Here is a 72,089-nt window from a genome sequence, read left to right on the forward strand (position 1 = left end):
AGAAAAACATTCCTCACTATATTATATGGAGAATAAGATCACTGATTGTGATATAAATACAGTGAATGATGAAAAGAGTGTTAGAGTTTTGGCATAAAAGACTTAGCCATATGAGTGATAAAGGTTTGAAGATTTTAGCTAAGAAAACATCATCTTCATGACATAAAGAGTGCACCCCTAAAAAGGTGCCCTCATTGTTTGGCAGGAAAGCGGACAAGAGTTACTTTTAAGTCATCTCAACATTCAAGGAAACTAAATATACTAGACTTGTTATATTCTAATGTATGTGGTCCTATGAAAATAAAAACATTTGGAGGTGGATCATAGTTTGTGACGTTTATTGATGATCATTCAAGGAAAACGTGGGTCTATACCTTGAAAACTAAAGATCAGGTGTTACAAATGTTTAAAAAGTTCCATGCCTTTGTTGAGAGAGAAACGGGTAAAAAGTTGATGTGTATTAGGATTGACAATGAAGGTGAGTATTATGGACTTTTTGAGGAGTACTTCAGAAATTATGGTATTCGACATCAAAAGACACCTCCTAAGACTTATTAGTTAGATGGGATAGCTGAGAGAATGAACAGAACACTAGTTAAGAGAATGAGATGCTTACTTTCAGAGCCATAGTTATCGCAATTGTTTTGGGGTGAAACATTGAATACATGTACATTTTTGAATCTCACACCATGTGTTCCTTTAGGATCAGAAGTTCCAAATAGAATATGGTCAAATAAGGATATATCTTATGATCACCTACGTATCTTTGGTTGTAAAGATTTTGTTCATGTTCCTAAAGATAAGATATCGAAACAAGATGCAAAGATTAGACCATGTATGTTTCTTGGCTATGGCCAAGATGTGTTTGGTTATAGGCTGTATGATCAAGTACAGAAGAAGCTCATAAGAAGTCGAGATGTTGTGTTTGTAGATGACCAAACAATACGAGACATTGAGAAGACAGATAAAACAACATCTGAGCATAGTGATGATCTAATTGATTTGAGTTCAGTTTCATTGACACAACCTTCTAAACAAATAGAAAATGGGATTCAGGATGATCAATTTGTTGATATAGATGAGGGTTCTGAATAGGTTGAGGCAGATGATAGCGTTCAAGAATAGTTGCCAGAAACAAAAATTCCTACAGATGTTTCACATAGAAGATCTGTCAGAGATCGACGTCTGTCAATAGGATATTCAACTAATGAATATTTCTTATTGGCTGATAGGGGAAGGCCTGAGAGTCATGAAGAGGTCATAGAAGATGAGCACAAAAGAGAGTGGATTGATGCCATGAAAGATGATGTGAAATATTTACATGAAAACCACCCTTTTGAGCTTGTGAAATTGCCTAAAGGGAAAAACCGCATTGAAAAATAAGTGAATTTATATAATGAAACACGAAGAAGATACCTCAAATTTGCATTACAAAGTGAGATTGGTTGTCGAAGGGTCCAGTCAGAAGAAAGGTGTCAAGTTTGATGAAATTTTTGCTTTATTTGTCAAGATGTCTTCTATACATGTAGTTTTGGGTTTGGTAGCTAGTCTTGACTTAGAGGTTGAGCAAATGGATGCTATGACTGCACTTCTTCATGGGGATTTAGATAAAGAAGTCTACATGGAACAACCAGAGGATTTTAAGTAGAAAGAAAAAGAGTATATGGTGTGTAATGTGAAGAAAAGTCTTTATGGGTTGAATTAGGTATCAAGGCAGTGGTATAAGAAGTTTGAGTCAGTTATAGAGAAGCAAGGCTACAAAAAGACTACTTCTGATCATGGTCTTTTTATTAAAAAAATTTCTGATGATGATTTTACTGTATTATTGCTTTATGTGTATGACATTTTGATAGTTGGTAGGAATGTCCCAAGAATTGACAAGATGAAGAAACAGTTGAACTAATCCTTTCGCCATGAAGGATTTGAGGCCAACAAAAAAAATTCTTGAAATTCGAATAGTTCGAGACAGAGCATCCAATAAGTTGTATATGTCATAAGAGCAATCTTAAAGAAGGTGCTTGAGCGTTTCAATATAAGTAAAGCAAAACTGGTAAGTTCTTCTTTATCTAGTCACTTCAAACTGAGTAACAAACAGAGTTCTATAGATAAAGAGAAGGAAGATATGAGCAAGGTCCCTTATACTGTAGATGGAGCTTGATGTATGTCGTGGTATGTACTAGACCTGATATTGCTCACGTTGTTGGTGTTATTAGCCATTTTATGTCCAATCCAGGGAAACGACATTAGGAGACAGACAAGTGCATCATGTAATATTTGAGAGGCACTTCCAGTTTGAAGCTCACATTTGGAGGTGGAAAGCCAGTACTTGCTGGGTACACTGATTCAAATATGGCAAGAAATCTAGACAACAAAAAGTCTACTTTTGGTTACTTGATGACATCTGCAGGTGGTGTACAATGTCTTGGCAGTCAATGTTGTAAAAGTATGTTACACTTTCTACAACTGAAGCAAAGTACATTGCAAAAAATAAGGCTTTCAAAGAGATGTTGTGGATGAAGCACTTTATATAGGAGTTTGCTTTCAAGAAACAAAGATATGTGATATACTGTGACAATCAGAGTGTTATTCATCTTGGTAACATTGCTACATTTCATTCCAGAACAAAACATATAGATATGAGGTATCATTGGATGAGAGATGTTGAGCTAGAGAAGATACATACTAGACATAATGGATCTAATATGTTAACGAAGAATCTACTAAGAGAGAAGCTTGAGTTTTGTCATTCCACCGTGGGAATGACAAGTTCCTCTAGAAACTGAAATAGGGGGAGATTTGTTGGGTTTATTTGACTTTTTAGTGAAAGCCTAGTTAAAGCCCATTACTTGGGTTTATTAGGTTTTGTTTATTAAACGAAAAGAAAAAAAAATAGCATCTGCTAGTGATAATGCAACACGTAGACCGAGAGACTAAAAAGGTAGAGAAGATAAATTGGAGAAAATCGTTATTCCATACCACAACAATTTTCAACCATTTGGAGATCAATTCTTGGTCCAGTCGAGTTGAATTTTTCATAGCGTGTTCTTGACACGAGGATCAATCTAGAAGGTGGAGATTTCGTTTGGGGCTACCTATAATTAGATACCGAAGGTAATTGATTGCTACCTCAAGTTGCTGAGATTGGAGCTACCTACAGTTAGATATCGACATTTGTAATTGTATTCTTAATTATAGTTGTCGAGATTGTTAATCTTCAGTTATTTACTGTGTATGCCTCTAGTTGTGTAAGACCCTAACACTAAATCTAAAGTGGGAGGTTAAATAGAAAAATCCTAAGTAAGGATAGTGGGGCAAAGGGAGAAAAACATAAAAAATTATCCAAAAAGGTGACTAAAAATCTAAATGCCTATGAAGGGCTTAAAACATATTGGACGCAAGAAAGCATGGAGGATGGAAGCAAGAAAACTTGAAAAATGGCTAAGGGTTGCATACAACCAACGCAAAGGCATACATGAGCCATGCGGACACGGGTAGGAAGCATGCGTCGAGTGAGCATGCTAGCGCGCAGGCCATGCGTTGAAGCCAAGCGCACAGGCCATGCGCCAAGCATGCAGCCATGCGTCGAGGACAAGCGCACAGGTCCTGCATCAAGTGCGCAGCCCATGCGTCGATGGTGTATGTCAAGCACGCAGCCCATGCGTCGATGGTGTATGCCAAGCGCACAGCCCATGCTTCGATGGTGTATGTCGAGCGCCCTGCCTATGTGTCAAATGGGCAAGCGGGTAAGCCATCCTATGCATCGAATCGCTGTTGAGTCTGTCGAGTAGCCATGTATCGATGAGCTATGCCAAGCGCACGCCCATGCAGCGAGGAATGCCTATGCGGCGAGGCATGCCCATGCGAAGAGAAAGGCCCACGTGGCTGAAAGTGCCTATGCGGCCAAGCGCGCAAGCGCCTAGGCAGCACACCATGTGTCGATGTTCAGCATCATGCGTCCATGCTTAGTAGGCCGAGCAAGCACACCTAGCAAGCCATACATCAAAAGTGAGTGGCCACCCTATGCATTGGTGATGGCCAACTCATGCGTTGGCTAAGTGGGACTTTGATGAAAGAAAGGTGAATTGTTATGCGTTAAGGATAAAGGGTAAGGCTAATTGATGGAAAAATTCAAGAGAGGATGCCAATGGTATACGAGCATAAGTCTTGAACAATTTAAGTAGAGAAATATGTGAAGTATCTAAGTGATTTAGGTGGCAAAAGAAGGATCACACAAAATTCTAGTAGGAGGTGGACAAAGGAGATTTCATGCAGTTGAAGTCTTATCAACTCAAGCAGGAGGTGGGTGAAGGAGATTTCATGCAAAAAAGGAGATTTTGGCTAGCAAGCTGAAATAAGAACAACTCAAGGCTAGGCTAGGTAGGCTGAGTGTTGGCAGCTCCAAAATGAGACAAATGGGAGTTGAGTTGTCACCATGGGGTGAGTTTGAAATGGCTATAAATAGAGGGGTTGGGCAGGAGGAATTTATTCATACCATCACTTAAATTGTGTGTTGAGAGCATATTTAGAGAGTGACGTTTGAGTTATTAGGCTGCCAAGTTGATTGGAGATCAAAAGAAACAAGGTTGCATTGGTGAGGCATTAAGTCAGCCAGCCCACACTCTGCGCGCACGCAGCTCTACGTTCGTCTGTCCACGCACGCCTCGCTCGACGCATCCCACGCGCCAGCCAAGGGTAGCTGCCTCCCCCATACGACGAATCACGCCCAGCGCATGCCCAACGCAATGCATGCCCAAACGCGCCAGTCCCCTATGCGGCACAGCCCGCCCACACTGCCTACTGCCCAATGCCCAGCTGCCCACCATGATCCAAATAACCTCTAAAGAGGCTAATTTTGGTATTTTGGCTAAATTGGATTAGGGTAAGTAGGTGTTTTCATTATATAATATATTTTGGCTAGTTTGACATTATTTATTGATATAACAAATATTAATTGAAGAATTTCCATTGATATTGAGGAATTCTCAGGAAGGTATTCTCAAGGTGATTTTAGTGGAAAAACTTGCTAACGGTGAGTGTTTACTTAGTTTTATGTGTTGATATGTGGATAAATGCATATGTAAGTGCCAAATGCATGCTTATGATGTTGTTGTTGCCATGATATTGTTTGTGAAATTTCTATGGAAACTGAGATTATACCCAGATTACATAAGTTAGCATGCTTAATAAAAGGTGCTTGGCGAGAAAATATAGTCGGCCTCGGTAATCGGAAAATAATAGTCGGTGACGACCGACGGGAAATATAGTCCAGTTACCTAAGCATGACTAGCGGGAAAAGAATTGTCGATGTGCACATTGGCGGGAAAAGTGGATTATAGGAAAGTTTCCATAAAAAGTTATTGTGATTGATAATGTGTCCATGATATGAGCATGCCACGTATAGCATGGAACTGGAGGTTGATAATTGAATGAATGTACACATGATCATGCATAAATTATACTGGAATTGTGATTATGAGATTGATTTCCCAAAAATATATTTTGCAAAGTGATTATTATTCTAAAAGAACCACTCATTGGGCTTAGTAGCTCACACTCTTCCAAATTTTTTCTTATATCTCTCCCCAGGTAGCAAAGCGGAGCATTCAGGAAGGAGTCTACTAACCACCAACACACCAGGACTTGGTAAATTCTCAGGACACGGCTCGAATCATGTAATAAAGAATATAGGAAATTGAACTATGTGTATGAAAGTTAGATAGAGTATTGTAAACATGTTGAAATCTTTAATAGAGGGGGGAAACATTAAATTGAAATATTGTCTTGGAATACTGATGGTGTATCCTCACGTTCCCTTCCAGATCTTGGGAGGCTAAGGCTAGGGAGGGGGTGTGACAACTTGGTATCAGAGCAAAGGTTTACGTAAAACCTGGGAAACAGTTGAGTCTAGCATAAGTATAAATAGAATCTAGGAAAAATAAAGGAAAAAGGGATAGGTTAAAGCCAAAATGGCATCAGGAAAAGGCTTACCTAAGGTAGGAAAGCCAGATAATATTAGAAACTAGGCCAGGTCAAAACATAAAAAGGAATAAATATAATGAAATATATTAGGAAAAACCTAAAGTAGAATCAGGAAAGGTTAGGAGAAAGAAATGAGGAATAATAAGTGGACATAGGAAAACATGAGAAAAGGAAAGTGAAAATAAAGAAATTAGTAAGTAATAACCTGAATAATGTCCACTGTAGGAAATGAATCCGAGCAGACAAGACTGGTGGTGGAATGACTCCGGAACGCAAACTGGGGACCGCGGTGCTAACCCAGGGGAAAACCCTGAAAGATCTGAGAATAGTGTGAATAATACTGAATATCCTATTACCTTGAAAATGTAAACTTGGTGGAATCCCGAACTAACATGGGATGTCCACAGTGTGGTAAAAATCATAGCGGTCTGTGTCTGAAAGGGACCGGAATTGCTATGGGTGTGGCAAGGTTGGCCATATCTGCAAAAAATGTTATACCTTTCAGAGAAAAACAAGAGAGATTCAGGAAAAATATCAACGAGAACTGGCTGGAGGTTCAAGTTCAGGAAGTAACAACATACTGCCTAAACTGACGGTGGACCAAGAATGGACGCGTGTAGGATAGAAGGATATTCCTCAACGTATCATGATCGAATTCTAGGAACAGCCCACCTATGACTCTAACAACACAGAATCCTATAATTTTTTTATTTTCTATAAGGAAATAGGACATGTGCAGGAAAGGTGTGTATAGAGAAACAAGAGGATGCGTCTTAACTTTGAAAACTTACAACTATTGGTGAACGAGTAAACAAATAACTATGTAGATTGGAAGAAACTACTAATGTAAATAGCAACAATGTTCACAGATAAAAATAGTATGTTTATAACATATGTCTAATTTATATGTGAATGATTGTAGACAAAATGCTGAGAAGTGGAAAATGTAGAATAGGGAAACCCTTTGGAAACGAAAGTGAAAGTGCCTCAAGCCATCCAAGAGAAAAATCCAGGGAGGAAGAACAAATAGATAAATTCACCCAAACACTCCAAGCAAGCTTAAAAAATATACAACCTGATCCCGAGAAGAAATATGGGATCGAACAATTAAAGGCATTGGGAGCCACAAAATTTGAAGGAACAAAGGATCCTGCAGATGCAGAAGCATGGATGAATCAAATAGAAAAATGTTTCGAAGTGATGAGATGTCCTGAAAACCGTAAGGTAAGTCTTGCCACATTCTTACTGCAAAAAGAAGCAGAAGATTGGTGGAAGCTACTAAAGAATAGGAGGGGCGATCAAGAAGAAATATGTTGGGAGGAATTTCGAAAAGCATTTTTCGAAAGATTCTATCCCCGATCGTTCATGGATATGAAAGAAGATGAGTTCCTACAGATCATGCAAGGAAACATGACTGTAGCAGAATATGAATTAAAGTATACGGAATTATCCAAGTATGCTTTAAACATAGTGGTGGATGAAAAGGAACGTTGTCGGAGGTTTGAAATAGGATTAAAACAAGAGATTCGAACTCCTGTTATAGCAACCGCGGAATGGGGAGAATTTACAAAGCTAATAGAAGTCGTAATGAAAGTAGAAAGAAGTTTAACGACGGAAGAAGTAAGACCAGAAAGAGACTCATCAATGAGTCGGTGGCGGAGGGAAGAACCAAGAAATTTTACCCCCAGGGTAGAAAGCAGAAGTGGATGGAAAAGAAGAGGAGTTACCAACACTAAAGCAGACCCTGAACAGGAGAGTCAAATAAAGGAGTCAATGATGAGCGTGAACCAAAGACCAAGATGCCCGATCTGTAATAAATATCACTGGGGAAGATGTTGGAAACAAACCCAAGAACGGTCGCACACGTGTTTTAAGTGTGGCAGACCAGGACACTTTAAACGAGAATGTCCTCAGTTGATGGATACTGGAAATGTACAACCACCAAACAACCCAGGAGGAAGATCAACGACAGTTGAAGAAGGACGAACTATAGGAGGGAGAAAAGAGGAAATAGGAAAAATGACGTTGGGAAAACTATATGGACTAACTCAGGATAGGGAAGACAATATGTCGGTGGTGGGAAAAGGGAAAGAGAAAGTTTTAGAAGACTAGAATAGAAAGTTGTGGTGTAATAAAACTGTATGAGGCAAATTATTAAATAAAAGTTCTGTTGTAAATTAAGTTTCGTTTAATTTCAAGGACGAAATTATTTTAAGGGGGTGGTAAATGTAAGACCCTAACACTAAATCTAAAGTGGGAGGTTAAATAGAAAAATCCTAACTAAGGATAGTGGGGCAAAGGGAGAAAAACATAAAAAATTATCCAAAAAGGTGACTAAAAATCTAAACGCCTATGAAGGGCTTAAAACATGTTGGACGCAAGAAGGCATGGAGGATGGAAGCAAGAAAACTTGAAAAATGGCTAAGGGTTGCATACAACCAACGCAAAGGCATACATAAGCCATGCGAACACAGGCAGGAAGCATACGTCGAGTGAGCATGCTAGGTGCGCAGGCCATGCGTTGAAGCCAAGTGCACAGGCCATGCGCCAAGCACGAAGCCATGCATCGAGGACAAGCGCACAGGTCGTGCGTCAAGCACGCAGCCCATGCGTCGATGGTGTATGTCAAGCGCGCAGCCCATGCATCGATGGTGTATGCCGAGCGTGCAGCCCATGCATCGATGGTGTATGTCGAGCGCCCTGCCTATGCGTCAAACGGGCAAGCGGGCAAGCCATCCTATTCGTCGAAGTGCTGCCGAGTCTATCGAGTAGCCATGTGTCGATGCGCTATGCCAAGCGCACGCCCATGCGACGAGGCACGCCCATGCGGCGAGACACGCCCACGCGGCCGAGGGTGCCTATGTGGCCAAGCGTGCAAGTGCCTAGGCAGCACACCAAGCGTCGATGTTCAGCACCATACGTCCATGCTTATTAGGCCGAGCAAGCACACCTAGCAAGCCATGCGTCGAGGGTGAGTGGCCGCCCTATGCATTGGTGATGGCCAACTCATGCGTTGGCTAAATGGGACTTTGATGAAGGAAAAATGAGTTGCTATGCGTTAAGGATAAAGGGTAAGGCTAATTGATGGAAAACTTCAAGGGAGGATGCCAATGGTATACGAGCATAAGTCTTGAACAATTTAAGTAGAGAAATATGTGAAGTATTTAAGTGATTTAGGTGGCAAAAGGAGAATCACACAAAATTCTAGTAGGAGGTGGACAAAGGAGATTTCATGCAATTGAAGTCTTATCACCTCAAACAGGAGATGGGTGATGGAGATTTCATGCAAAAAAGGAGATTTTGGCTGGCAAGCTAAAATGAGAACAACTCAAGGCTAGGCTGGGTAGGCTGAGTGTTGATAGCTCCAAAGTGAGACAAATGGGAATTGAGTTGTCACCATGGGGTGAGTTTAAAATGACTATAAATATAGGGGTTGGGCAGGAGGAATTTATTCATACCATCACTTAAATTGTGTGTTGAGAGCATATTTAGAGAGTGACGTTTGAGTTATTAGGCTGCAAAGTTGATTGGAGATCAAAAGAAACAAGGTTGCATTGATGAGGCATTAAGTTAGCCGGACGCACAACGAACCCACACTCTGTGCGCACGCAGCGCTGCGTCCATCCATTCGCACGCGCCTCGCTTGACGAATCCAACGCACCAGCCCAGCGCAGCTGTCTCCCCCGTACGACGCATCATGCCTAGCGCAACGCACGCCCAGCGCACGCCAAACACCATGCACATCAAGACTTGGTAAATTCTCAGGGCACGACTCGAATCATGTAATAAAGAATATAGGAAATTGAACTATGTGTATGAAAGTTAGATAGATTATTGTAAACATGTTGAAATCTTTAATACATAAGGGGGGAAACATTAAATTGGAATATTGTCTTGGAATACTACTGGTGTACCCTCACGCTCCCTTCCAGGTCTTAGGGGGCTAAGGCTAGGGAGGGAGTGTGACAAGTTATGACTAGGGAGAACTTGTTTGTACCCATTATTTAATTATAGTGCCGATTTTGACTTCAGTCCGTGGTTTTTGACTCCTCACATTGAGGAGGTTTTTCCACGTTAAAATTTCTTGTTTCCTTACTTGATTATTATTGTTATTTCTCGTTGATTAGTATTCTATTAGATTCACACAAGAGTGGGATAATTGATCTGAAAGATATATTATTTATCTCAACACATGCTTAGGTTACTTGGAACATAAGGATGTGTTTATATCTAAACACATCACTTACTAGGTCTAATTGTTGGGTTTTATGCCCTATAACTCGAAGATAGTAAATGTAAATAATTGATTGTCATCAATAAAGAGTTGTCAATGTTATTTCAATAAGTGTTATTGATTGTATTGTATTCATTTTATCTTAATAACCCTTAATCTAATAAACTAACATCCTAGGTTGTCTTATGAGTCTTGAACTATATATAGAGATATATAAAGATGAATGTTCAAGATGCAGCCTAAAGGGTCTATAGTATAGGGATAAGGTTTGATACCTTATCCTAGTGACACTATGGATACAACCCACTTTATATTTGATATAAATGCAATGATCCAACATGTTCATGTAGGTAACATACAAGTAGGGGTATCCTACATACTGAGTTTTCATAAGACCAGACTATGAAATAGTAACCACTAGATGTAATATCGTTGACTAGATAAGTTTTTGTTTCTATAGGAAGACCTAGGAAACTTAGTCTTAATCCTGAGTGTATTATGAACCCCTATTCCAGAGGAATTGTCTTTTGATTTATATGGGTGAAGTGGCCAATCCGTCGACTCAATAAGCCTACCATTTGAGGACAAGACCCAGTGGGGAGTTGGAAACATAATAATACAAGATGGATTTCACTCCTTCCTAACTTTAAAGAAAGTAGATGAGTGTTCTCTTGAGTGGTGTCGCCGAGACTTGAACAAAGAGCCCTACCCTCTCTCGAGAAGGTTTCTGTTTATTGGTTGGACAATAAATGGGTTGTTCATTAGAGGAGCATTCGTACTTAAGGATATAGGGGTAACCCAGGGGTAAAATGATAATTTGACCCAGTTGATATTATGAACACTCGTCAAGGATTAACTTGCTATTATTAGTCTATATCTATGTGTTGAGTTTTATGTCCTAAAACTCGTGGTTTTGTAAACATTAGAACTTATTCTGAGAATTCGATAAAGTTGTTATTGAAAATATTGTTTTTTAGAAATCCAATAAACTTAAGTCTCTTGACTATTATATGTGTACATGAACTTTATGTGGAGACATACAAGTGGATCAGGTCCGAGTAAATAGTCAAAATGATCTATAGTATATGAATAAGGTTAGGTACCTTATTCTGGCAATACTATTGGATGCGGCATACTCTGTAGTTGTTACAAAGAGTTGTAAAGTGCTACATACGAAGTGATCCTAATTCGTGCATGTTGAGACATGAGGAGTGGGGGTCTCTTGTGAAAATGAGTTTTGTGCAAGATCGGACCACGAAACCTGTCACTCTTACTCTACAATGTTGTTTACTATTTAAGACTGACTATTTCAAAGCGATGACCTAGGTAAATTAACCTTAATACTGAGCTAACTATGAACTTATATTTGTTCGGGATTATCCTTTGATATGCAAACGGTGAGAGTAGACCAATTGTCTCTACTCAATAAGCTTACCATTTTGGGGATAAGACCGGATGAATAGCTGGGAACGTAGGGTGCAAGAGGGAATTCACTCCTACCCTGGGTCTTGAACAAGAGGCCTTACCCTCTCATTGGCCTGAGAGGGATTCGATTTGTTGATTGGATCATAAATCAATTATTCATTAGGGGATAAGTGGAACTTAAAGAAGAAGAGATAATTTCAGGGGTAAAATAGTGATTCGACCCAACCGTTATTACAAGCAATCTGTGAAGGGTTAACTTATTAATCATGGTTATATCGAGTGGACATAATATATCTACAGTAAAGGGAGTTCAGCTATGGGCTTTAGTGGAATCATCCATTAGTTAACGAATAAGGGTTATATTGGTCTAATGAGTTTAGTTTATTAATCTCGAATCATTGGAGCCCTGATCTGTAGGTCCCCGAGGTTCACCTACTAGCTCGTAAATGGATAAGATTTAGGGTAGCTTGAGAAATTAATTTGAAATGTTCAAATTAAACGGAATAAGAGAATAAATATTTAAATATGATTTAAATATATGAAGATGATAATTGTGCAAAAATTAATTTAATATTTGATATTAAATTAATTATTTTCTAAAATTAATATATGAAATTAATTTAAGAAATCAAGTTTTGAATTAAAATGGTTTAAAATCACTTTTTGTCTTAAAAGAAAATGGAAAAACATTTTGCATGGTTGCACAAAATGGAAAATAAATTTTCTCCATTACCATCATCGTTATGCTCACACAAAAGCCATTATCCTATCTATTTTGATTCTCCAAGCATGAGCTACAAGCCATGCACTCCATCTCTTTGCATGTTCATCTAATATATATAAAAAAGATTGGAGTTGTTGGAGAAGGATGAATGCAGAATTTTGAGAGAAAAATTTATGTGAAGAAGAAACTGCCTTTTTCAATCGACTACTGTGATCTTCTCTTACTTCTTCATATCTTCAAGATGTTCTTGAGTCCTGAAACTCTGCCTAAAGCTACAAGAACATAGTAGGGAAGGCTTTTGAGGTGGTTCACGGTGATATCAAGCGAAGATAGCAGCTGTACAAACGTTTTCTTGGAGAATTCATCAAAGGTATGTTCTGAAAACCCACTTTTTAAGAAGAGCATGCTTTAGTTTTTTCCAAATTAGTGACTTAGAATGCTTATGGATCCTTGATACTTCCGTTGCATGTTGTTTAACTCTTTCAATTGGTATCAAATCTTCTTTTAAGCTTTCAATTCGGTCTAATTTTGGCAAGGTGGGTGTTTTTTCATGAGATATATGAAACCGTTGCACTGTTATAGTTCTCTCTATTTTGGCATGTTAATTCTCTTTAATTTCTCAATTAAATTTGTAATTGGCTCTTGTTTGATGAGCATTTATGTGTTAGCAAGAGTCTATAATTTATTCGGAGTCATTAAAATTGAAATTAAGATGTAATTGAAGAAACAAGCGAAGGAGGTCGAGCTGTTGTTCTAGATTTTTCAGCTTCTGCTTAAATTTGTTGCTGAGGTCTAGTTGATAAATGATCATTTAGCTCCAGATGTTACACGATGAGATGAAAAGCTAGACGATCGTTTAGTAATATGTGTTGGTCGTTGTGATGTTGAACGCTAAACGATCGTGTACCTGCAGGATCTAAGCGATGCGTTCATTTGTTATACGATAGCATTACGCGATCGTTTAGTTTTATCGTGGGAGCTAGACGATACATTGATTTTGCTAAATGATGGCGCTATACGATCATTTAGAAACGATGCGCGCTAAGCGATGCGATGAAATGCTACGTGATAGCACTGAGTGATCATTTGGTCGCGGAGCTAAGTGATCGTGTAAATAAATGTTATGCGACGAGATGATGTTCTATGCAATCGTTTAGCTACAACGAATACTAAACGATGACTTGAATGCGCTGGGTGATGGTGTTATACGATCACTTAGTACTATGCGATGGAGCTAAGTGATTGCACTGCGATGGAACTAAGTGATCGTCTAGTCCTATGCGATAGAGCTAAACGATCGTCTAGCTTTGAGCAAACAGTATGCTATTGTGTACTTCCTATCAACCCAAGGTAACAACAGTAGAGGATTACCTCTAAGCGTTACACGATCGACTTAGCAACATATTGAGGTTGGACTGAGGGCAACCGGTTCGACCGTTTTACTCAAGGTTCAATCCGGTTCAGCCTCAAATGGTTGTGGCTGGTCCGATTCAGGCTTTGTTGGTCTGGTTCAGACTCGTCCAGCCCGGTTCAAGTTGTTTTGGGTTCGGCTTGGAGCGGTTCGAGCGGTTCAAAGATGATTATGAAGCTGTTTGTAATAGTTAGCTATCTGTTTGTTTGTTTATGCCAAAACGAAAACCATAACAGTTAGTATTTAATTGTTTATGCATGAGAGGTATGTGATAATTAATTAAATTCATGTATATGCATACAGTATGCCATGTAGATTTAAAACCTCACCGTAGGAAGCATGTTACATGCATTGACAGTATGTTATAATTGTTATAATATATAGTATGCATGTTAGGGTTATGTTTAATATAATAGTTATATTAGATACCTTTGTTGAATGTTGTGGATGTTAAGGATATCTAAATTTTGTAAGTTGTTATAAAATTGGTTAGCCGTTTAAAATCCATAACAAAGAACAGTTGCATGCTCACTTAGGTTAACAACTTGTTTTATTAGTTAAAATAGGTCGTTAAACATGTAAAACTAGGGTTACAAACTCAACGGGTATATAATCCTATCGAAGGCTGAGGGTATTTAAGTTGACGGTCTACGGAATACCTCCTACTTTGGGATTATAGGTGAATAATTGAGCATTGGTAACCGGTTTTATGAGCATTTGTGAACAGTGTGAGGCAATAAAAACAGTTTATCACCTAGACATCGTAGGTTTAAAATCCATTTATAAGTGTTATGCTTGGATAAACTACCTAGACAAAGGGTTATTTTTATTAACCGAAAAGAACCTAAGTATAAATATACCCAAACATTTATAACACTTCAGTGGAAGAATAAAAGTTATTAGTTCTCACGTCCTCAAGAGTTCACACCATGAGATCCATGCTTGGCTCCTTGTCGATTTTACCTCGACCGAAAAGTGTTTGCATGGGTCAATAACAAGGTGAATAGGGGAAGTCGTTCATAGTAAATGGGTGAAGGAAATGTAAACATTGTCCTATGGTCTCCTCAATTAGTTTGAATCGTGAGATTCTTATGTTACGCTTGCTGTCGTTTTTCATGCGGCACTAGCTAATCGTTAACCACGACGATCCCTATAGACGGTTGTAACATAGGATTCAGAACAACCTAGGCTTCAGTAAAATGAATAGGGTCTTATAGTTCTGTCTTGGGTAATGTCTTCTATTTCGGAGGCATACTCATATCGTTCTGTAAGATTTGAAAAATGGCGGTCTACACTTACAAGACTTACTAAATGTTAGTAATGATCTTAACCGAAAACGATAACTAAATGACTATCGAAATATGAGTTATTCTGGAGATAGTATTTGGTCAAGAACTGTCTTGCTTTTGTGAAGGAATTCTTGGCTGCCCCACGGTAGTATTTATTCTAAATCACTTAAGTACCATTGCAAAAATAATTATTATGGGTACATTATCACTTTGCTAAAACTTGATTGGATCCAAAAGAAATTCACTTATAAAATTTATTTATAATTTCATAATGACGTGTTCTACTATACAATTGTTGGCTTCAGACAAACTGATTGGGGAAAATTATGTTAACTGGAAATCAAATTTGAATACAATACTCACGATAGAAGATTTGAAATTTGTCATAGTAAAGGAATATTCTCCCATTCCTAGCTCAAATACCAACCGGACTGTTCGGGAAGCCTTTGATAGATGGATCAGGGCTAATGATAAAGCCGGTACTTATATTCTCGCCAGCTTGTCTGACGTTTTGGCAAAAAAAACATGAGGATATGAACACTACCAAAGAGATTATGGAATCTCTAAGAGGGATGTTTGGACAGGCGTACTTCACCCTGATGCATGATGCTATCAAATATGTTTACAATAGTTTCATGAAAGAGGGGACCAATGTTCGTGAACATGTTCTGGACATGATGGTCCACTTTAATGTGGCTGAAGTGAATGGTACTATGATGGATGAGAAAAGTCAAGTTGACTTTATTCTAGAATCTATTCCGAAGAGTTTTCTACAATTTTGTACCAATGCCTTAATGAATAAAATCGAATACAACTTGACAACTCTGCTTAATGAGCTGCAGGCTTTTCAGACCATGTTAAGAACTAAGGGTCTGGAACCAGTACAAGAAGTAAATTTTGCTTCTACTAAGAAGAGAGGAATGTCCTCCAAGCCAGAAGTTGCCTCGTCTTCGCAGACTATGTCACACCCCGCCCTAGACCACCCTCTTAGCCTAGGAAAGGGCGTGATTGCCGCAGTTATCAACCCTTTGGCTGACACTTACTGCCTAATAATTCTTGTGGAATAACTCTGATACCAAAATATAAATCATATACAGCGGAATATCTTTAAGCCAAAAATTTATTAATTCAGAAACATAACATGTTTAGAGTCATTACAACACTAGATTCATAAGTTCCAAACCCAAAAACCCTAGTCCCTATATGAACAACAGTAACATGTGTACAATATTAACAATAACCACCTAAACCGACGGGTTACAATCTCTTTATCCTTTAGTGGCAGAGCAGATGCAGAGCTACCTTCAGAGGATTTGACCGCTACCTGTGGGGGGAAAAGAAAATATTTGAAAATGGGGTGAGCTTGCACCTAGTGAGTGACTTAAGAAAGATAATTGATTCTCATGCAAAATCTCAATAAAGAGTTTAACTGAAATATAAGCTTCTACAGTACTTGTACTGCAGTATAAACATTTTCCAAGCATAAAACATATAAAATTGTTTAAATCATAAAACAGTAAAACTGTTTCTCAGTTGAGTATAACCCTACTGTGGGTAAAAACAATCCCAACACCAACTACTAGTCAAGAGAGAACCCTTTTGCTCAATCTCTGACTCTACCTACGTGCACGTGGTCATACTAAGTACCGTCATATCTTAGGTACTTCTGCTCAGATACCTTCTCAAACATCGTTTAGTATCTGGTTGGTTTGGTACCTTCTCAAATGTCCTTCATTACCAATAGATACCTTCTTAAATGTCCTTCGATATCTAGTTGGGCGGATACCTTCTCAAATGTCATTCGGTATCACGTTTTAAGTAAAACTAGTCATAAATGACTTTCTCTTTAAAGCATGTAAAGTATTACACATAAAAACATGGCTTTAAAGATACAAACGCATGTTGGGTAGATTTCATACATATAGATAGCTTTTCAACAAACTTCACACACATGCATGCAATTAAAAACATAACTCATGGTTTGCTTGGAAATCACTTGGTAAAACTAGCTGGCATGAGAATAATCTTCTTTAAAACATGATTTCTATAAAACATTGTAATTCAAACATTTTAGTCAAAATGTTTTAGTCACTCACCTTGATCACTTAGGAGCTTTTCACTCTAGTAGCTCCCTTTTCACCCCTAGAATCCATATTCAACTTACAGCTTAGATTAATCATAGTTCTAGACCTTATTTTGAGATACTTCCTTTTACAAACATATTCTAAAATATCTCAGAAAGCTTACCCTAAAATATGAGCTTAGAAATCCTTGTGGTTTGGCCGGAATCTCAAAATCTTCAAGACTGGCTCAAGCTTATCTGACAACCTGACCCTTCTGTCTTCTTCTCAGTTTCCAGCTCGATCCCTTCGAGCTTTTCCTCCAGCAGCCCTACCTTGAAAACTATACTTTTAGAGCTTTCAGGTGGCTTTAGAATCACTCTAAACTTACGAGTAAATTGGGAGAACTTCTCATCCCAAGTTGATGTTGCTTTCTAGACTTCACTGTCCAATGCATCCTCTTTGAAATTCTATGACCAACGCATGGATTTTGGCCCCAACACAAGGTTTGCTCAACTCTACCACTCTTTTTACTGTATTTTTGAATTTTAATCTAAAAATGAAGTCTTTTGTCCCTATTTATAGGCGTCCAAACCTTCTCCAAAGTTGACACCAGCTACTTGGCTGCATGTTCAAGTGTTTCTCCCTCATACTACCAACACATCTTTTTTATCAGCGCAATCTAAGTGTCTTCCTCCTATGTAGCCAATGCATGAGCTTCCAATCTGATGCAACCACCTCAAATTCTTAAGGCTTAAGGCTTCCTCCCAAGAAGACATATGGTTTGATGACGTTTTCTAGGTGATCTCATCCTTTATATGCGTCCAACTCTTGGATGTTCAACGCATAATCCATACTCAATGCATAGCTTATAATCACCGCATAGCAAGCCAATTCACGACCATCACAATCCAACTTAGCCATCGCAAAGAGCTAGCCATCACCAACGCATAGGGTGACTGTCCATCCTTGACGCATGGTTCACTAGGTAGTATTACACGGCTTGCTTGGCATGGGCGCATGGTGCTGGCCATCGACGCATGGGCGTGCTGTATAGGCTGGCCACTTGACGTATGGGCGTGCTGCATAGGCTGGCCGCTCGATGCATGGGCGTGCTTGGCCGCATGGGCTGCCCGCGACACTTTGATGCTTAGCAGGGCGCTTCGACGCATGGGCGTGGCTGCTCGGCAGGGCACTCAATACATGGGTGTGCCCGAGGCTGCTCGATGCATGGAAAGGGTGCTGGCCGAGGCTGCTCGACGCATGGCAAGGGCGCTGGCTGAGGCTGCTCGACGCATGGCCTGCCTTTCAACACATGCCTCGCATACCTGTGTGCCTTCCAACGCGTCACCTCCATCTTTCTTCCTTCAGCCGCATGCCATCATCAACACACCCTTCCAACGCATTGGTCCCCACACAAAATTCTATACTTACCCAAATTTCTAATCCTCAAAAGTCAAACTTCCAAATTTCCTCTTTTCTTCTAATTTTCCACTCTTTTCTCTACTATTCCACACTAGTTTCCACATCAACCTACTCATCACACTGATCTCAATAGGGAATATACTCAAGTAAAGAAATTAGGATTCGGGGTTCACATTTACCTCCCCCTTATAAAAATTTCGTCCTCAAAATTTCGCTACAAGTCTATCAATTAAACAACTACAGATACTTGTTTCTGATTTGCTCTTCGGCTTCCCACGTTGCTTCTTCCGTGCTATGGTTTTGCCATAGTACCTTTACCAATGGGATTGTCTTATTCCTTAAAACTTGTTCTTTTCTGTCAAGAATCTCCACTGGTTCCTCTTCATAAGACAAATTTCTTTCAACTGTACCGGTTTCTCAGGAAACATATGAGTAGGATCTGGCACATACTTTCTAAGCATTGCCACATGAAACACATCATGAATACGAGATAATTCTGGAGGTAAATCCAATCGATATGCCATCGAGCCAACTCTTTCTATTATCTTGTAGGGTCCAATACATCTGGGGCTTAATTTTCCTTTCCTACCGAACTTGAGTATTCCTTTCCACGGAGATAACTTAAGAAATACCTTATCACAACTTCAAACTCAAATTCTCTTCTCCGCTTATCGATGTAACTCTTTTCCTATCTCGAGCCGTCTTAAGATTATCTCTTATAATCTTAACCTGTCTAATGTCTGTTGCACAAGTTCTGGACCTAGTAATTTCCTCTCACCGACTTCATCCCAACATATCGGAGTTCTACATGGTCTTCCGTATAGTGCCTTATACGGTGCCATCCCGATACTCGAATGGTAACTGTTGTTATACGCAAATTCGATCAACAACAGATGCGTATCCCAACTACCCTTAAATTGTAATATACATGCTCTCAGCATGTCTTCTAATGTCTGGATTGTCCGCTCAGACTGACCATCCGTCTGTGGATGAAAAGCGATACTAAAATATAACTTGGTTCCCATAGCTTTCTACAAACTAGGCCAAAACTTTTATGTAAATCTGGAGTCTCGATCTAATACAATTGAAACCAGAGCTCCAAACTGACTCATGACTCGATCAACATACAACTTGCCTAATTGGTCTAGGGTATAAGTAACGCTAATAGGTAAAAACTTAGCTGTTTTTGTCAATCTATCCACAATTACCCATATACCATCATAGCTCGTTGGTGTCTTAGGTAATCAAAACAGGAAATCCATCATGATATGTTCGCACTTCCACTCTGGTACTGGGAGTGGATTAAGTAGTCCTGCTGGCCTTGTCTGTCCAGTTTAACGTGTTGACATATTAGACACCTGTTAACATACTCCGCTATTTCTCTTTTCATACGAGGCCACCAGTACGATCTCTTTAATGTTCTGTACATCTTTGTACTGCCCGGATGCATATCATAGGCCGAACTATGTGCCTCCTCTAAAATAGCTTGTTTAAGTGCTAAGTCCTCAGGTACGTATATCCTACCTTCTTTTAATAGCACCTTGTCAGCTCTTAATTGGTAGTCTGTCCTCAATCCTTTATCTACTTCTTCAGCTAACTTCTGATGATCAGAATCCTTTAATTGCTCACGTAGAATATCTTATACGAGTGTAGGAAACACTTGAAATGAAGCTAGTAACCCTCCTTTTTGACTGATTGATAATGCTGCCCTAGCATCATACAACTCATGAATCAGTGTACCCTTCACTGAATTGATACTAGTTCTAGCTGATCTAGTTTTTCGACTTAGAGCATTAGCTACCACATTTGCTTTACATGGGTGATAGTCAATGGTATAGTCATAATCCTCGATCAACTCTAGCCATCTTCTTTGTCTCAAGTTAAGCTCCTTCTGATCAAAGATAGGTTTTAGACTTTTATGATCCGTGAATATATGACACCGCTCACCAAATAGGTAATGTCTCCACAACTTTAGAGCTAACACAACTGCCTCTAACTCAAAATCATGTGTAGGGTAGTTACATTCATGCTTCTTAACTGTCGAGAAGCGTAAGCTACTACCTTTCCCTTCTGCATCAACACACATCTTAACCCTTGTCGGGATGCATCACAATAAACCTCAAACTCTTTACCTGGTGTAGGTAGAGTTAATACTGGTGCTGACACTAACCTTTGTTTCAGTACCTGAAAACTACGCTCGCATTCTAGAGACCACTCAAACTTCGCATCTTTTCTGGTCAGGTTTGTTAATGGTAGAGCTATTTTAGAAAAGCCCTCCACGAATCTCCTATAATAACCTGCTAAGCCAGAAAATTGTGTACTTCGGTTACATTCAAGGGTCGTTCCCAGTTAATTATCGCTTCTATCTTTTGGGAATCAATGTTAACTCCATCAGCTGAAACTATGTGCCCAAGGAATACGAATTGATTTAACCAAAAATCACACTTACTAAATTTGGCATATAACTCCTTTTCCCTTAGAATTTGTAACACCATCCTCAAGATGTTCTTTGTGTTTTTCTGCACTACTAGAATACACTAGTATATCGTCTATGAACACTATCACAAACTAATCTAGATAAGGATGAAATATCCTATTCATCAAGTCCATAAATACCACAGGAGCGTTTGTTAATTCAAACGGCATTACTAGGAACTCATAATGTCCATACCTAGTTCTGAATGTAGTCTTTGGAACATCTGTGTCTTTCACTTTCAACTGGTGATAACTTGATCTCAAATCTATGTTAGAGAAGACTGTGGCTCCCTTTAACTGATTGAAGATATTAACTATGAGAGGCAATGGGTACTTATTCTTAATAGTCACCTTATTCAACTGTCTATAGTCTATGCATAATCTAAGAGTACTGTCTTTCTTTTTAACAAACAAGACTGGCGCTCCCCAAGGTGACATACTGGGTCTAATGTACCCTTTATCTACAAGTTCCTGTAACTGAACTTTTAACTCCTTCAGTTCCGTTGGTGCCATCCTATATGGTGCCTGGGATATAGGTGTTGTACTCGGAACCAACTCAATAGTAAACTTTATTTCCCTGTCAGGTGGTAAACCTGGTAACTCTTTAGGGAACACATTTAAGAATTCTTGTACCACAGGTACATCTTCAAGTCTTAGTTTCTTATCCTGTGAAACTGCTACATAGGCTAAATAGGCTTCGCATCCCTTACTCAGCAACTTCCTAGCCTTTACTGCTGATATTAAACTTCCTGGAAGTATTCTTTTACTTCCTACCAGGGTTATCTCTTTTTCACCTGGTTTTCTAAACACTATTTCTCTTCTAAAGCAATCCATAGTGGCATAGTGTTTACTTAGGAAATCCATACCTAAAATAATATCAAACTCTAGTAATTCTAATGGAATCAAGTCTACCCAAAAACTCTGATTTCCAAGAATTACTTCACAATTCTTGTAATACTCATGTACAACTAGAGTATCTCCTACAGGCATAGAGATAAACAAATCCTCATTCATATGCTCAGGCACTCTATCTATATGTAATGCACATATACTAGATATGAATGAGTGCGTAGCACCAGGATCAAATAATGCATAAGCGCATTGATTACATAAAGTTATCGTACCAGTTACAACATATGGAGCCTCTTCCGCTTCCTTGTGTGTCATAGCGTATACTCTACCCTGTTGTTGTTGTTGTTGTTGTTGCTGTTGGGGTCGTCCAGCTACCCCTTTCCGCTTAGCTACACTGGATCCCTCACCTTTAGTTCCGATCGCTCTAGGTTGGTTTACAGTCTGGGTAACTCCTCTTTGCTCACTCTGTGCTCCATGACCTAGTTGAGGACAATCTCTCTTGAAATGCCCTGCTTGTCTGCATTGGAAGCACACATTTCTATTGCCATAACATACTCCTGTATGAGGCCTACCACAGTTTTCACAAAGTGGTTTCCTCCCTGTACTACCTACTGACTCGCAGCACGACCCGATACTGATCTACCATTCGGTCCAGCTGTAGGTCTTGACCTCTTTCGACCTGAAATTTGTTGGCTCGTGCCTCCAAAACTCTTTATACCTGACTGTCCAGAGAACGGGGGTCTAAATCTCTTATTTCTTGTTTCTCCAAGCATTCTAAACTATCCTTCACCTGGCTAGAGTACATCTTCCCTCCCTACACTCTGCTCTACTCGGATAGCGGCCTCAACTAACTGAGTGAAATTCATCCAATTGGATGTAGAGGTAACGGGTGTACGTATCTTTCTTCTTAGGCCATTCTCAAATCTCCTACACCTCTCTTTCTCTTCTGCGATGATCAGAAGGGCATACTGAGATAACTCAGTAAATCTTTGTTCATACTCAACAACCATCATCACTCCCTGAGTTAGCCCAAGGAATTCCTCCCTCTTCGCTTCTTTAACAGCACTAGGGTAGTATTTATCCTCAAATACTTGTCTGAACTCAGACCAAGTCATAGTTTCGAACTACTTCTTCTAGCCTCTATCACTTTTCACCACTTTTCAGCCCCTTTCTGTAGCAAGAATGCTGCTAACTCGACCTTACGGTCCTCAGGGCACCTCATGATCTTAAAACATTCCTCAATCAAATCCAACCAGACCTCAGCATCTACTGGATCTGTGGCTCCACCGAACTTCGTGGCTCCTAAAGCTTTCAGCCTTTCGACGCCGAATTTCTTTTCTAGATCATTCTGAATCGATCCTACACTCGTCGCCAATCTTTGAGTGATTCTATTGAATACTCGATCCTCCATTTGGGGCTCTACATCTACCCTTGGTGTACTCGACTTGTTTGCAGAAGTTGCTTCCTGCTCTACTGAGTCTCTAACTCTTTTCCCCTTCGGATCTAGGTCCCATCTAACTTCAGGACCTCCGCTGGTAGGGTCAACATTCCTCTTCTCAGTCTGCTTGCTCCACATGCCACTTCTCCTCAACATCTTTGCCTAATTATTAGGTACACATGTTAGGGACTTATCTATGGAACTTAATCTAATGCATGAACTCTCTCTTTCACCTAAAACCTTATGCTTTAATACTAAGCTATCTCAAACCTTTCCACAATTTACGTATACCTTTGCTTTGATACCAAGCTATCACACCCCACCCAGACCACCCTCTTAGCCTAGGAAAGGGCGTGACTGCAGCAGTTATCAACCCTTTGGCTGACATTTACTGCCTAATAACTCTTGCGGAATAACTCTGATACCAAAATATAACTCATATACAGCGGAATATCTTTAGGCCAAAAATTTATTAATTCAGAAACATAACATGTTTAGAGTCATAACAACACTAGATTCATAAGTCCCAAACCCAAAAACCCTAGTTCCTATATGAACAACAGTAACATGTGTACAATGTTAACAATAACCACCTAAACCGACGGGTTACAATCTCTTTATCCTTTAGTGGCAGAGCAGATGCAGAGCTATCTTCAGAGGATTTGACTGCTACCTGAGGGGCGGGGGGGGGGGGGTAGGAAAAAATTTGAAAATGGGGTGAGCTTGCGCCTAGTGAGTGACTTAAGAAAGATAATTGATTCTCATGAAAAATATCAATCAAGAGTTTAACTGAAATATAAGCTTCTACAGTACTTGTACTGCAGTATAAATATTTTCAAGCATAAAACATATAAAACTGTTTTAATCATAAAATAGTAAAACTATTTCTCAGTTGAGAATAACCCTACTGTCGGTAAAAACGATCCCAACACCAACTACTAGTCAAGAGAGAACCATTTTGCTCAATCTCTGACTCTACCTACGTGCACGTGGCCATACTAAGTACCGTCATACCTAGGTACTTCTGCTCAGACACCTTCTCAAACGTCCTTCAGTATCTGGTTGGTTTGGTACCTTCTCAAACATCCTTCAGTACCAATAGATACCTTCTCAAATGTTTTTCGGTATCTAGTTGGGCAGATACTTTCTCAAATGGCCTTCAGTATCGCGTTTTAAGTAAAACTAGCCATAAATGACTTTCTCTTTAAAGCATGTAAAGTATTACACATAAAAACATGGCTGTAAAGATACTAACGCATGCTGAGTAGATTTCATACATATAAATAGCTTTTCAACAAACTTCCAACACATGCATGCGTTTAAAAACATAACTCATGGTTTCCTTGGAAATCACTTGGTAAAACTAGCTGGCATGAGAATAATCTTCTTTAAACCATGCTTTCTATAAAACATTGTAATTCAAACATTTTAGTCAAAATGTTTTAGTCACTCACCTTGATCGCTTAGACCGCTTGACTGCGATCAAGAACATCCGCAAGAACAGAAGGCTAGCACTATCTCAAGCATCTAATATGTAACACCACGAATTTTGTTCTTAATGTAATTTCAATATTTTCTAGTATTAGAGGGCATTTTTGGAATTTTGGAAATTCAAAATGTAATATTGTGATTTAATTTCTAATAAAGGGGTGTTTCAATTTAATGGTTTAATCAGAGGGAAGTTATGGAAATTGGACTTTTAATGTCACACAAATTAAATTTGAAATTAATGTCAAGAATTAGTTTCATTTTGGAAGGAAGAGGTGTTTCAATTTAATGGTTTAATCAGAGGTAAATTATGGAAATTAGACTTTTAATGTCACACAAATTTAATTTGAAATTAATGTCGAGAATTAATATCATTTTGGAAGGGGGTTATGTCACATAAATTTAATTTGAAATTAATGTCGAGAATTAATTTCATTTTTGAAGGGGGTTATGTCACACAAGTTTAATTTGAAATTAATATCAAGAATTAATTTCATTTTGGAAGAGGTTATGTCACACAAATTTAATTTGAAATTAATGTCAAGAATTAATTTCATTGTTGAAGGGGGTTAGTTAAATTATTTTTGAATTTAAAATTTTAAGGAAAAAATTGATTAAAAGTTGGAAGCAGGGTCTGATTGAAGGAAGATTTTGGAGATTGGAATCTTGAGGGTGGTTATTTCTTAGGCTTCGTTGGGGAATTGAATTCAAAGATTGATTATTGAAGACTGCCACTTGGATCGATATCTGAATCTTGTATCGAGATAAGTAATCTAACTACTAGAACTGCCCACGGGCCAGACATTAGATATATGCTAGCATGATAAATGAATATTATGACAGAATGATAGCATGATAGACGGATAGTATAGTATAACCAATGTATGTTCTTGTATGAGGATCTGAAAGATTTATTTGTGCATGTAGAAACTTGCATGCTAGAAAGAGATGATACTTGATTCCATGAGGTTGTATTTGATATAAGGATATTGAGGCATATATGTATGTTTTAGAGCCATGATGTTGAGGTGTATATGTATGCTATATAGAACCATGTTGTGTTAATTGTGATGTTGAGACTATGATAGTGTCCTTACTGATTAGTTAGATGTCCACTAGATGTTGTGTTTCCCTCAGGATTCACCAGAGGTTGTGTTTCCTTGAGATTCACCAGAGGTTGTGTTTCCTTCGGGATTCACCAGAGGTTCTGGATCCTACGAGACTTACTAGAGGTAGTGGGCATACTTAACTACAGTAGGATAGAAATTAGTTTTTCATGTATGTTTGTGTCCCATAAAGACTAGAGAAGTTTATATGTTCCACCAGAGGTAGGCATCTAGAGGACATAGATGCCTAGCCTGACATCAGTAGTGGGGTTATTTACTGAGTATTTTATACTCATTCTTTCTCATGTTGTTGTTTCAGGTAAAGGTAGAGATGCACCGGCAATTGACAAGCGGAATTCGTGATCGAGCCACTGGGACCAATTTTATGCTTTCGCTCATGAGATTTAGATTTTTTTTTCATGTTTTGCTTAACTTTTAGTTTTGATGTTTGAAATTTACTATTAAGAATTGTTTTCAGACATATTTATTAAAATTTATGATTTATGGGTACCCTGTTATTGTTTTCAATATTTGAATTTAATGAAGGACTTTTGAACTTACCTTATTTATTTAGCATTTATTTCACCATAAAAGGGTGTCATTTTAAGTTCCATGCATGCATCTATTTAGTAATGGCCTAACTTAAGTCCTAGGGGGTAGAGTCGTTACGGTTGGTATCCGAGCCCATGTTTTGGGTTCTGTAGACTGACTTACTATGTAAGTCCAGATTGTCCCTATGGGCCATAAACAGATTCCTCGTGATCGCTAGGTATGTCTTATCAATTAAAAGTTTTATGGTAGTTGTGCATGAAAATATTTGTTTAGCTTAAATGCAGTAGTTATATTCTAATTTTTTGTTAGTGACTCGTTAGAATTTATTATAAGCAGATTATTCAGGTACGACGCTACAAAAGGAGAAAAAAAGAAAATTATGAGGTCATTTGGCACTAGTTTATCTCATGAAAATTCTGTTAGAAACAAACAAATATATACCTCAGTTCAGAGATCTTAAAGGTTGATGAAACTATATAGAGTTATGAAAATTTAGGAATAAAGGTATTTAAATGTTTAAGCCAAGGAATAAAATTGTCTAGATAAGATTTCATTAAGGATTAGTGTTATGTTTTTTTTTTTTCGTTGAGTAGTGCAATTGGTGTTAGTATAAGTAAATTCCTACGCAGGCCACATACTCAAGTATAAGGTTAAAAGTATTTTTATGTATAGGAAGGAGGAAAAAAAAAGACTATGGATTTATTAAAGGTTCTAAGATATTAAAACCAAACATTTTGAGAGGAATTTTGGAAAAGATTAATAAATCATAATCACTTTGGTAATACTACGACTTGATGGACTAGGTAAAGTATTGTAACCGTCTTTGGATGTATGATATAAAGTGCTCACAATAATGCGATACTACTTCTAGTTATGCGTTAATCATGGATGTTCATATAGTATGCCGTGCTCCCACATGTCTGTGGTGAAACAGAGACTAACATAATGAACGCAAGGTTGCTTCCATGTCTGGAAGTACTACTCGCTTTAGTTAACGCATTCTTCTGACCTTTTCTCGATAGATCAGAATGACATCTTAACTTCTGCTCTCACAGGTGAAGATGCCATCTAGCATACTTTAGCTAAACGTATTTTATATCTTTAATACAGATTAAGTTCTTAGTGAATCATATTGCTCATCAGGGGATTAAGAAGACATCATGAAGAAAGTGATTGATGGGTGAATGAAAATAGACAGAAAATGGTAAATGGAATCTATCGAAACATTTAATATTTCTATTAAGTGTTTGATATATGGTGTGTGAATGAAGAGATAGAGAAAACATGAAATACACAATGAAAGAGAGATAGAACAGATACAAACAAGTGCCAATGTCTTGGTACAGATTTGATGGAGATCTGCTTGCCGGATAGGATGGATTTGATGGTAGGAAGAGCTTCCCTCTCAGGCTTGCTCCACCGGTAACAGGGATCTTTGCACAGAGCTTCGATCGGGTGAATGGCAGGTTGGATCTGAGATTCACCTCTCGACCGTATCTCGTCTTCTTCCCGAATTTCTTCTCTTAAGCACTCAGCTCAACCTTTTCTCTCTACAATCTTGCAGCACTTAGCCCCGTATCAAGTAGCATGAGATTTCTCTGAAATCAATGGGGTATTTATAGGTGCAGCTCTTTGACTCCGGCATTGTGGTCCCCACTAATTGTTATAGTAATTCCGAAGATGGAGGGATGTTATTCCTTCTGTAATACAATCAAACTGTCAATTCTGCACAACCATTAGGTGTACAAGTGTCTCAATCCTCTGCTTTTGCGTTGCTCCGCTGCATCTTTCGATCATGGGTTCGCATGCAGTGCTGTTTTTATTGCCGCATGCGGTTGAAACACAGCTCTTGATCGACTGTCGCATTGCGCCATCAATGCTATAATCGTCTCTTCATTGTTGATTGACGGGCGCAATGTGACAGGGATGCATTGTTCAGTCTCTCATGAGCCTTGAGCGCAAGCGGTGACTTGGTCTCCTGCAAAACAGAGTAAATTTCGGCTTGTCTTCCATCTTTTTGGTGTTAATGGGTGTAATCGCAAACATTTATAATTATTGTAATACTAGGCTAATTTTCATACAATTGGTGCATAATTACTAACTTTTGGCCGCATTATCTAGATAAGGTGGCATAAATAACTTGTATTTCTACAAGTTATCACACCCCCAAATATAGATTTATGCTTGTCCTCAAGCATATCTTCTACCAAGGCAATCATGCTCCATTCCTATCCTATATTTCTGCGATGATTGGTTGCACCGAATGTTACACTTAGGTACATTACCTGACATCGCACTTTCCTTCTATCCTTGCTAATTCTTAGCAAGCCCTACTTTATTCTTCTACTTAACAAAATTCTGCTCAAAGACACTTTTCTAGTTTTCAAAATAGAATGTTTATCTCTTTTTTATCAAAACAACTTGATGTATCTATATGCGGTAAGCAAAACTTTGCGTCATTTATTCACTTAAAGACAATTGGTCATGGTTAAACTCTTCGTTTTGGCTTGTCCCCACGGGTGTCATGCGAACATCCAACTATGGTTGTGTGCCAATTTCAACTTTAACTCATGATAATCAGAGGAGTTGTCCCTTGCATTCCTTCATTTTTTTTCTTTTTGTTTATACTACGTTGTTCTTGGAAACCCACCTTCGTTTTGACTTGCTCCTACGGGTGTCATACGAACATCCAACTATGAACAGGCTCCTTTCACAACTCTTATCAGGTTGGGAACAGCTTTGAAATTTTCCCTTGTGCTGACATTGGAGTTTTGCATAACTTATTTTATTTTTTTAGTATTATTTTTTTAAATTGAATCTGAACGCATTTTCTTAAATACTGCATATTTCTGATCTCATCTGCTCAAACCTTCCCCACCCCCAAATTTAAAGATGAGCAAGGTCCTCATTGCGTTGTTTGGATAGATTAGACAAATACTTAGAAGAAAATTTCAAAAAGAAGGTTTGAGCAGAACTTTGAACGATAAAAGGTAAAGTACTACTAAACTAAGAGTTAACTAAGTGTTAGTCAGAATTTACTAAGTATGGGAAATGTTTCTAAGTGTAAACATACAATACATCATAGCAACGCAATGAAGATCGTAAAAATAAAAGATTAAGAATGTCACAAAAATTATTAAAGGAAGATAAAGAAAGAGGCACACGCAAAGATTAGAGTGAATTATGTACTCTGATTGTATTGACTATTAACAAAGTATACAAATATATTACAAATGAACACATTGCAAAAATTTTCTATTGCCTGTGCAAGAGTCAAAGAAATTGATTATCTTACAAATTTGATTCAGAAGGGTGCATGATTTAAAATTCATACCATGCTTCCAATAAACACAGATACATTTTTGCCGAGGATGGGAAACATGTATATATCCCCGCAGCACGCCCCTTAACTAAACACATTTCTGGAGGATACCACAACATAGTGTATTTGGCTAAGGACGGGCAAAAGACATATACTTGCGCAACACATCCCTCACCGCAATTGCATTTGGGTGTACTAGACGCATAGCTTCTCTTGGTTCCACTTACTACACCCCTTCACTCATTACATACCATCATATTTTCCTCTCTTCATAATTCATCAAAAACGCAAGTCGCGAAGACCTTATGGTGATTCGTCCCAACATTCACAAAATCATGCGACCAGCACTACTATATTTAAAGTATGGAAACATTTGCAACATGAAATTTTCAAAATATTACAGACTAATCCTACTAAAAAATAATTACGAAATTAAGAGAACAGTAAAAGAAAGCTGGAAAGAAAGCAAGTAAACATAGATAGGAAGTCCGATTGAAAGAAGTTCTTAAGATTACCGTGATCGCTTTCCCTGCCGTGTACCGGGCATTTTCTTCTTTAATTCCCTCGTAAGCTGATCTATCTGGTCTTCTAATTCTTTGAGAGAGTCAGCTTGTGATTGTCTCATCGCCTCGCACTTTTCAATATAATGCTTTAATGACGTCTCTGAGACGACGTACTACAAGAGGTATCATATGCAAACAGTTGGTCACATGGTTGCGTAACTTGAGAATTACTTGGGCTGCAGTCTGGGGTAGTGAAGACAGGAGGATTTCCTCGATCCTCTTGATAACTAAATTGATAGAAACTATGGCCCTCATGATTGAGATTCTCATCCAAACCGAAAATTGTGTGATCCCCCCAACAATGTTTGTGGTTATTGGCCCATGATTCATCATAAATAGCATATACGGATTGTTGAGTCCATGGGCAGATGTCTATCGAATGTACTTCTCCCCATTGCAGTCATGTGACTCACCGTATTAACTTGCGCCGTTCCCTAGGAGAGAGTTCTCTATTGATTAGCTACCATCTAGAGGAGCGAGGTCATCATGTTCATTTGTTCGACCAATGCACTCATTGTGTCTGTTGGCACATCGGCTCTTTTTACTCTTTCTGGCTGCAGACTTCTTACCTCAAGCCCAGTATCAACCCATTCGTCAGAATGTCATGATATGCGATCCAATATTTTCTTTTCTTCCATATGTGAATTATTCATTAATCCTCCTTCTGTGGAGGAGTCGGCAACTGCTTGCGTTGACTGGTCCAGGCCATTGTAAAAGGTTTCCATCAAAATACTATCAGGAATCCCTATATGCGAACAGTTCTTTACTAACTGTCGGAATCGCACCCAGGCGGTGCTCAAGGTTTCATAACTTCTTTATTTGAAATTCAAAATCTCCCTCCGCCTCTTTGCGTTGAAGGACGGAGGGAAAAATCTGTTCATGAACCTATCAACCAACTGCTCACATCCATTAATTTCGCCTGGCTCTAATGCTGGAGCCCACCTCTTTGCTTCTTCCCACATTGTATATAGGAATTGGTATAGTTTAAGACTTTCTTGAGTTACACCAGACATGGAGAATGCGCTACATATGTCTACAAAATTTGTTAAATATACATGTAGGTCTTCTCCTTGTAATCCTCCGAATTGTCCCACAGTCTGAATCATTTGAAGCATGATAGGTTTTATTTCAAAGCTTGCATTCCCCTCAACTACTGGTCTTGAAATTCTTGGTGAGAAATTATAGAAATCTGGCATCGCATATCCCCTCATAGGGATGTTCTTGTCAGCAGCAAGAAAAACAGGATCTTGCACTGGCAGATCTCCCCTCTAGTTTACAGCAGGTGCCACATTCTCTTCAGCCATACTTTCTCACCAATAAATTTAACCCTGATGAACTCTGCACGAAGAATACACTTGATCTCTGGGTCCACTTAGAATTACCAGATTATTCCAGACTCGTAAGTCGTCAGATTGCTCTCCGCTTTGAATAGTCAGTACAAAGAGATTTGTCCTGTACATAACATGAAAGTATTCAACATTAATCGTTAACCATTCCCCGACAACGGTGCCATAAACTTGTGATCGACTTTGGATGTATGACATAAATTGCTCATAATGATGCGATACTACTTCTACTTATGCGTGAATTATGGATGTTCATGTAGTATGTCATGCGTTGTCACAAGTTTCCTTACGATGGAACCAAGTGTAATTCCACTACAAGTTTCTCGGTGTGATCCAAGGTCGAACACGAGGAAATATTCTAGGTTATTGTGGTACGTCCATGGTATATGCGACCAGGTTTTCAATCTTTAAACATGAGTTTATACAAGTATATAAATTGCAATAAAATAAAGGAAAGCAGTAAAGATGCGATAAAATGTAAAAATACTGTAAACCTAAGCTAGATGTTACAAGATACAAACTTCATGTACAAGACGCTGGGATCAAGGCTGGCTGTGAAAGTTGTGTAAAGACGTGGGATGTAGCGACAAGTCTTATGAACAGAATAGAAAGAGAAAGACAAATAATAAGAATAACGCAAGTTCTTAATCGGATTAAAGATACAAATACTGTTCCGCTCTTCTCTTGGCATACATCTCCCAGTGATCGGTCATGCTCCCACATGTCTGTGGTGAATTAGAGACTAATGTAATGAATGCAAGGTTGCTTCCATGTCTGGAAGTACTACTCGCTTTAGTTAACGCATTCTTCTGATCTTCTCTCGATAGATCAGAATGACATCTTAATTTCTGCTCTCACAGGTGAAGATGCCATCTAGCATGCTTTAGCTAAACGTATTTTATATATTTAATACAAATTAAGTTCTTAGTGATTGATATGGCTCATCAGGGGATTAAGAAGACGTCATGAAGAAAGTGATTAATGGGTGAACGAAAATAGACAGAAAATCATAAATGGAATCTATCGAAACATTTAATATTTCTACTAAGCTTTTGATACATGGTGTGTGAATGAAGAGATAAAGAAAACATGAAATACACAATGAAAGAGAGATAGAACAGATACAAACAAGTGCCAATGTCTTGGCACAGATTTGATGAAGATCTACTTACCGGATAGAATGGATTTGATGGTAGGAAGAGCTTCCCTCTCAAGCTTGCTCCACTGGTAGCAGGGATCTTTGCACAGAGCTTCGATCGGGTGTATGGCAGGTTGGATCTGAGATTCAACTCTCGGCCTTATCTCATCTTCTTCCCAAATTTCTTCTCTTAAGCACTCAACTCAACCTTTTCTCTCTACAATCTTGCAGCACTTAGCCCCGTATCAAGTAGCATGAGATTTCTCTGAAATTAATAGGGTATTTATAGGTGCAGCTCTTTGACTCCAGCATTGTGGTCCCTCTTAATTGTTATAGTTATTCCGAAGACGGAGGGATGTTATTCCTTCTGTAATACAATCAAACTGTCAATTCTGCACAACCATTAGGTGTACAAGTGTCTCAATCCTCCGCTTTTGCATTGCTCCGCTGCATCTTTCGATCATGGGTTCGCATGCGGTGCTATTTTTATTGCCGCATGCGGTTGAAACACAGCTCTTGATCGACTGTCGCATTGCGCCATCATTGCTATAATCGTCTCTTCATTGTTGATTGACAGGCGCAATGTGACAGGGATGCATTGTTCAGTCTCTCATGAGCCTTGAGCACAAGCGGTGACTCGGTCTCCTACAAAACAGAGTAAATTTCGGCTTGTCTTCCATCTTTTTGGTGTTAGTGGGTGTAATCGCAAACATTTATAATTATTGTAATACTAGGCTAATTTTCATACAATTGGTGCATAATTACTAACTTTTGGCCGCATTATCTAGATAAGGTGGCATAAATAACTTGTATTTCTACAAGTTATCAAGTATATGTAGTGGTATGAATGATTCTTTTGGAATATCTAGCTAAGTTGATGTCATTAAAGGAAGCCAAAATAGTTGGACATGAGTTTAGACTTAAAGGGGATAAAGCAAAGTGTTATTTGTTTGGGTTGAAGGATTATTTAAGAGTACCTAGATTAATTAAATCCATAGCCTTATTGTGATGATAAGATCAAAGTTGGACAAATTTGAACAAACGAAAGTCTTTTGGAGTTTAAAAGTATGAAAATCGGCAAAGGAGAATTCTACAAGATGAAAATTATTCGTGAAAGACATAAGACTTACGGAGGAGTTAAGTAAAATATACTTTAGTAAAGAGATTATGTTCCACTTGGAAGGTGGGAAAAAAAGTATCTAAGAAAGTTTACTCTTTAAGAAAGAGAAAGGAATTTAATGTGTTCAAAACTCCTAGTTAAGTATGGTTTGAAGGTATGATATGAGGGATTACAAGGAATTTGTTTTGGTGTAAAAGAAAAACATCTCATTATCATGTGGAACTTTAGGAGGATATGAGTTGGATGGAAAGATAGCTTACATAAGTGATTGGTATGGAACTTTGTTTTAACACAAGAATCTGTTACCTAAATAAAAGGTTGAGAAGAGATAAGCTAAAATGGAGTTACTAGTAACAATAGATGTTCAAGAACTATTGACATGGTATGTTGAGGCTTCATTAGTTAAGGCATTAGTAAGATTTAAGGGATTTTGATGTAGTGTGCAAGTTCAAAACATGAACTAGCAAGACCATCAATCTTATGGAAAAAGGAAGTTAATCCAGCTCGAGGTAGACAAAAGTGGTATACACAAAAGTAAGTAAGTTGGATCTTCCAATATCACCATTGGCATAAGGGATAGACTGGCAATAAAGTTGAGTCGATAACAAGAAGTTGCTATAGGTGGGTTTGGAGAAGTATAGGATAGTATGTTTTCCCTTGCATAGGGAATGAGTTAACTAGCTCTAGGGAGTACGAGTAATTCAAGCTATGACTTATGAATCAAGAAGGTTTTATCGTAAAAACTAACTTTAGGGATCAATTAAGATTATTACAAGGTTATGGAAATGAATTATCAATTGACTGATGCTTTAGCATCCAGAAACTTCAAAACCTCATTTGCAAATGGAATTTTAGACTCATCTGCAACAAGGTCTAAGTAATGATATGTGATTGTTTTAAGGCTAAAGGATAATATGATGGTTGGCTCAAGCAAGTTTTATAGTTCATGATAATATAGAGCCTCATGATGAGTTTCTCATGAATGTGAGATTTAATTAGATAGAGTTATTCTTAGACATGTAGACCCTAAGAAAGACATCACAGTCGTTTTCAGTTGACCAGATTTGTTCTGGTACGTATCTTCATATGACGCATTATATAGCATGACCGGTTTCTCCACTACACATATGAAATTTTCCCTATGACAATTTTCATAGTTCTCAGCTTGAACGTGTTCAAGTATTGTTGGTTTTCAGCATCTTAAGTTTCATAGTTATATATGGAAGGGGTTGTCACACCTCTTTTGATACTAGTTTCAACTATGTCAAATAGCGACCCTCGTTTTACATCTAGTTTTTGGAAGAGTCTCCAGTTAGCATTGGGTACTCGATTGGATTTTAGTACAACTTTTCACCCACAGACTGATGGTCAGAAAGAACATTTGAACCAGACATTGGAGGATATGTTATGCACTTGTGCGTTAGAGTTTTCAACTCATGCATTTGATGACATTCACATAATAACAGTTATCTGGCTACCATTGGCATGTCGCCATTTGAATCCCTCTATGGGAAGAGCTGCAGGTCTCCAGTGTGTTGGGATGAGGTAGAAGAGAGGAAATAGCTAGGACCTGAGCTAGCGCAAGCCACGAATGAGGCAATACAGAAGATCAGGGTTCGTATGCAAACAGCTCAAAGCAAACAGAAAAGCTACACCGATGTGAGATGTAAGGACCTAGAATTTGAGACTTGTGATAAAGTGTTCTTAAAGGTGCCACATATGAAGGGTGTTCTAAGGTTTGGAAGGAAAGGGAAGCTGAGCCCGAGGTTCATTGGACCTTTCGAGGTCTTGGAGAGCATTAGTCCTATAGCTTACCGATTGGCATTGCCTCAATCACTTTCTTCAGTTCATAATATCTTCCATGTTTTGATGCTGAGAAAGTATGTGACAAAACCGTCCCATGTAGTTAACTTTGAGCCATTGTGGTCGAATGGTAACTTGAGTTATGAAGAGAGGCCTATGCAGATTCTCGCCAAAGAGGTGAAGATGTTACATAATAGGAAAATAGCACTTGTAAAGATTTTATGGCAGAATCACCAGTTCGAGGAGGCCACTTGGGAACAAGAGGATGAGATGAGCACCCAATACCCAGAGCCTTTTCAGGAATGAACTTTCAAGGACGAAAGTTCTTTATGGAGGGAAGAATGTAACACACCGAATTTTGTTCTTAATATAATTTAAATATTTTCTTGGTATTAAAGGATATTTTTGGAATTTTTAAAATTCAAAATGTAATTATTGTGATTTAATTGCTAAGAAAGGGATGTTTCAATTTAATGGTTTAATCGGAGGAAAGTTATGGAAATTGGACTTTTAATGTCACACAAATTAAATTTGAAATTAATGCCAAGAATTAATTTCATTTGGGAAGGAAGGGGTGTTTCAATTTAATGGTTTAATCGAAGGGAAATTATGGAAATTGGACTTTTAATGTCACACAAATTTAATTTGAAATTAATGTCAAGAATTAATTTCATTTTGGAGGGGGGTTATGTCACACAAATTTAATTTGAAATTAATGTCAATAATTAATTTCATTTTTGAAGGGGGTTATGCCACACAAGTTTAATTTGAAATTAATATCAAGAATTAATTTCATTTTGGAAGGGGGTTATGTCACACAAATTTAATTTGAATATAACATCAAGAATTAATTTCATTGTTGAAGAGGGTTAGTTAAATTCTTTGTGAATTGAAAATTTTAAGGAAAAAATGGATTAAAAGTTGGAAGCAGAGTCTGATTTAAAGAATATTTTGGAGATTGGAATCTTGAGGGTGGTTATTGCTCAGGCATCGTTGGGGAATTGAATTAAAAGATTGATTATTGAAGATTTCCACTTGGATCGATATCTGAATCTAGTATCGAGGTAAATAATCTTACTATTGGAACTGCCCACGAGCCAGGCACTAGATATATGCTAGTAGGATAAATGAATATTATGACAGAATGATAGCATGATAGACGAATAGTATAGTATAACCGATGTATGTTCTTGTATGAGGATCTGAAAGATTTATTTATGCACGTACATACTTACATGCTAGCATGAGATGATACTTGATTCCATCAGGTTGTATTTGATATGAGGATATTGAGGCATATATGCATGTTTTAGAGCCATGATGTTGAGGTTTATATGTATGTTATAGAACCATGTTGTGATACTTGTGATGTTAAGACTGTGATAGTGTCCTTACTGATTAGTTAGATGCCCACTAGATGTTTTGTTTCCTTCAGGATTCACTAGAGGTTGTGTTTCCTTTGGGATTCACCAGGGGTTGTGTTTCCTTCGGGATCTACCAAGGATTGTGTTTCCTTCGAGATTCACCAAAGGTTGTATTTCCTTCGGGATTCACCAAAGGTTGTGTTTCCTTCGGGATTCAATAGAGGTTGTGTTTCCTTCGAGATTCAACAGAGGTTGTGTTTCCTTCGGGATTCACCAGAGGTTATGTTTCCTTTAGGATTCACCAAAGGTTATGGGTCCTGCAGGACTTACTAGTGGGCATACTTAACTACAGTAGGATAGAAATCAGTTTTTTATATATGTTTATGTCCCATGAGGACTAGAGCAGTTTATATGTGCCACCAGTGGTAGGAATCTAGAGGACATAGATGTCTCACCTGACCGCAGTAGTGGGGTTACTTACTGAGTATTTTATACTCATTCTTTCTCATGTTTTTGTTTCAAGTAAAGGTAAAGATGCACTGACGATTGACAAGCGGAATTCGTGATCGAGCCACTGGGACCAGTTTTATGCTTCTGCTAATGATATTTAGATTTGTTTTCATGTTTTGCTTAACTTTCAGTTTTGATGTTTGAAACTTACTATTAAGAATTGTTTTCAGACTTATTTATTAAAATTTATGATTTATAGGTACCCTATTCTTGTTTTTAATATTTGAATTTAATGAATGACTTTTGGAACTTACCTTATTTATTTAGCATTTATTTCACCATAAAAGGTTGTCGTTTTAATTTCCATGCATGCATGTATTTAGTAGTGGCTTAACTTAAGTCCTCGGGGGTCGGGTCGTTACATTATGTTGACAAGATTTTGTCAAGATATAACATGCAAAATTCCAAAAAGTGTACGCTACCTTTTAGACACGAAATCATTTGTCTAAGGAAAAGTGTCCTAAGACACCTCAAGAAGTTGAGGAAATGAAAAGAATTCCTTATGCATCAGCAGTAGGGAGCTTGATGTATGCTATGTTATGTACACATCTCGATATAGGCTTTGTAATTAAAATTGTTAGCGGGTTTTAGGCCAACCCTAGACATAACCATTGGACTGTTGTTAAGAACATCCTCAAGTATCTTCGAAGAACAAGGGACTATATGCTCGTGTATGGTCCTAAGGATTTGATCTTTACGAGATACACTCATTTTGATTTTCAGACTGATGTAGATTCTAGGAAATCTACTTCAGGATCAGTATTCACTCTTAACGGAGGAGCAATAATGTGGAGAAGCATCAAACAAAGTTGTATTGCTGATTCCAAAATGGAGGCTGGATATGTAGCTTCACATGAAGCAGAAAAGAAAGCAATATGACTCAGAAAGTTTCTGATAGAATTGGAAGTGGTTCCAAACATGCATCTGTTGATTAGTCTGTATTGTGATAATAGCGAAGCAGTCGCTAACTCGAAGGAACCAAGGAGCCACAAACGTGGCAAACACATCGAGAGAAAGTACCATCTCATTCGAGAGATAGTACACAGAGGAGACATGATAGTCACGTAGACGTCCTCTGAAGATAATCTTTCTGATTCTTTTACAAAGGCCCTCAAAATGAAAGTATTCGAGGTTCACCTGGTTGGACTAGGACTACGAGCTTCATATTTAGGGCAAGTGGGAGAATTTCACATCAAGGTTATATAGATGCCCTAGTTTATTCCATTTTCTTTCTCAACATTATATCTTTTTATATATTTGTAACCCTTTAGAATTTTTAGTCCAAGTGGGAGATTGTTGGGAATGTCATAAAAGCTCACTGTTCATGATCTTGGAAACATTTTCTATTTATCAATGAAAGTTTTATTGAAGTTTTTTATTCAGTAAATGTGTTATTGAAATTGCATTATGTAATAAAAATCCAATAAACAAATCCACGGCTATTGCATGAATACTGTAACTTTATGTAGAGACATAAAAGAGGATCAAGTTATAGTATATAGCCAAAAAGGTCTATAAGTATATGGATAAGATTGGGTAGCTCATCATGGGGACACTATGGATGTGGCCTACTTTGTATAATGATACAAATGACGTGTTCTTAAATTTGTTCATGTGGAAACATGCGAGTAGGGGCATCCTATGCAAAAGAGTTTTGCATAAGACCGGACCACAAAATAGTCACTTTTCTTTATAACAACTGTTTACTGTTAAAACTGACTATTTCAATTCGATGACCTAGGATAACTCGATCTTAATCCTGAGCTAACTATGAACTCCTATTTATTCGGGATTATCCTTTGATCTGCATAGGTGAGAGTAGTTCAATAGCACTGCTCAACAAGCATCCCATTTTGGGGATAAGACCAGATAGATAGTTGGGTACATAGTCCTCCAAGATGGATTTCTCTCCTACCCATTTTAGGGTTAGCAGATAGGTTGTTCTCTTAAGTACTGATTCTTGGTCTTAAACAAAGGGGCCACACCCTCTTATGGCCGGGAGGGATATGGTTTATTGGTGTGACCAATTGTTCAATAGACGATCTATGGGAGCTAAGGAGTAAGATGTATTTACAAAAGTAAAACGATAATTTTGACCTAGCTATAAATATGAATGACCAGTGAAGGATCAACTTACTGATTATGGTTAAATCAAGTGGACAGAAATATATCTATAGTGAGGAGAGTGCAACCATCGAGTTATAATGGTATGTCTTGGTGGTTAACAAATACTGTTTGACTTGGGTTAAAGAATTTAACCAATGAATATCAAATCGTTGGAGCTCATGATCTGTAGGTCCATAAGGTCTCTCTACTAGCTCGTAAACATTAACAACTTGGATTAGGAAAACTAAGCAAATTTTGGAGTGTTCAAAATTCGAATTTAGGATTTTTAAATTTGAAATGTTCAAATTAAATTTTAGGGTTTGGATAATTATATTCGATATAATTAAATGTTTTAATTTGTTGAAATTAAACGTAAATTGGAGAGTTTAAAATATTTAAATATTGATTACATGAAAAGGATTCATGTTTAAATTAGGTGTTTTTATTAATTTAATATTTGATATTAAATTATTGTTATTTAATTAATTAATTATATTTATTGAATTAGTTATTTAAATAAAATATTTTTCAAATTTAATTCAATTTTAGAAATTGAATTTTTTATTTAAATTTATATTGGTTAATTTAAATAAAAATTTGAATTTTAAATTTATGAGTAGAAAAATCCCACATTTTGTTTATTTAGTGGGATTTTCCATTTCTTGACAACTAGGCCACTCATTACTACATTTTGAGGTGTCACTTTGTTGAATAAGTGTAGTGCTTGCATGATTAAGCTTAATGAAAGCTTGATTATCTGATTTTTTTCACTTGATGCAACAAAAAATTGGTGGAAATTTTTGAAATTTCCTTTCACTCTCAACTCTCTATCAAACCATTTCAAATCCTAACTTAATTGAGAGTTTCCACCACTAAATACAAAGTTGAGGATGTTGGGGTTGATGCCTTAAATCTCGTAGGGTTCTATAGTTTGTAAACACTTGTATGAACAACTATTTTGTGATTTATAATATATAATATGTTATTCACTTATGTCTATAAACTATTTGATATTTTAGTTGCATTAACCACAACCCAATAAACTAAGATCCATGGTTATCGTTGTAACTTAAACATGTATGTGAAGACATACAAGTAGATCGTGTTTTAAGTGATAACCTAAAAGATCTGTAGTATATGGAGAAGAAGGGATACATTATCTTGGTGACACTACAAGTATGACCCACTTTGTAGATGTTACAAATTTTGTAAAGTGCTACAAATGATATGATCCTCATCATTCATGATTTAGACATGCGAGAGGGGATATTTTATATAAAGGAGTTTGTATAAGACCAGACCACGAAATGTTTAGTCTCATCATATAACGTCGTTCATGACTGAGATTTTCATCACTAGGATGACCATAGGTAAGATGACCTTAATCCTGAGTGAGTTGTGAACTTCTACCTATGAGGGCGGTCCTTTGATTTGCATGGCTGAGAGTGGCCAGATTGCTAACTCAACAAGCCTACCATTTTGAGGATTCATCTAATTGGGAAGCTGGAAACTCAACTACACAAGATGGAATTCACTCCTTCCCCGAAGCAGGGGTAAGTATCTAAATTGCTCCCTTAAGGGTGGATTCCGGGTCTTGAACAATGTGGCACCAAACCCTCCCTTGGCTCGAAAAGGGTTTAGTCATAGTGAGACTATGATCTATTGTTCATTAGAGGAATCAATGGTACTTATGGAGTTAGATGTAACTATAGGGGCAAAATGGTAATTTGGCCCAACTGTACTTACAAGCGATTTGTGAAGAGTCATCTTACTATTGATTGGTTATATCCAATGGAGATAGAAATATATCTATAGCACGAAGAGTGCAGCTGTCGGTCTTTAGTTGAGTACTCGACAATTAACGGATGGTGGATAATGTGATTAAAGAGTTTAATCAGTTATTCACGTACCGTTGGAGCTTCAAGCTATAGGTCCATAAGGTCCCCTTGGTAGCTGAATCGATTCCAGTTGAGAACCAGTTTTTGGGTTAATTTGAAATGTTTAAATTAATTAGAGGGAATTTGATTATATATTATATAATTAAATTATTTCAATTATATATGATGTAATTGATATAATGTATTTGATACATTATTGTTTGATTGGAGCAACTAGTATTTGAATATGATTCAAATATGATTTCTATGAATTAGATTCATAGTTATTAAATTTAATATAAATATGATTTATATTAAATACCATAAAATAAAGAAAAAGAACTATGATTTATATATTGTATATGATGCAATATTAAAACTATAGGTTATAAACATAATATGATGAGTTGGTTATTGTATTTATTTATTATTTATTAATTATTTGATAATTAAATTTCTTTTTCTCCCTAACCACCCTTAGTGAGTAGTTATGTGGTTTAATGCCTAAGTGTGATAAAATGAAAACAATTTTCTAATGTTTCCATGAGATATCAGATTAACTAACGAGTGACTACACGATAGCATGGAGAGACTCTACGATAGTGTTCTTATCTAAACAATCGAGCATCAAGTCTGTATAATAAACTTCATCTTCTACATGGCTGTGTCATCGCTTACTCGATCATCTCCTCCTCCACTCTAAATCTTCCCTCAAACCAAAATAAGCCAAAGCCCACTCCTGGATTCTCACACTGAGAATACCAAGGTAATCTAGTGGTTGTGTCCGAATCTGTTTGAGGATCGAGATGATACTCATTGCTATTTGAGGGAGTTGCTTGTTGCTCGTTACGTTCGTGATTGATCAATGGATTATCTTGAAGAGTTACTTAAAGGTAAAGTCTCTCATCCTTTGTATTTAATTTCAAAGCATGTTGTAATTTATGATTTAATACATAATCTGTTTAGTATGATTGTAAATGCATGAGTTTTTTCATAATGGAGTTTGGATGATCCGCTTCCGCTTAAAGGTCCTCTATAATTAGAGTTCCTTCAGAGGATAGTAGAGAACACTCTTTTGGTAGTCTACTATTGATTTGAAGATCAAATTCGTGGGATTCAACAAGGATTTGAAGAGATTAAACAAAGGTATACTTCTTGTAAAACCTTTTCTTTTGTAAATTTTTCTTTGCATGTTTTTAAACTCAAATTAAATGTAATTAGAGTGCTTATTGATTCTGTTTGCTTCCGCGTTAAGCATATTTTATCCACCAATTGGTATCAGAGCATGATTTAAGCATTCAATTAACATTAATTTCAATTTTGTGGGTGAATTTCTAGCATAGCATATTTGGTGACTGATATGGTTGTTCTATCAACTTTGGCATTAGATTTCTCTTTGTTTAAAGTATTATATTTGTAATTGGCTTGGTTGAAAAGCCTTAATGTTTGATTAAGGGTCTTTAATTTTATAAGAGTCAATAGAGTTGAAACTAGGTTGTACTTGAAGATTGAAGCAAGCGAGCTCAGTAGGAAAAACTAGAGAAGAAGCTTCTACCAGGCAGCCTCGTGACGCTGCCCAGATAGTGTTGCAAAACTGTTCTTCATAGAACCTGTGGTGTTGCAATGCGGGGATGGAGTGTTGCGACGCTGCTCATCCCAACCCTGAAACGCACGCGTCCGTGAAGTGGTTTGCAAAAGCGATCCGATTTGAATAGTTCGGTAGCTTGGGGTCTGGTTCAACCTTGTTTGGATTGGTTCAACATCCTTTAGAGCTTTGGATGGCTGGTTCGGGTGGTTCAGGTCTTGTTCGAGGCAGCTTGAGCGGTCCAGAGGCTTCCTTAAGTTGTTTTATAATTTTTTTAATGTAATATTTTAGTTATTACTTGCTTAGGATGCCAAAGCTAAAGCATATTAAGTGTTGTTTAAATATCTTATGCATGTGGTGTATGTTATATTTAAATTAAACATGTATGTGCATATTGTATAGGAGCTCAGGAGTGTTTTCCTTGCTCATAAAACGTTTACAATCTTTGGCTTAGCTTGTAATACTCCCTCAAATACAAGTTTTTCTATAAAAGATACAAGCAAAATTTTGGTTACCTTTGTTGCTAAATCCCCGACGGTGGCGCCAAAAACTTGTTCATATATTTTGTGATGTGTACTAGAAGTGTATTATGAGTGGAGATGGAAGATAAGATTGATGTAAATGAAGATGAATGGTGAATGACTTCTCTAGGTGAGAAGAATGGATGGTGCGTTACACTCACTGGATGATGCGTACAAGCTTTACTTGAGCAAGATCCAAGTATAAATCTACTTTAGGTTCCTGGTAAGTCTAGGGTCGAACACAGGGATTTAGGTTAGACTAACGAAAGCTTTGCATTACACTTATGTAGAAGGGTTCTAAATAAATGTTGAAAATGTTATTTGCACTATTTTAACTGCATGCATACAAGAAGAAACACGAGTTCAAGTGAAATATAGGACTCAATGAAGGAATGGTGCTATGATAGAGGGATGCGTTGATCTAAGTAAGATGACACAAAAGAGTGTGGGTGGAAGATGGTAAATGCATGTTTACAATCATTTCGGTATCTCTAATAATTTAACATTTCTCAATGAAAATGTCACATGTTCCTATCTCTAAGGTGCATTCTTTGGATACAATGTTCCTATCTCTAAGGTGCATTCTTTGGATACAAAAAATAGTGAAGCACAAGTATCTTTATCTCTAAAGCTACAGTGTGTTCTGACTGGATGTGTTTCTAGCTATTCTATTCTATCGAATGGTTTAGCTGAGAACTTCAACCAAATGATCATAATGATTAAAGCTTTTAGAATTTTAGCATGCACAAAGTCATAAATGCATTTAACACAGTAGATTGTATGCAGAGGCAAGTGTGAATAGATTAAATGCATGATTTTATAAAGAATGAAATTTTCTTTACAATAACGCACTTAATCACATGAATGATGAATGGAAATAAAGTAAAAAGAAAAGAGTCAAGCCGCAAAGTTCAATTTCTTGGTCTCTTTGGCTTGATCTTAATGTGTGTACAACTAACTTGTTAAAGAAATGAAGAAAAGTTCTCTCTCGAGCTTGGCTCTCTTTAATTCTCCTTGATCAACAATGGTGATTGTTCTTTTCCTCCTGTGATCTTCTTGTCGCAACAAAACTACTCTACTCTAAGCTCTAAGATGCTCTATCTACGTTATGTGCTATGCTGCATTTTTTGGTTGCAAGTCTTCTATTTATAGGCATTTTCCCTCAGCAACTTGTGATATGGTAGCATTAATTTCCATACCCTGGGCAGTTGCCTGCCATTTTAATTGCTTTTTAAATGCCAACATTCAGATACCCATACTTGCAAGTGGTGATTTGAAGGAACAACTCAAACTAATGTATCTGCTATGCGTTGGAATGCTTCAGACGCATGCCTTTGCAAGTGGTTATTATTATTTGAATGCTAAGTAGGTGTTGTTAGTTCTACCTAACCCGAAACAAACAATATTTATAAAGCTCGAACAACAACCTAACTAACTCGTGGTTAAAGTGGAAGTAGGAGGTCAATCCATAGGGAAGGTTTTAGTTCTTGTCCTTTCTTAACTAACATTGACTATAAAAGCAATAAAACGGGGGTTTGATTAAATTGGAAAAATCCTAGAAATCAAAAGATAAAAGAGGAATGTAAACAAGTAAGGAATGATCTTACTTCTAGTTCAAGTTAGACGTTCAAAGCAATTCCAAATCATCGAATTCTAAAAGTTTATTGACAATCGGATTATGCTTGCAACTACTCACTCAACTCGATCAAGCTAGCCTCTACAAAGGCCGACAACTAACAATAACTTAGTCGAGAGAGCATCCTAATCATTGATTAACGTTGAATAGGTCAAACCCTAATTAACCTACATGCTCATACTTCTATTGGTTTTGATAGCGGCAGCGGACATATAGAATAGAAAACATGCACATTAGGTTCTAGGATTCAATTGCGTTGATTAATTGTTAAGATTGCTTACTTAATTAACCAATTTTTCCACAAATCTAGTAATTAGTGCATCCTAGGATAGTCATCAAACACACAATTACTATTACCTCTTGTAGATCTTGGCTAGACATTCCATCGAACACATTGAAAGCAACATATTCAACAACGATTGTGATAAAACCAAGCATCTAGGCTATACATGTTCAAGATATAGATCATTCAACATCCTTCAAGAATTAAAATCTGATTCAAGAAAGCACAAATCAGATTACAATTGATAAGAAAAAAGAGTAAACTCACAAGAATTGCAAGAACCCTTGAAATTGAAACAAGATTCGATCAAACTTCACAAATTCATTGACAAATTGTATGAAGAATTAAAAGAGTTTCGTTTACATTTCAACAAAAATATAAAATCTAACCTAAATTGGAACAAGAATTACCAAAGAAGTGAAAGAACTTGGAGAGAGATCCCAACCTCCATGGTTTTTCTTCCTCCCCTTTGCAAATATGAAAGGAAAACCTTTGATAGTTCGCAGGCTAGCGTCACAACACTGGGGTAGCATTGCAATGCTAAATCGATGAAAAGGCCAAAAAGCTTTGGGCTTGCATTGCATTGCTACCCCCAGTCGCTCGCCAATGCATGGCACGCACGGGGGGGATGATTTGCGTCAAAGTCCAGAGCATTCCAACGCTATAGGTAGCATTGCAATGCCGCCTTGTTTTGTAGCATAATGAAGCTTTCTGTCTTCAGGTGTTGCGCAAGCCTCTCCTAGGGTTATGTCGCTGCAACTCGATGGTGAATACTCGATTCTCGATTGCATTTTGGTAATTTACTCAATTTTCTTCAAATTGTTAAATTTCTTGGTTATTTTGGATCCTTTTTTACCTGATCTTCTCTTAATGACTCCTAAATGCTTCAGAGACCGTTTTACCTACAAAATTAGCATTTAAAACAAATAATCAACAGAACTTTAGGGGTATTAACATATAAAATACAAATCCTTTAAGAACCTAACATTGGCTAAAATGGGGACCTTTGACATGGGGGAAGGGGAAGAGGCAGGCGATAATGAAACAGACGAAGAAGAAAAAGAGCTTATTGGTGAATGTCCAGCGAAGCTCGTCGATTGATTTTGGTTGTCTGAGGCATCCGACATTGCGAGCTTAATAGATGGTCGGAGCTTTAAACGAAGCGGTGTCTTGTTTAGACGGTGAGGGCTAGGTGATTTCTTTTTTAAATTAAGAGACTCGAGGAAGGTGAAGAAGAAGAAGGTAAAGAGTTTGGGAGCCATTTTATAGACCAACCTAAGAGAGAGAGATGAAAGGACAACTCTTGATGTGTCAGTCCATTGGGACGTTTTGGCTACCGATTAATTGCGAATGTTAAGAGACGCGTCTTGGGCTTCTAAATACTCGAGTGGTTGATCCCTCCAAAGAGCATCTTTTCAATGGTGATATATTGATCTAATCCTAACGCATTTACTTGTTAAGTTGGTTTGAACAAACATTCAAAAAGAAGCCTTTTTTTTTAATTAATAAAAAGCAATCGAGTAAGAATCAAAGTAAGCAGAAATTTAAACAAGAACAAATATCAAATCAATTAACATAAATACATAAGCGTCCCCGGAATATGTGTTTGATCAAGCACAGGAAGGCTTCAACGCGAGCTTCAGATAGCATCACGTAGTTTAAGGGATGATTTGTGACGTTCTAGATATCCCTCAAGGCAAGGCTTCACCCGTTGCCCATTTACCTTGAATGCGTTAGTACCATCCTCTCGTGTAAGTTCCATAGCTCTATGAGGAAAGATTGCTTTTACAATGAATGAACCTGACCACTTGGACTTCAATTTTCCTGGGAACAATTGCAAACGCGAAATAAATAGTAAGACCTTTTGACCAATATAAAGTTCTTTCTTACCGATGCATTGGTCATGCCAACGCTTGGTCTTTTCTTTGTAGATTTTGGCATTTTCGTATGCGTTAAGTTGCCACTCATCGAGCTCGTTGAGTTGTAGCTTGGGTTGTTCACCAGTGATCTTCAAATTCAAATTTAGCTTCTTCACTGGCCAAAATGTTTTGTACTCCAATTCCAAGGATAAGTGGCATGCTTTTTCTTATGCAAAAGAATAGGGAGACATACCTATTGGCATATTGTACGTAGTTCTATAAGCCCATAGTGCCTCATCCAGCTTTTGTGACCAATCTTTCCTGGATGTGTTGACCACTTTCTCCAATATAGATTTGATCTCTCGGTTAGATACTTCCACTTAACCCTTGGTTTGGGGGTGGTATGCAGTAGCGATTTTGTGCCTGACATTATATTTAACAAGTAATTTAGAAATGATACTGTTAATGAAATATGTACCTTCGTCACTTATCAGTGCCCTAGGCATTCCAAAGTGCGTGAAAATGTTTCTGGTAAGAAATTTCGAAACGGTTACCACATCATTTTTCGCACATGCTACATCCTCGACCCACTTTGATACATAATCGACTTCTAACAAGATGTATTGTTGTCCACATAATAGAGGGAAAGGTTCCATGAAATCAATGCCCCATACATCGAATAACTCAACTTCCAATATGTTGTTCAGAGGCATAGCATCCATTGAAGAAATATTTCCAGTGCGTTGACAGGGATCGCGTTTCAGCACATACTCCCTAGCATCCTTAAAAAGGGTGGGCCAGAAATACACACTTTAAGAACTTTTGCAACAATTCTTTGCCCTCCGAAATAACCCCCATAAAGCGAGTCATGACATTCAACAAGGATACGTTGTGTTTCAACTTCCGGAACGCATTGACGCATAATGGAGTCAGGGCCTTGCTTGTAGAGAAACAGTTCATCCCAGAAATAGAACTTGCTGTCATGATTAAGTTGTTTCTTCTATTGTGCATTAAAGTGCTAAGGGATCTATTTTATGGTTAAATAATTAACAATGTCAGCATACCATAGTTCCCAGTCTTCAATTTTAAGAAGGCGTTCATCAGGGAATGCATCTATGATTTCAGCTTGTTTTTCTTGTATTTCCCTATTTTCCAGCCTTGACAAGTCATCAGCTTAGTTTCCTTTCTGTCTTCTTTGGCTTGATCTTAATGTGTGTACAACCAACTTGTTAAAGAAATGAAGAAAAGTTCTCTCTTGAGCTTGGCTCTCTTCAATTCTCCTTGATCAACAGTGGTGATGATTCTTTCCCTCCTGTGATCTTCTTGCAACAACAAAACTACTCTATTATAAGCTCTAAGATGCTCTCTCTATGTTATATGCTATGCTGCATTTTTCAATTGCAAATCTTCTATGTATAGTCATTTTCCTCAGCAACTTATGATATGACAACATTAATTTCCATACCCTGGTAAGTCATCTACCATTTTAGTTGCTTTTCAGATGCCAACATTCAGATACCCATACTTGCAAGTAGTGATTTGACAGGTTCAACTCTAACCAATGTATCTGCTATGCGTTGGAATGCTTCAGATGCATGCCTTTGCGTTAGTTGCACCTGCGACACTTGGTTAAATTTATTGAAATCTTGTGATGAGATGCGTTAGTGACGCGGTTTTATCAAAAAGAATGTTTTTGTGAAGGTTAGTTATGTTTGAAGGATTCCATGCATTTTCCTTTAAGAAAGATAAGATTTTATCATTAAGAATCCTGATTGTTTCAACTTTTAAGAAACAATTACTTGTATTCCTATAAGTTATCAGTCAGGTAGATTTAAAATCCCACCATAGGAAAGCATGGTTCATGCATTGATATATGTAATAAATAAGTTATAATGTATATAGTATGCATGACTAAAGTTTCTAAAGTTTAATATAAGTGTTATATTAAAGCTTGAATGCCTTTGATGAATGTTATGGATAGAAGCATATCTATTGTTTTATAAGTTGTTATAAAACTTGGATTAGACATTAAAATCCATAACAAAGATAAGATGCATGCTTACTTAGGTTAACAACTTTTTTTAATAGTTAAAATAGGTCGTTATCTTATAAAATATGATTACAAACTCAACCGGTATATAATTCTTTCTAAGGTTGGAGGTATTTAAGTTGACGATCTACGTAACACCTCCTACTGAGAATTATGGCCGAATAATTGAGCATTGTTAACCGATTTTATGAGCTTGCGTAAGCAGTGTGAGGTAAAAGAATGGTTTTATCACCTAGACATCATAGGTTAAATCCAAATATAAGAGTTATGTTTGGAAAATCACATAGACTTAGGATGTTTATTAGCTGAAATATACCTAAGTCAAAAGATATCCAATATGTTAGAACACTTCAGTGGGAGATTAATAATACATACGATATATTATTCTTAGCACTTGTGTCCCTAAAAGTTTACACTGTGAGTCCCATGCTCGGCTTCGTATCGATTTTACCTCGACTGCTTCATTCGAAAAGTGATTGCATGGACCAATATCAAGGTGAATAGGGGAAGTAGTTCATGGTAAGTGGGTGCAAGAAATGTGTCAACATATCCTAAGGTCTCTTTTATTAGTTTGAACCATGAGATTCTTATGTTGCGCTACTGTCATTTTTAGGCAGCACTAGCTAGTCGTTGTTATAGCGATCCCCTCGGAGGGTTGTAACATAAGATTAAGAACAACCTAAACTTCATAAATGAATAGGGTTTCTTAGTTTCAGTTTGAACATTGTCTTCCTATTCAGGGGCATATTCATACTGTTCTATAAAATCTGAAAATGAAGGGTCACACTTACAAGAATTACTAAGGGTATTAGTAAGTTCTTGACCAAAAATGGTAAATAAATGACAATAGGAATAAGAGTTATTTTGGATAAGTATTTGGTCAAGAATGTCTTGCTTTAGTGAAGGAGTATTTGACTACCCCTCAGTAGTATCTATTCTAACTCACTAAAGTATCATTGCCAATAAATAAATAAATATGGGTACTTTATTACTTTTGATAAAATTGGATTTAGATGAAAATTACTTATAGAATTTGTTTATGTTTCAGCATGTCAAACTCGATTATACAACTCTTAGCTTTCGACAAATTCGATGGAGAGGGTTATTCGAATTGGAAATGGAATAAAAACCTAATAATAGTAGTTGACGATTTGAGACTTGTTTTAACGGAGGTACGTCCTCCTCTTTCCAATCTTAACGCAACCCAAAATGTTTGAGATAGCTATGACAGATGGGTTCGGGCAAATGGAAAAGCCTAAGCCTATATTTTGGCAAACATATCTGATGTGCTTACCAAAAAGCATGAAACTATGTTCATTGCAAGAGATCATGGAGTCGTTGCAAGTGATGTTTGGACAACCGTCCTTATCAACACAACATGATGCTATCAAATATGTTTATAATTCATGTATGAGGGAAGGGACCTCTGTTAGAGAACATGTCCTAGACATGATGGTCCACATCAATATTGCAGAGGCAAACAGGGCTGTCATAGATGAGAAAAGCCAAGTGAGTATGATAATGGAATCTCATTCGAAGAGTTTTGTAACTTTTTCTACGAACATTCTATTGAATAAGATTGATTACAACTTAACGACTCTTCTCAGTGAACTCCATACTTTTTAATCTTTAATGAAACATAAGGGAGGGGAAGTAAATGTTGTTTCCCAAAGGAAATTTCAGAAGGGTGTTTCATCTTGTTCAAGGCCCTCTGAAAAGAAGTTTGAATCTTTGAAGGATACAAGTATCCAGATGAAAAAAAAAAGCGAAAAGGGAAAAAACAATCTTCTGTTAATAAAATCAAGATGAAGATTGTAAAAGGAAAATGTTTCCATTACAATGTTAATGGGCATTGGAAACAAAATTTCCCTAAGTATCTTCCAGAAAAGAAAGCTGAGAAGGCAAAGCAAGGTAAATTCAATTCACTTGTAGTAGCAGAATGTTTAGTGGAAAGTTCTCACTTAACCTGGATACTGGATTCAGGTGCCACTAATCATATTTGTACTTTCTTACAGTAAACTAGTTCTAGAAGCAGATATCAGAAAATGAAATGACTTTCAAAGTGGAAACAGGTGAAGTCATTTCAGTAGAAGCAGTGGGAGATATCAACTTATTTTTTTGGAAATTCTTACATTTAATTTGAAAATATATATTATGTACCTAAAATGAAAAGGAACTTAATCTTTTTATCTTGTTTGATGGAACATATTTATAAAGTCTCTACGGGATTTAGTGAAGTGACCCAGTAGTTAACAAATGTCCGTTAACTTGGTGTTAAGAGTTTAGTCAATTAATCTCGGATCATTGGAGCCCATGATCTATAGGTCCACTAGGTCCCCTTACTAGCTCATAAACGGATTAGCCTTCGAGTAGCGTGATAAGTTGATTTGAAATGTTCAAATTAGAATTAAGAGAATTAGTAATTATATGTGATATAATTACACGTTTAATATTGGAATTAAACTGAATTGGAGAATCAATTAATATTTAAATATGATTTAAATATTAAGTTTATGAATAGAGATTCATGGTAATGAAAAAGTGACAAATTAATTTAATATTTGATATTAAATTAATAAAATTAATTAAAATTTGTAATTAATTTAATAATTTTATTAGAAAAATAATATTCAATTAATTGTAAAATTAATAAAAATTTCAATTTTTGATTAAAATAGTTTTTGATTTTGGAAATCAAAATAAAAGAAGAAAAGTGGAAACGTGAAAATGTGGGATTTTTCCATTTTCTTCCTATGCTCTTTAGCTCAATAATTCAAGAATGAGCTGGGATTCATGCAAGGTTGTTAGATGCATGAAAGTCATGCAATACAAAGTTGGAATTTTGAGTGGAACCAAGAGAGTGCAACCGTTGCTGAAGCTGAGAATTTGTGTTGAAGAAGTGTTCTTCACACTGTGAAAAACTAGTAATTTCCTCTCCAATTCCCTTTGATTCAAGCTTGTTTTGAGTCTCACAACTCAATCTAAGGCTGAAAGAGAATAGTAGGGAAGTCCTTGTGGTGGTTCACATCCAAAGAGAAAGGAGATTGCAGCTGAAGATCGTGAATCAAAGGTACTTGAAAGGTTAGTGTTGAAACTCTGTTTTTAGTTTATGTGCATGCTTAGTTTGAAGCCAAAATTAATAAATTAGAATGCTTAATGATCCTGTTTTATTTTCACTTCTTGCTTCACATTACTTTCGCTTCATGTAGATAGAGATAGATGGACTGAAGCCGTGGACCTAGAAATTGAGTCGATGTACTTCAAGTAATGCGCTTGATACCTCATAATGCAGGTCGTCTTTTGTTTGTCCTCTTTAGTAATCCGAACCTGATAGTACCCCGACTGTAGGTCTAATTTTGAAAATATCTGGCATCGTGAAGTTGATCAAATAAGTCTGTGATGATGGGAAGGGGGTAATTGTTACGAATAGTGAGCTTGTTCAAAGCTCGATAGTTGATGCATAGCTAAAGGCTTTCGTCCTTCTTCTTTTGAAACAACACTAGGGCTCCATAGGGGGCTTTTGTTGGTTTAATAAACCTTGCTTCCAAAAACTCGTCTAACTGCTTTTGGTGTTCATCCAACTCTGGCGGGGTCATATGATATGCATTCTTGGCGAGCGGCGTCGCCCCTGGTAACAGTTCGATTTCATGGTCAATCCCCCTTCATAGAGGCAAGGATTTGGACAAACTATCAGGCATGACATCACGATACTCTTTCAAGACACACAGGATGTCTAGAGGGACTTTCTCTTCCACAGTATCGACTGATTTGATCGGAATGGCCATGAACGTGGGTTCATCGTTGGCAAGGCCTTTTTTTTAGTTGGAGGGCTGAAATCATTCTTATCCCGTTCAACTTTTGGCTTGAACCACGGTGGGCGTAGATCTAGTAATTACTAGGCATTTGGCGAGGGGCATCGATATAACTTTTTGTTCGAGTAAGAATTCCATCCCCAATAATACGTCAAAATCATCGATCTTAACAATTAGGCCTTTCCAATCCCCTAACTTCATTGGCGTTCTCTTCTATATCCCCTTAATAGGTAGGGCCTCGGAGTTCACGACTTTCATCTTCCCCGCATTTCTTTCCAAAGTTAAGTTCAAACAACGGGCCTCTGTTTCAGTCATGAAGTTGTGAGTTGCCCCAAAGTCGACCATGGTGCTCTTAGCCGATCTCTGGTTAACCCAAGCATCCATATACATGATTCCTCTCTCTTGGGATTTTCATTCTCTATGACCTTGTCTTCTGAGCTTGAGGTTAACGTGGCTTGGAAGGTATTAAAAACAGTTCGATTTAGGCATTCACCCGCTCTATGTGGTCCTCTACATATCTAGCAAGACAGTGGACGATTGTAGTTGTTATACTGTTATAGTGGCCCTCGCCAATTGTTCCCTGATGTCTGTTGGAAAGGCTTATGGTCCCCCCCAGTGTTCTTGTCTACTCCCCCAGGTCTGGGAGGGCTTGAACGACTGTTTCTATTCCTTCCATTTGAGGAAGTTGGTTATTTCGTCACGTCTTGAGAGTCTGTACTGAGGTCATATAATCGTTCCGCTACCGTAGGTAGAAGGGAGTTCTTGTACTCTCTGTTCATACAGCTTCGACTTTGCCCACAGTTTCAACTCTTCGATAAAACATAAAACTTCAATTTATCCCAGGTATCTATCATACAATTCCCTTATTGCATGTCCATGAATCATGATCTGCACCACAATTTTGCATCTTCAGCAAAATACATGGTTGCTAGCGTGACTTTCGATTCCTCTATCACGATGTTCATCCTCTTGAAGTATTGCTCAAGGTCGAAGATAAAGTTCTCTAAGGCCTTCGTGTCCCGCACTCCACAGAAGGGTTTTGGCTCCGGGATCTTTATCTTGCTCACTTTAGTTGGTCCCCTAGGTGGAGCTTGGTTTCCTACAACTCGGATAGTGAGATTCACCCTTACACTGACATCTACAATCTCGACTTTTACGATGTCAAGGGCCGATCAAAAATCTTATGGCATATCAGTTGTAATATGAATTATTGCTTTTTGGGAGCCATCCAACTCTTCGACGCACTCTTCTATGTAGGCAACAGAGCCCGTTGAGCTATCTCCACGCTCAAAACTGCTAGATCCTACAGCTTTTATCTCTAAGGTCTCCACCCTCATCATCAATTCTCTGATGGGTAACCTGTCTAGGTGGCCAACTACCACATCAGTTTCATTGGCTTTCTCGACAACTTCTTGCAATCAAGTTTCCAAGAAACGAATACTATCAGGGACTTCCCTCAAGTAAAGCATTTTCTCCTCCATCTCTACCAGCCTGTCCACTTGGGATTTGTTCAAGTTCTTTGCCGCTGACATGATTACTAATTCTTCCTTTTGTGAGCCAACTTGGCTCTGATAGCAACTGCCATAATCGCATTTTCAGAAGCTTCACTTAACGATTGTGCGACACTTGTTTCCACTCACAAATAAGTCAGCCAATTCGAATACGAAATGTCAATGGCACACCGAGTACCTCTCACAACCTCCACCCCCATTTTAGAAAAAATAGTTTTAGAAAACGGTTTGGAAAAAAAGGTTTCTGCAAACGTTTTGAATGTATGAATAGAGAAGAGAAAGCTTGTAGTAGGCTAGAAAGTAATAAGCAACTACAGCGGCTTTATAGCATACCACACCGAGTATGGGGAAGTGATGGTTAGTCTTATCCCCATTTAGTGCATTCTGAATAAAAAGCCAATTAGCATCCTTACATATGTGAAAGGGCGAGCGATCACTTACAACAAAAAGCACAAGGAAAGCAAACTAACTTAAAATCAAATACATAACATGAAAGCATGATAAAAGGGGGTTGAATTGGGCATGCGGCCATGGGCAACAGGCCCTAGACAAGCATGACTGTGACACTAGACAACCCCAAATACAGATTCTGAGGTGTACCGGGTGCTGAGATTTGGGATACAATTCCATGCTCTATCAAATAGTCTTAGAATTTTAGATCCAAATGTTCTCCACCTTAATCAGATCGAAATATTTGAATCGTTTTATTTAATGCATTTTCAACCTCATCCTTATACTCCTTGAACTATAAATATACCCATGTCTAGAATAATCATTAGTAAAAGTGATGAAATATTCAAATCTTCCTCTTGCCTTAACATTCATCGGACCACAGAGGTCTGAATGTAACATGTTCCAAGAGTTCTTTCGCTCTATGGCCATTTCCAGTAAAAGATCTTTTAGTCATTTTGCCTTAAAGGCATGACTCACATACAGATAAAGAATTTTCTTCTAACTCACTTAGAAATCCATTCTTGATTAGTCTCTCAATCCTATTGAGGTTTATATGTCCTAATCTTAGGTGCCAATGATGGGCATTTTTCTTTGGCAAAATTTTCTGTATTTTATTTTGAGTTATCATAGTTTTAAACAGTTGAGTATTAAGGAGAGCTTTAGTTTCTAACGATCTTACAACATAAAGATTATCTTCGAGATTTTCATAACAAATATATATTCCATTTTTGTGAACAAATACTTTATTTACATCAAATGATAAAGAGTAGTTTTGTTCAAGCAAGCATTTTACAGAAATAAAGTTCTTTTTCAAACTTGGAACCACATATACATTATCTAATGTAATATAGGATTTCTGTAAACAAATCGAAGTCCTTTCACTGCAGTAGCTGAGATGACGTGCTCAGTTCCTACATGCATCATCATCTCCTCAGCCTCTAGTGGCCACCAAGAACTAATTCCCTGAAATGAAGACAAACATGGTTAGTGGTGCCTGAATCTATTATCCAGGTTGAATCATCATTATCCACTAAACAAGTCTCCAAAACAAGTAAATCACATTTATCTTGTTTGACTTTCTTCTTTTCTGCCAAGTACTTGGGACAATTCCTCTTCCAATGTCCCTCTTGGTTGCAATGGAAATAGATTCTCTTTGCAGCCTTGGGCTTTTTTCCCTTATAAGCAGTAGCTTTCCCCTTTCCACCTTTCTTCTTCTTCCATTTTGTGGTGCAGGAGGAAGAAGGCATAGATTTAGTTCCCGAGGTCGAACCTATAAAGAAATTCTTAGAGGATGAGGCAACATTTATCTTTCCGTTCTGTTCCTTGACTTTCATCAAGGATTTGGAAAGTTTGTAGCTCATTGAGCAAGGTGGTTAGGTTGTAGCCAATCCACTTTGTAACATCATTGCTACCGAACTACAAGAAACTTTCAAGTAAAGTTTCTAGGATGAAACTAACCTAACTGACCTCATCGGTCACAGACTCATTCATTATGTTGAACATGTTCTTGCATAGATGCCCTTTCTTACATACGTGCATGGAAGATGTATTTAAGAGCGTCATGCCTGAGTTATGAGGACGGTTGTCCAAAAATCCCCCACAGGGACTATGATCTCACAAACAGTGATCATGGGGAGCTTCTTGGCCATGACTTCAGAAAGACTTGCCAAGATATACGCTCAAGCCTTTTTCATTTTCCCGTACCCAACGCTCGTATGCCTCCCAAACATTTCGAGCGACATTTAGAGTTGGAACTAGAGGCATTCCTCCATCGATAATTAGAATTTTGTTAATCATGTTTTTCTAGATGATGTAATTATCGCCTGTTAACTTATTAGCGACAAGCATGTTTAATGTAACGGAAGTCATTTTTGTTAATTTGCTAAAACATACAATTTTTTTATATTAATATTCAAGCATTTCCCAATTGAAAAACCAATCAAAATTAGAAAAAGAATTTCATGCACACTATGTAACATCTATTTTTCAATGATGTTTAGTGAGGAAGGGTAAAAGCCACCATACAGTCATCAGGTACCCCTTCACTGAAATGAGACCATCTCAACCAATATACAGAACAACTTCTTGTTCTTGTAAATAGCAATTACACCATTGTTCGGTTCAGAAACTGCTAACTAGCTTAACATTTTCTTGCAAGTGTAATCCCTCATTTTAGATTCTAGAATACCGCCCCAATGAGCCAACCATAGAGAAAACCCGATTGGGGCAAAAACTAAAGAAATCATATCCATTTCTAGCGTTTCAGTAAAGAGTTATGCAATGCCATCCTTAGGGGAACACAAGCAAAAGTGTCTTGAGGCCAAGCATGAAAATTTACTACAAATTAATGAGAGAGACCGAGAGATATATTGACACACGTCCCACTCCCACTTACTATAAACACTCTCTCAATTCACCTTAGTATTGACCTATACAAACGCCATCCATAGTGGGACACAAGCAAAGGTGCCTCAAGGCCAAGTATAGATCTCACGATGTGAACTCTGAGGGAGAAACATGAAAAGGAAAAATGAAGTATCATATACCCTATTTTCTTCCCACTGAGTGTTTTACGTAGGGTTACTTAACTTAGAAAATTACGGCTACGTATTAAATTTTTCCAAAATAACACTTAATGTTCATTAAACATTTTAATAAACTTTAATCAATAATTGCATGCTTCTAGCAAATCTATCTAACTCACCTTTTTAGGTCAATTCCCAGGTACGGATGTTCCATTTCCATCAACTTAGATACCCTAGCCTAGACAGAACTAGCCTTAGACAAAAGGTCCCTTATTGATACGTTTGCTACAAATTTAATCTTTTAATTAAAAAAAAATTAATCCTATTAAACTGATTAAAAGATTAAACTAATTTCTAATCTCATTAGAAATTTTATGATCTCAGGTGTATGTGAATAATATTTTAAAAATTATTTGAACCTAAGTTTGCATGCAATTCTAAATTAATTTCATTTAGTTATAACAATTACAAAGTAAATGGAACAAATTAAAACCATATATTGCATTGAATGATATATTTGATAAAATTATGACATTTATATATCTAAAGTACTGTAATGTTTTATCCAATTCTCATTTCATTATTTAACATATATAATATTTATATATACTAAAATAATGAAATAATTCAAAACATACATATATCCATACATCAAAACTATATAGTATAACACTTATATTATATGATGCATGAGAATGCTATAAAAGTAAATCATGCAACTATATATTATAACATTTATAACATAAATGGTGCATGAATAATGCATAACCTATGGTGAGATTTTACTATATGGCATACATTATGACATATATTATTAAAAATAAACCATACATCAAATGCATAAATTAAACAACAATTTATGGAGTGGGACTGGACTCTTAAATTATTAATTAAATCAATATAATATTTATATTAATTTTATTAATTTAAAACTAACTATTAAAAATAGTCAAATCGGTTCAAAACAAGTAAACCAGGCCTTGAACTGCCGAATAGGATCGTCCAAAACCCGAACCACCTGTGAACCGAACGTGAACAAGCTGAGCCACGAACCAAACCGCGCACGAATCAATTCATTTTTCCATCTCGGAGCATTGCAGCTGTGACCTAGCGTTGTAACGCTATGAAAAAGATTATTCGTCCACCTTATCGCAGTGTTGCGACGCTATTGTACAATCGCTCACTGTACAATTGCGAAATCCACCAATTTTGCTCCGATTGGAGCCTCAAGTCCATCAGAATGTCGCCAAAAAACTCACGAATGACAAAAACTAAGAATTAAAAACTTGATTGCAACAAATAATGCCTAAAACATCGGGCCCTTACAAACCAAATTATAAAGAAAGAGTAGTAAAAATTACAAACCAATCCCAAAATTATCCATTAATTGCAAACACTTAATTCATCCATTCATCGACATGAATAAAATATATAATGTAACCCACCATTAAACTGAAATTTTAACTCTAAAAAAATAAAATTGGCTCAAAAAACCTTCGCTTAATAATGCATGGTAGTTAATATAAATCACATTCGTACTAAATATAATTATATGAATGTCATCCATATAACTAATATTTTAATCATATTCAAATACTTAATTCCTCTCAAAATAAACTTTATATTATAATGTATCAAATACATTATATTAATTATATCACATACAATTAATTTAAATTATAATTTAATTATATCACATATAACTAATTCCCCCAATTAACTTGAACAATTCAAATTAATCCAAAATTAATTCTCAATAATTCCAATTGAACTATAGAGGGGACCTTATGGACCTGTAGATTGATGCTCCAGTGGTACTTGAATAATTAATTAAAGTTCTTTAATTAAATTACTCAACATCCATAAACTGTGGATCACTCTACTAAAGACCGACAGTTGCACTCTTCGTACTATAGATATATTTCTGTGTCCATTGGATATAACAAGCCAACAATGCGATGACCCTTCGCAAATTGTTCGTAAGTACAACTGAGCAAAAATTGTCGTTTTGCCTCTGTAGTTACATCTAACACCTTAAGTACACCCGATCTCTCTAATGAAAAATAAGTCATATTCCAACTATAACCAAACCCCTTTCGGGCCAAGAGAGGGTATGACGCCACATTGTTCAAGTCCTAGAAATAACATTTAAGGGAGCAATTTATCTACTTACCACGACATTAGAGTACGAGTGAATTCCCTCTTATGTAGTTGTGTTCCCAGCACCCAATCAGACGAATCCCTAAAATGGTAGGCTTATTGAGTTGGCGATCTAACCACTCACCCATACAAATCAAAGGATCGCCTTCATAGGAAAGAAGTCACAACTCACTCAGGATTCATGTCATGTCACCTATGGTCATCCTAGTGAAATGTAAGTCTATTATTAACAGTGTTATATAATGAAAATAATTCATTTCGTGGTCCGGTCTTATACAAATTTTTTTGTATGGAACAACCCCACTCACATGTCTCCACATAAATGATATGGATTAAATCATTTGTAGTACTTTATAACAATTGTAACATCTACAAAGCAAGTCGTATTCATAATGTCACCAGGATGAGGTATCTAGCCTTATCCATATACTATATACTATTTAGGTTATCACTTTAACATGATCCACCTGTATGTCTATACATACATGTTTAAGCTACAGAAGATAACCTTGGATGTTAATTTATTGGTTTTATGGGTTAATGCTACTAAATGTCAAATAAAATATCTCATATGTTATTAAATAAATAAATGGTTTCATTACAATTACAAACTACAAAACTCGCGAGATTTAGGGCATCAACCGCAATAGCAGCACTATGTCGTCTTCTCACCTCTCATGGTTCGGAGCGTCACGACACTGTAAAAGAGCGTCACAGCACCATTCATAGAATAATCTCCAATTTACTCTCTGATTTTTCATTTTCTCTTCTATTTTTCTGTCCTTCTTTACAGTAACTCTTTGCCACGAACGACACAGACTTATGATGACGGGCATAAATGTACATTATTATAGGCCTTTTATTTAGAATTATGAGGGTTGATAAGAAGAATATGCGGCGATTATTCTAAGAATTCATGAGAAAGTGAGCTTGCATCGATCAGCTATGAAAATCTCGACTAACCCTCTATTATGCGTTATTCTGCGTCCAAATATCTATTTTTTATGCTAACGCAGGAATCGATCACATGCGGTGAATCTCACTATCGCAGAAGCGGTCACATATGTTCGATACATGGATGTTGTAGCCATTAATAGCATGCGTTCATCGCATAGAGGTTGCGGCTACGAAGTATAACCATAATAGAGGGATGAACGCAAGGGCAATGGAATGTGATGATACTTTTGAAACCAAGCACGAACGCATACCTTGGGAGTATCAAAAGGTGATGTTGACATTTCACCTACCACGCCATTACTAGCAGAGATTCAGAGTAGGTCCATCACGCCGTTAGCTACAGAATTTCAGAGAAGGACCATTAATGTTGTCAGCAATCGAGCTCTATAAGTAGAAGCTTTAGAGCACAACTTGAAATCATCCGAGCTTCTGCCTTCAGGCAGATCCTTGTGATCCAGACAAAAGCATGAGAAGACATTCTCTGAGAGTTCTTCATTCCTCCAACCATTCTGAGTGACGACTGGAGCTTCACCGGAGTTAGATCTCGAGAGAGACTACTCCACCACCCATCCATGGCACCATCGGCAGCCTTGACACACATCTGATGGAAGCAAGACATTGCCCATGTGGCCCTCCATATCTCTTCTATCTATGTATTGTATTACATCGTGGCTTAAGAGATTAATACATTTTGTGAACAATGCATTTCTTTATCTCCTTCGATTCCATCTTCATTTTTCTCTTATTTAACATCCTTTACTTTCATTGTAATTATCAAGTAAGATTGCTAGAGTATCGCATACTTAATCATGCGGTATAGACATATGAAGCATGTAACAAACCACCGAGAGGTGTGCGTTACGCGAGTATTGTGAGAAAATTCTATTTGCTTAGTGTGAAGCTGTAGCAATGCTTGTCTATAACCTGATCAGCGGCCACTAACTACCTGAGTGGGTAAGTAGTGGAATGCATTAAGCAAAGTAAGCAGTGTTCCTAGAGATAGGAATAATCTTATGTCAACCATGCTTTATGTGATTACCTCGTCTTATGAGCACATCATTCATCATTTGGGCATACTTGGGAGAGTAATCTAAAAACCAAATCGAGGCTTGAGAGAGTCAGATTGGAATGTATAAGCAAGAATAGAAGCTTAGGAATAATTTTTGTTTGCTATTACACAGTGTATGCACCCTATAGATAGGATATGAAAATATGCAGTCATATCGCATGCGTCATGCGTCCAGAAGTAGGATACGGTGGTATGCGGTCACCTTGTTTATGTGTGAGAGCACATGAGCAAGAATAGAGACTTAGGCATAAGTTCTATCGACACTATCGCATATGCATCGCATGCGTCTTCGTCAAGTGTGTATAGCATAATCGCATAGCTTGCGTTGGCTGGGGTTACCCTTGCGATCAAGCTTAATGATGCAATGAAGTCATCCCCACCATTTTATCTATTTTCCCTTACATCTTATTACACGTTAACAGTTGCTATGTCTCTATCTCTCATAGTCATACTTCCATAGCTTAATCTGTTTAGTTAGGAGTAGGAGTAGTGCATAGCCCTTAACTTCAATATTCTTTTATTCTTCGTCACAACACATTACTCCATAACATTTAGCTACAAGTCCCTGAGTTCGACCTCGGATCACCCGAGAAACTTGCGATCTCGTTATACTTGGCGAGAGAGCAAGAAAACTTGTGGCAAAAATGCATGGTCATCGTATAGATTCTTAAACGCATGTTGCATATCCTTTAGTTCAACGCATGACCAGCGACGCATGGAGAATGAATGCTGAACGCATATTTATTTACTCCATTTTCCACACATCAACTTACAAACTCGATTTACAACAAAAAAAAATACCCATAAACAATGGGTTTTACATTGATCTCATGAATAAACCTCTAAATCTAAATGCCAAAAGCCTAAACAGTCAACCTATAAACCACATTAAAATTCTATACATCTCATGCATTAATTTTAGAAGCAACCCACCATTGTTGATTTTTAATTCGAATCAAGAATCAAAGATTGGCTCTGATACCAATTGAAGGAAACAGGTTGTTCATTGAAGGACACTGGCACTTAAGTATATGGATGTAACCCAAGGGTAAAATGATAATTTTAATCCAACTGATGTTACGAACAGTCGTGAAGGACTAATGGGCACAGAAATATATCTGTACTGAGAAGAGTACAATTATGGGTCTTTAGTATAGTGTACCCATAGTTAATGAATATTGATTAATGTAGTTAATGAGTTTAATCAATTAATCTCATATCGTTGGAACTTTTGATCTATAGGCCCATTAGGTCCCATTCCTAGCTCAAAAAAGGTATTGAGGTAATTATGTCTTAAATAGATTTTGAAATGTTCAAATTCACTTAGGGAAATAGTATAATGTATAAGGATACATTATAATATAAAGTTTATATTTTAATTAAACTTTAGAATATAAATTTAATTTTGGATAAAAATTAATTTATGAAAGAATTAAATATTTGAAGGAGTTCAAATATTAATTTAATATGAATCAGATTTATATTAAAACTATAGGTTAAAATTAATGTGTATTACATGCACATTAAAACTATAGGTTATGAGAGGTATAAGAATATGATTCAAATGTACGTTAAATTAAATATGTGATAATTTAAGTTAGTATATAATTTATTGGAAGATTAATTTTTTTATCTAATTTAATTAAATGAATTGAATTAAAACTGTAGATTATGTGAGAGATGTTCATTTGAATATGATTAAAATAAAATAATTAATTAAATTAGATTAACTATTAACTTAATTAATTATTAATTGTTTAATTAATTGATTGAATTATTTATTTAATTTAAATTGTTAAATTAAATGAATTTGAAAGATAACTCCCACGTATGGGAGTTATCAGAAAACATGAATACTTCCCACGTTTAGCTCTCAGTCTCTCTTGCTTAAATGGACTTAGAGAAGGAAGAATTTTTTTTTTTTTTTTTTTTTTTTACAGAAACGTTCTGGTGAAAAACTCTCTCAAAATTCTCCCAAGAAAAATCACACAATTCTTGTGATCTTACTTTCCCAATATGAGATTGGTTCCCACAAACCAATAATATCAATTTCTTACAGAATAGGGAGGTTCCCAATTGGCGGTGTTCATAAGAAGAAGAGTTCGTTTTTTCATCTGAGTCACCAACGAGGGTAAGTAACGTTTTTCATTCTCTGTAAGATTAAATTCCCAAAAGGTGAAGCACGCTTAACCTAATTTATATAGTAGGTTGATCTTTTTTATATCTCTGTTTTATTATGTATGGTTTGCCAGTGTACGAGTAGTTAGGATATTAGATTAATTTGGAGTTGGGACTTGGTTCTTTCACTGCGTTAGAGCTTTTATCTTTGTAGATGTGTCCATGGATATAATTAGTATAAGCAAGTCGATCCTTCACGAGTTGTTCCTAATTACAGTGGGGTCAAATGTTTGTTTCACCCCTGTAATTACATCTTTTCCTTAAGTACCACCGAATCCTCTAATGAACAATTTATTTATTATCCAACCATAAACTAAGTCTCTCTTGGGCCAGTGAAAGGATGGGGCTCCTTGTTCAACACCTAAAATTAACACTTAAGGGAACTACTTGTCTACTTACCCTATATGGGAATGAGTGAATTCTATCTTATGAAGTTATATTCCCAGCACCCCATTTAGTCAAGTCCTCAAATGGTAGACTTATAGATTTGACAACTCAGGCCACTATCACGCATGCAAATCAAAGGACTGATCTCACAGACGGGAGTCCATAATGTTGAGAATGGTGTCCTAAATCTCCTTGTAATCTTATAGTTTGTAAACTTCATATAAACATATTGTTGTTAATAAAAGAAGTGTTTTTTTATGAGCATACATTCAATCCAATAAACTAAGATCCGAGGTTATTTCATGTAATTTAAACAAGTATGTAGAGACATACATGTGGGTTTTTTCAAATAATAACCTAAACAGTCTGTAGTAGATTGATAAGGTTGGATACCTTATCCTAGTGACACTATGGATACGACCCGCTTTGCTGGTGTTACAAGTGTTGTAAAGTGCTACAAATGATCTGATCCTGATCATTCATTTGGAGACATGGGAGCGGGGGTATCCTATACAAAGATTTTATATAAGACCGGACCACGAAATGATTAGTTTCTTTATATAAACGCCTGCTCATGAAGGCGGTCCTTTAATTTGTATGGGTGAGAGTGGCCAGATTTCCAACTCAACAAGCCTACCATTTTGAAGATTCGTCTGACTAGGGAGCTGGGAACTCAGCTACATAAGACGAAATTCACTTCTTCCCCGATGAAGGAAGTAGATAAATTGCTTCCTTAAGAGCTGGTTCGGGGTCTTGAACATGGTGGCCATACCCTCTCCTGGCCCGAGAGGACATGATCATAGTGGGACTATGACTTATTGTTCATTAGAGGAATTAGTGGAACTTAAGTGGTTAGATGTAACTATAGGGGCAAAATGGTATTTTGGCCCAATTGTATTTACGAGCAATTTGTGAAGGGTCATCAGTCTATTGATTGGTTATATCCAATGGACACATAAATATATCTATAGTGTGAGGAGTGCAGCTGTTGGTCTTTAGTGGAGTGACCTGTAGTTAATGGATGTTGGGTAATTTAATTAAAGAGTTTAATTAATTATCTGAGTACCATTGGAGCTTCAATTTACAGGTCCATAAGGTCCCCTCTGTAGCTCAATAGGGATTTAATCTTTGGATTAATTTGAAGTGTTCAAATTAATTGGAAAAATTAATTATATATGATATAATTAATTATAATGTATTTGATACATTATGAGAGGAATTTGAATATGGTTCAAATACCAATTATATGAATGAGATTCATGTAATTAAATATAAATATGATTTATATTGAGAGGAATAAAATATTTGGATATGATCCAAATATCATTTATATTGATGAGATTCATATAAATAGATTTAATATAAATGTGATTTATATTAAATTCCATGTATAGTTGAGAGAGAATAAAAACTATAGTTTATGTTGTATTTGATGCAATATAGAACTATAGGCTATATGTTACATTTGATAAACATATAGTGTGTATATATAATAAAGTACTTATTATATATTCTATTTTATTGATTTATTTGAAATTAATAAAAGAGAAGGAATTATAACTCCCTCCCATTATTCTCTCCATAACTAACTTGTGATAAAAGAAATTGAGAGATCATCTTTTTCCAAGAATTCTTACATAAGAATTCACAATCTAAGAGAAAGGTTCTCTGGAAAAAAACTTCCCTCTCATCGTCTCCTTCTCCTTCCCTCTTCCAAGGATTCAAGCAAAGCCCATAACTCCTGCTTGAATCCTTTAATCCCAAAAGTGAATACAGAGGGTTCTCGACTACTAGTGTCCATATGTGAAGAAGCATATCCGTGAGGAAGGAGTTTTGTTTGTGGCTCGTACGAGGGATTACTTGAAGAAAGGTTCTTCAAAGGTGAGGTTTCTTGAAATCTATTTTTCATCTAAAAGCATGTTGTAATTTAATGTTAAATTTATATCTCTTGTATGTTTACTATAAATTTTGTATTCAATAAATAATGGAATTTGGTCGATCCGCTTCCGCTCAAAGTTCTCTTCATGTTGAGATTCCTTCAATTGGTATCAGAGCTAGGTTGTTGGTTTTTTATTCCAAAATCCCATTCTAGTATTGAATTCATTTAGAGTACTAGTGGGTTTTATAATCATCATTGTGTTTATGTGATAAATGTTTGTGGATAAATTGTTGATGGATGTTTCGGGATAGCTCGTTTTAAGGCTTTCTTTAAATTTTACAAAGTTGGTTTGTAAAGGGATCATGTGTTTTTGGGCATTAATTTACAATCGAGTCTGTATTTGTTTCAGTTTTTTAGTCGTTCGTGAGGCTTCAAAGAAGAAGGGTTGCAGTGCGTTTCAATGGAGAAGACAAAATGGAGGTACAGAGGTTACTGCACCGTGTAGCTAGAGCCAAACGATTGGATAGATTCTTTTATGCGATCTTGTAGAGTTTGCTACATGATCGTGTAGCATTTGCTAAATAATCGCATAGCTAATGTTACGCAATCGTGTAGAGTTTGCTACATGATCGTGTTGCGTTAGCTGCATGATTACGTAGGCGGTCACTTGGTGGACGATTGCGCAGTAATGGATACTTGACGCATCCTTGTGTGCTACACGATCACTTAGACTATCATGCAAATAGCATAGTCATTAGCTACACAATCGCATTGTATATGATACTTGATGCATCGATGTTTACTACATGACTGCGTAGACTTTCATGTTGATCGCATAGTCATAAGCTACGCGATCGCATATAAACGCCTCGTTGCTCGACGATTAGGAATTTACTACATGAGCAGCTGCAAGGGTTCTTTGTGGAGCAGTTCGAGGCGTGTGGTTTAAGACCCGGTTCCTTTGTTTTGATCCGGTGGACTCATATTTGTAATAGTTAGCTTTTTATTTCCTTGTTTAGAGATTTTCTATCCCAGTCCATCAACTTTTAGTATAAATATACATGTGATGTATGATTTAATTATATGTCATAGTGTATGCCATATAGTTTTAAAACCCACCATAAATGCATTTATTTTCATGCATCATTTTATATTATAAATGTTATAATATACTAGTATGCATGATTTAAATTACATAAAGCATGCTCATGCTTCATATAATATAAGAGTTATAGTATATGTATGCAAGCATTATAGCATATCCATGCATCATTTATATTATAAATGTTATAATATAAGGTTGAATGGTTGTATAGAATGTATGCTATGGCATGATTCATTACATAGTTATATAAATGTTATATATTAGTAATGAAGGAACAATGCATGATGCATGACATTACTTTAGGTAATCTTATAGACGTTATAATTTTATAAAGTATGTTGATGCTTCCAATGTCGATTTTAATTTGTTTCATTTACTTTATAAGAGTTATAAATAAATGAAATTAGAAATTAAAATCAATAACCATGAGTTGCATGCAAACTTAGGTAAAATCATTTTTTTAAAATAGTTTTAAAATATCATTGAGATAGACCTAAGTTCACAAATTTCTAATCAGATTAGAAATTAGATTAATCTTTTAAATCGGTTTAATAGGATTAAATTTATTTCAATTAAATATTAAATTTGCAGCAAATATATCTATAAGGGACCTTTTGTCTAATGCGGGTTCTGGCTAGGCTGGGGTATTTAAGCTGATGGAAACGGAACACCTCTACTTGAGAACCTACCTGGAAAGGTGAATTAGATACATTTGCTACAAGCATGCAATTGTTGATTAATATTTGTTAAAGTATTTAATGAATGTTAATCAAAATTGTTTGACTTTCTAAAGTAAGTGTTACATTTGGCAAACTTAAATAATAAATTAGTAAAAATTGTTAGCCGTATTTTTCCTAAGTAAATTAAACACCAGGTCGTTAAAATACTTAGTGGGAGGAAAAGATATATATGATATTATATATGATATGTCATTTTTCACTCACATTTCTCCCTTAATATTCGCACTGTTAGACTCATGCTTGGCCTTGAGGTTCCATAGGAGCGTCCCCCTTCGAATGGTATTTGCATGGGTCAATATCAAGGTGAATGGAGAGAGTATTTATAGTAAGTGGGAGAAGAATGTGTGTCAACATGTCCTACGGTCTCTTTCATTGGTTTGCACCGTGAGATCTTCTTGCACGGCCTCGAGGCACCCTGGGAGCGTCCCCCTTTGGATGGTTTATACAGTTGGTCAATATCAAGGCGAACTCAAGAAATGGATAGGGGCGCTTTAGTTTTTGTCACACTTACAAGAAATTATAAAGCAAGTTAATAATTTCTTGACCAAATAAATGATGAATGATCATTATTGGAATAGGAATTATTCTAGTGTAATGATTAGTTGAGAGTATCTCAATTCAGTGAAGGGAGAATTTGAATACCCTTCGATGGCTTAGCGTCATTACAAAATTAGATGTTAAATGGGGTTCATTACTCACTCAGGATTTACATCGAGTTACATATGGTCATCATATGAAATATTAAACTCTTCAGCCAACGATGTTACAAAGAGAGATTAAATATTTCACGGTCCAATCCATAATTTCGCGGTTCGGTCTTATACAAACTCTTTCGATGTTACAAAGAGATCGAGTTCTTTTAATTATGTCTTAGACTTGCTTTACTAAATCCAATAAACTAAGATCTGAGGTTATTTAATATAACTTGAACACTATCAGGTTGACATACAGTTGGATCTAGTTTAAGTAATAACCTAAAATATCTATAATATATGGATAAGGTTAGGCACCTTATCCTGGTAACAATATGGATACGACCAACTTTGTAGTTGTTAAAAATGTTGTAAATGTTACAAACGATTTAATTCAAGTTTTTTATGTGTAAACATGTGAGTGGAGTATCCTATACAAAGAGTTTGTTTAAGACCGAACCGCAAAATAGTTAATCTTTCTCTGCAACACCGTTAACTGAAAAGATTAATATTTCATAAGATGATTGATAGATCATGGAAAGAGCTATCTTATTAGTGCTAATCCCCTCAATTCTGTTTCAATTCTTTGCTTAAAATGTCTATTTTATAGGTAAATTCCATTTCCGACACATATGGAGTTATTTTGAAAAATCTAGAGTTAAATCGAGCAAAGTGACACCAAAAAATCACTTTAGAAGAAGAACCATGAAAAATTACCACTTTTCCCCTTTAAAGGAACAAATCAGCACACTTCAGCAATACTCAAAGCATTGCAATGCTCCTCGCACAACTAAGTATGATGCTAGCTCGACGCTGAAGGACAGAATGCAGCCATTTGCTGTAAAATAGGGCAGCGTCGCAACGCTTCACCCAGAGTCGCAATGGTCTGGAGATTAAATGAATCGTCCGTGCGCACGCGCCTTGCACAATCCAATTCAACTCAACGTCAAGACCCTTGCCCAACGCTTCTTGACATTTTTATGATTTAGCGTTGCAACGCTAGCTTTAGCGTCGCGACCCTACACCTACAAATATAAAAACTGTTCTTTCATTTTCAGTAGAGAGGGAAAACGAGAAAATTCTTCTTTTTTTTTTTTTTTTGTTGATAAAGAGAGCTTAGATCAAAATTAGAGAGAATCTAACCATTTTGTTCTTATCTTGAGGGAATTTCTTGTAAAATTGACAATTTGTTAGTGAATTGCTTCATGGATTTCATCATATCTTCAAGGATTTCTTTCAAGATCTCTCAACTCAATTGCTAGGTAATGGTATTTCTTGGGAAATTTTAATTCTAGGTTTATATTCTTGAGTTCTTTTGTATATTTTCTTGAATTTTCTACATTCTCGAATGTTCTTGGGCTAAATTTGAATAGAAATTAATGGATGATAATTGATGCTTTGATTCCGTTAAATTCTTGAATGTAATTCTTGCTTGGCACTATTGCATAATGGTGAGATAGGTTACAAAATTAAGTTTTCTTATGTTAATTAGGAATTTTTCCAAATTTAACTCTTGAATTTCTTAATTTAGAACATTCTTTCAACCATTCTTAAAATTTAATCTAATGTGTTCCTTGAATGTTGTAATCATGATAACCCTTGTCTTTAAAGCAATCTAAGAAAAAAAACATGATAAATGCTATATGGAAGTGTTTTTTACTTAGAGTAGGGTTAATTGATGTGACTCATATTAAATGGCTATAGGGTTTTTAAGGGTCTTTCTTTATTGGATTATGGAACTTTGAGTTTTCAAGTTATTGTTCAAGAACAATGATAGGATTAAACCTAATAACAATATTTTCCAAGAATCTTTTTCTATCAATTCTCTTTTAAAAAGAATAGACATATTGGGTTACAAATTGCCTTCATTATCATTTTAATTAGTCTTTTTAGTTTCTTTACAAACAATCCCCCCTCCCCTCCCCCCAAATTGCTATTTTTTTAATTCAAAGCTTATTCTCGGTCAATTAATAGAGGTTCCTTTGGGATCGACCTCCTATTTCCACTTTAACTACGTATTAGTTTTAATAGTCGTTCGAGTATTATAAATTTCATTTGCTTAGGTAAGATAGAATTAACGACATCTATTTTGCACCGATGAATAACCATATGTAACTCGATCTCAATCCTTAGTGAGTTATGGCCTCTTGCATGTAAGGGTTTGTCATTTGATTCGTATGGATGAGAGTGTGTAACGATCAGACTTTTGAGGTCTCTAACTGGGGTCATTACTATTATGCATGCAATTTGAAAACCAAACCTAGTTTATCATTTAGACTCAAAATGAAAAAAAAACTAAATAAATAAATGTTACAAGAAACGATCTAAAAATTTATAAAACAAAGTTTAGTTCGAGATCCCAAAAAGATAATTAATTAATTAATTAATAAGTAAACTAATAAATAAATATAACTAAATATTTAAACCTAAAACTACTAAACTTGATTGTTCTCAAATATAAATTTCAAACTTCTTAAAATCTTGACATTGAGCAGAAGCATTGCCTATAGTCCGATGGCGCAATCAACAGACCTCCTCATCATTCACTCGATACATTCTTTCCTTTACCTAAAAATATATTATATGAAAGGATGAGTATATAAAATATTAAGTAAGTAACCCCACTACTGGGGTCAGGCTATGCAAACACATTTGAACATGAACTGGAATAGTATTAAACTAGTGGGTCATAAAACATTACTTTTCCGATAGTCACTCCATTTTCTTTCCCTTGGTTGTGCATTAATTTCTACACATCAACTTAATGTACATCATTTCATATACATTGAACCTTGAAACCATGCATGAATGTGCATCAATTTCAAACACAATAACATCTATCTAAGTACATCAATTTCATATAACTTAGAACTGCAGGAATGGGTGTGCATCAATTTTATCCACACTAAAGTCTATCTAAGGACATCAATTTCCTATAACTTAATGTTGGGGTTGATGCCCTAAATCTCATGGGCACTGTAGTTTGTAATTGTAATGTACAAATTAAAGAAACCGAGTTCCTAAGCGAAAATGGGGATCGGACCCAAATCTCAATTTCTACAGAATTCCTAATTTATAGA

General features: G+C 36.7%; 1 protein-coding gene across 2 annotated transcripts; it reads left to right on the plus strand.

The window, feature by feature from the left end:
• Positions 1–5,649: 5,649 nt before the first annotated feature.
• On the plus strand, positions 5,650–26,416 carry LOC150034949 (uncharacterized). 2 transcript variants are annotated; one of them, XM_090315320.1, is made up of 2 exons: positions 5,650–12,732; positions 26,226–26,416. In XM_090315320.1, the coding sequence occupies exon 1, from the start codon at positions 6,892–6,894 to the stop codon at positions 8,089–8,091; it is 1,200 nt and encodes a 399-aa protein (XP_090171446.1). In that variant the 5' UTR covers positions 5,650–6,891; the 3' UTR covers positions 8,092–12,732; positions 26,226–26,416. The 2 variants fall into 2 exon arrangements, with proteins under 2 accessions (XP_090171446.1, XP_090171447.1); XM_090315321.1 differs by lacking the exon at positions 26,226–26,416 and adding an exon at positions 25,432–26,210.
• Positions 26,417–72,089: the final 45,673 nt, after the last annotated feature.

The sequence above is a fragment of the Benincasa hispida genome, chromosome 7 (assembly GCF_027475165.1).
Source record: "Benincasa hispida cultivar pf3 chromosome 7, pf3_genome.v1.1, whole genome shotgun sequence".
NCBI lineage: Eukaryota > Viridiplantae > Streptophyta > Magnoliopsida > Cucurbitales > Cucurbitaceae > Benincasa > Benincasa hispida.

Coding starts and splice junctions, on each gene's coding strand:
- LOC150034949 (XM_090315320.1), top strand. CDS start 6,892: ATGATTGTAGACAAAATGCTGAGAAGTGGAAAATGTAGAATAGGGAAA.